We start from the raw sequence: 72089 nt of genomic DNA on the forward strand, positions 1-72089 counted from the left end.
CTCGCCCGGCTAGCCGCGCGATCTCACGCGCTGCTTCCTGAGCCGGAAGCCGTGCCGGTCCCCGGCATAAATCCGCCCAGAGGATTAATGTTGGGATCTGGTGTGCCGGCCAGCGTGTGGATGATTCTAAAGACGGTTTTCCATCTTCCTTGGCAAATGCGGGCTGGTTTCCCTCATTCCACCTCAGTTACACTCTATGTCGACGACTACCCTAACACGCAAATATTTGGGGTTACACTCTTCTGATGTAAGGCGTTCCAGTCTTAGGGGAAGGAGGGGGGGGGGGGGGGGGAACTGCACAGTAACCCTGGGTTCGTTGTGGGACGGCGGTGGCGTGAGTGGACTGCTGTAGCTTGTTGTGGGGTTGTGAACCACTGAGGCCTTTACAAGAATAGCATATATACTAAAAACCAGATACCCAACATCCATGGGCTGTAGTGATGCAGTTTGGATATGTATGACTCTGAAACTGTCAGCTGACGATCTATGGCGGCAGTATCTCTTCATCAAGTGGTTTCCGCGTGATAAAAAATAGAGGTTATGTTAGACGACGATCAGTTTGGCTTTAGCAAAGGCACTAGGGAGCCAGTTCGGACGTTGCGGTTGATAACGGAAGGAAGACGGAAGAAAAATCAAAACACATTTATAGGATCTGTCGACCAGGGAAAAACGTTCGGCAGTGTAAAATTGTGCAACGCGTTTGAAATTCTGAGGAAAATAGCGGTAACCTATAGGGAAACATTGCTAACATACAACATGTACAAGAACCAAGAGGGAGTAAAAAGAGTGGAAGACCAAGAATGAAGCGCTCATTCGAAAAAGGATGTAAGACATGGATACAGTCTTTTGCCCCTACTGTTCAATCTATTCATTGAAAAAGCATTAAAATTCGTGGTAAATGGATATTAATGATAAGATTCGCTGACGACATTGCTATACTGAGTGAATGTGAAGAAGAATTACATGATCTGCTGAATTAAGTGAGCACAGAATATGGACTGAGAATAAATGGAAGAACGACGGAAGTAGCAGAAATGAGAACAGTGATAAACTTAATATCAAGATTGATGGTCACGAAGTAGATGAAGTTAAGGAATTCTACTAGCTAGGCAGCAAAATAACCAATGACGGACGGAGCAAGTAGGACGCCAAAGGCAGACTGTACTGGCAAATAGGACATCCCTGGCAAAGAGAAGTCTACTACCATCAAACATAGGCCTTAATTTGAGGAACAAATTTGTGAAAGTGTACGTTTGGAGCGTGGCATTGTATGGTAGTGGAACGTAGACTGTAGGAAAACCGGAACAGAAGAAAATCGAAGCATTCCAGATGTCGTGCTACAAACTAATGTTAAAAAGGGGTGTACTGATAAGGTAAGTAATGAGGAGGTCCTGCGCAGGGCCAGAGAGGAAAGGAATGTGTGGAAAACTCTGACAACAGGAAGGAACAGAATGATAGGACATCTGTTGAGACATTAGGGAATAACTTCCCTGCTGCTAGAGAGAGCTGTGTAGGAAGATATAGAGGAAGACAGAGGTTGGAACAATACATCCAGAAAAAAATTGAGGACGTAATTTGCAAGTGATAGTATAAGATAAAGAGGTTGGCGTAGGAGGGGAGTTCGTGGTGGACCTCATCAAACCAGTCAGAAGACTGATGACTCAAAAAGGCCATTCCTCGTTGGGAACGGGTAGACGTGAGAAGGTGTTTTGATAGGCTTGGCGTTTGGAGAAGAGATCATATAACCGCAACACTAATTCCTAAACCGTGTCTTCATGTGAGTGATCTACTTCTATAGAAAGCTTAGGATTTCTTTGAAACATTTGCATCAGTAATGAGCAGTGGAAATGCACAGCTATTTGGAACTGCGAAACCGCTTGATCCTATCTGAACGTCTTTGAAACGTCTTTGGTCCATGGTTGAACGAGTTCATGCGTGAATTAAATTAAGAAGAGAACATTTTAAACATGTTCTATCTGTAATGCCACTGAGAATTAATCCTATGAGTCGATTATTCAGACCATCCAACATAACTTTGTTTAACGTCAGTTTCACAGATTTTCAGCTAGGCATCGTATGCCTGTTGGTTGTTGAAAGAATGAAGTTCGAAGTGTGCGTTATGCCTACTGGGATTTAATCTTATTAGATTCAACCATATTATAATAGATATAGACAGGACACTTTGCAGTCTTCTTTGTCCTCAGTCTTTCTGTAAATTCGTTTACTCTGTCATTCAACATTTTAAGTCTTCCTCTGTCTCTCTTTACTGAAATATTTCCTTCATTGACTGTTTCAGACAATTTCTCCACAACATTGGCCCATATCCCAGCCAGAGTGATTACCTCATTCCTGTGATTATCACTAGTTTACTTCTCTGCCTTATTCCTACAAATACTTCGCCAAGCGTCATTGCGTTAGCCTATTTCGTTTTTACCATTTTCCACCAGAATTAAATTTTAAATCTTTCTAAGTGCTTGACGTCCCAGAAATGTTGCAACCAACCTCGAGCGATTCTAGAGGTTGTCTTGAGGAACAAATCGGGTATAGGCACCACTATCCGCTTATATCGTGAACGACGCTAGAGAGTGTCGAAGTTGAGGGCGGCAAAAGTGGCTTTCTCTTCTGATGGAGTGTAGGTGGGAATTGCAAAGTTTGCTATTCAATGATCGCGACTGACTGGCTACTGCATAGGAAGGCCATGTCTCTTATAAATGCTATTTTCTGTTGCCACGTAGGATGACCGTTTTTGAGACAGGTTTCTAGCTGCAGTTTATTTTTCTCCTCGAACCCTAAAAAATCCTCAATGTTTTTCAATTTGCAGGAGAAGAACAAACTGCAGATGGAAACCCGTGTCTGAAACCGTCATCCATTGAGGTTACAGATCATCGCATTCATAGAGGAGGAGGGCCTGTGTACTGTAAGGGGTCCGTAGGCCCTTACTATAAGTTTGCACTCGGCACAGGTCGAAAGGGCAAACAATCAATAGTGTCGGGTTGCGAGAGTGAGTGAGAGTTGAGTCAGTCAGTGTTCCCAGGTTGCGGGCCGAGCCGTGTGGAGGCCTGTTGCTATATTCCAAGGCTGTACCGGCAAAGGGAGTGGCCATCGCCGCGGTTTAACCCCTTTGTGTTAGAATAATCCGGGAAAGTGAAAAGGTATAATTAAGAGAGTGATCAGGGATTTTTCTGTGCCGATATTTATGGTTTCGCGTCTACCGCGCCGGCATCATTTGGATTGCAGTGTTGGATTGCAGTGTTGAATTACAGTGATTGAATTTGCGTGTGACGATAATGAAGAGCGAGGAAGCCTGTGCTGAGATTAGCCGTTACTAAATATGTATGACGAAGGCAGTGGCTGTCTCCTTTTTCTTGTGTTTTTGAGACGAATATAGGTCTTGATTAGTGAAGCTGTGTTGGCGTTCTTCTTGTCACGAGACATTTCATTATTACAGCATTTGAGAAGGACAAAATGGAATGTAACAACTCCGTAGCAGTCAAATCTGAATGCCAGCCCCATTAGGTACATGGTCACATTAATTAATTATTATTTGGGCTGCTATTCAGATCCCGATCGAGCGGGATACACAAATCGGAGGTGTTACACCCTTGGCTTACCGTGAAAGGACAAGTGCAATTTTCGGACGAATCGTAAAGAACAATAGGTAATTTTATCTTGCTTAACGCGAGAAAATATTTTTTCCAGTTTTGGATCGAGACAGAGCATAAAGTTTAAAATCGCGACAAGAATTAGTGCATTTTTGAACAATACGAAGTAATAACATCTTACAATTGTGGCTAAACTTTCTTTACTTGCCATATTAGATAAGAATAATAGTGTCGATAAACTGTGGTATAATGTGCAAATGCGTAAATCTGCGCGAAAAACTGTGAAAAGTGAACACTAAAGAAAGACACGTGTGAACTTTAAAATAGCAAAACGAGCCAAGAATTCGTCACTAACGCTTTTACAGAAGTGTTTAATAGTAATATTTGACTGGAATTGATTTTTGAATAGTGAAAATCGGACAGCTTCATGTGGACCCATAAACTGTTATGCGGACGACAATGTATTGTGGCAACGCAATTATTGAGTGACGTCACGCAGACCCGTGTAGCAGCTGCGCCAAAGAGCTTCGATCTGCGAGGTGATTTCACACGTCATCCCAACTACCTGTGCAAGGAGTAGTTCAAGCACAGACACACTACACCGAGCGCCGACCCGGCATTTAGCGGCCGAACTACAAACTACGCCCGCCTGCAGCGCCACGGAGCGGCCGATGGAGAACTACGATGACTCGCCACAGATCTTCAGCGCAACTTCACACGGCTCCGGCAGCAGTACAGCGCCACGCCCACTTCAAACGTCAAAACATCGCGACTCGTGGTAACGTCAGTTGGTGAGTGAAGACGACTGGTTGGCCAAACATTCAATTGTAGTGCGCAGTCTTTGCGGTAAATAAACAATTGTAAACGGAAGTTCACATCAGGAAAAGTGCCCAATTACAGTAATTTCCGAAAAGTTTGCGAAACATACTCTGAAATATAGCATGCTTATTTATGCATACTGCGTTGTCTAAATGGTAATTATACAGATATGCTCATTGTTTTTGGGGATTTTACATTTATAGATTTTATGAGTGGTGTGATTTATCTTATTTAGAACATTTTACATAAGCTGTGTATGTGAGAATTGATATTTGAAATTATTAGTTTTTGAGAGTTGTTATGTTCAGTACTCATGTATATTATATCAATTTGGGATTAACTGAAAATACTGCAGGTACTATTTGATTAGTTTCATGGTAATTAGGAGTGTTTTGGGTTACTAGAGGTTATTCTATATTACTTACCTGTGCATTAAAAATAAACAAACATGTCTACTGAAGATAAGCAGGTTTGTGGGGCAGTAGTTGAAAGGAAAGGGATAGGACAGGAAGACAGAGATGATTCAGGAATCAGTGATTATGGATTGTCATTAGATATCCCATTAGCACACTCAACTAGTTATCCCGAGACACCGGGACAAACGACGAGAGATAAGCCAGTTTCAGAGGGTGCAGATTTGCAGTCGATGTTGGCAGCCTTGCTAAAAGAAAATAACGCATCATTAGAGAAAAGTTTACAAGAAAATAACGCGTTACTAAAGGAAGATTTACGAGAATCATTAGAGAAAGGTTTACAAGAAACAAGAAAATCACTAAAGGGTTTACAAGAAAGTCACACATCATTACATAAAGGTTCACAAGAAGCTAGAGAAAGGCAAGAAATATTCCACAAATCAATAAAGGAAGATTTACAAAAATCATTAAAGAAATGTTTACAAGAATTTAGAGAAAGCTTAGAAAAGTCATTTAAGGAAACTATAGCACAAGAGATCAAAACATCGCAGATGAAGATGGAATGTATTATGAAGAAGGAAATGCAGGAGTTACGAGAACGACTGAAGATGAACATCGACGAGAGAGAGAGTAAGCTACAGAAGAATATAGACCAAGTCCAGGGAGAGGTGGAGAAGACGGAAGGAAAGTTAACGAAAAAGATAGAAGACGATGTTGAAGAAATTAAAGCCGAATTGGGAGAAAGGATCACTGAGGTGACGCAGATGCAGAAACAATGCAACAATGCGGTTAAGGGGATAGGAGATAGGCAGAACCAATTGCCTGTCAGTCTGAGAAATGCTATAGCCATGCAACGAGAAGAGGATGACCAGAGGGTTGCAATGGAAGGTGAGGCCTTCACTTGGGGAGTCAAGAAGAAGGAAGGGACTACTAGTTATGATCAGTTTGAAGGAGAATTCTCTAAGAAATACTGGTCCAAAAGTCATCAGTGTGCAGCACTTGAGGACCTACTACACTGCAAGTCACTTAATACATGGAGAGGAATGTCGAAAGAGTTTGCCGAACATTTGTGGGAATTGAACGAGACCTTGGAACAACCCCTGAGTGATGGCGTAATGACATCAGCGATAAAAAGAAGAATGAGCCAGAGAATGCAAGAAACTGTATCCGGGAGCCTAATTAAAGATAGGGAGGCCTTGCTGGAGATACTGGAACAGTTGGAATCTGTTCGATCACTAGAACACAATCAAGCTAATGATCAAAACCGAGAGGGAAGTAATGACCCAAGGAATCATTTTAATCATTCGTCTGATTATAGAGGAAGAGGTGGAGGGACCAGAGAACTGAATGACACTCCAGGTGAGGTCCGGTCAAGAGTGAGAGCTACAAGGACCCGAACAAACCTACTAAGATACATTTAGGACATTTAGTTGTTGAACGGACATTTGAAAAAGGGAAATGTTTATTTACATTGTGTTTTCTGATGTATTATAATTAGAGTTGCATATTTCATATCGATGATTACCTGAGAATGGGTATAAAACCTGTAACAGCTAATTTGTAGTATAATAATTCATATGTCATGTGTTCAAGTAATAATTTTTGATTGTATGTTGTGTGTTTCATTCAATATTGGACTATAGAGGCTTATTGCTGCTTGATAAAAAAAATTGTAATTTGGACAATGCCATGTTTATGAGATGTAATAACCTTTTTGTAGAAATTATTGTGGAGGCAGCCCACTACCGGAGTCGAGGGATTATTTAGTGAATTGTAATTTCATTAATTATTTACACTGTGTGTTTTGTTCAGATGCAGTAATGTCTAATTCCCTTGCCGAGTCTTTTACACCGGAGGCTCCAAAGAAGTTTTCGAGGGCGGGGATGTAAGGGGTCCATAGGCCCTTACTATAAGTTTGCACTCGGCACAGGTCGAAAGGGCAAATAATCGATAGTGTCGGGTTGCGAGAGCGAGTGAGAGTTGAGTCAGTCAGTGTTCCCAGGTTGCGGGCCGAGCCGTGTGGAGGCCTGCTGCTATATTCCAAGGCTGTACCGGCAAAGGGAGTGGCCATCGCCGCGGTTTAACCCCTTTGTGTTAGAATAATCCGGGAAAGTGAAAAGGCATAATTACGAGAGTGATCAGTGATATTTCTGTGCCAATATTTATGGTTTCGCGTCTACCGCGCCGGCATCATTTGGATTGCAGTGTTGGATTGCAGTGTTGGATTACAGTGATTGAATTTGCGTGTGACGATAATGAAAAGCGAGGAAGCCTGTGCTGAGATTAGCCGTTATTAAATATGTATGACGAAGGCAGTGGCTGTCTCCTTTTTCTTGTGTTTTTGAGACGAATATAGGTCTTGATTAGCGAAGCTGTGTTGGCGTTCTTCTTGTCACGAGACATTTCATTATTACAGCATTTGAGAAGGACAAAATGGAATGTAACAACTCCGTAGCAGTCAAATCCGATTGCCAGCCCCATTAGGTACACGGTCACATTAATTAATTATTATTTGGACTGCTATTCAGATCCCGATCGAGCGGGATACATAAATCGGAGGTGTTACAATACGGGGCAGCTAGATCCTGCTTTTCCACTGGTAACCGTTACCATCAGCCGCTATCATTGAAAAACAAATTTCGTTAGCGCACAGGATCATCCTGGTTGGACGATACGCCCTTAGAATACACACCACGACTATAGAGCATAGATATCATCATAGACCCCAGATGGAAACCTATCACCTACTCTTAAGAATCACGATTTATCTTACACAAAGTCGACCGTGAGCCAGGCAAATAGCTGCTTGAGAAATGCAACTCGCCTTCGAAGCAGGCCTTTCTGGCCGGTGTTATGTTACGGGGGTCATCCACTTGACTTACGTGGCACTTATGGTGGTAATCGAAGGCTATATGGCAACTGCTGATTACGTTAACATTATTGCGAACCACTTAATGTCTTTCCGATGGCGATAGTGTGTTCCAAGAGGATAACTGCCCTCATCACATGGCCAGAATCGTGCGACAGTGGTTTGAGGAGAGTGAACTGGCGATGATATCTCGGTCACCAAGTTCACCTGACCTGAATTCTACAAAATTCAACTCGGTATTGGATGCCAGATCAGCATTCACAAACCACCAGCCCGTATTTACGGAAACTGTGTGTCCTTTCTGTAAAAATCTGGTGCCTCAGACGTGCCAAGGACTTGTCGATTCCGTGCCACGCTGAATCATTGACGTCTTGCGTTGTAAATGTGGTGTCACCGCCAGACACCACACTTGCTAGGTGGTAGCCTTTAAATCGGCCGCGGTCCATTAGTATACGCCGGACCCGCGTGTCGCCATTGTCAGTAATTGCAGACCGAGCGCCACCACACGGCAGGTCTAGAGAGACGTCCTGGCACTCGCCCCAGTTGTACAGCCGACGTTCATAGCAATGGTTCACTGACAAATACGCTCTCATTTGCCGAGACGATAGCATAGCCTTCAGCTACATTTGCTACGACCTAGCAAGGCGCCGTATTCAATTGAAAATTAATATTATGAAGCATGTAGCGTAACGAGAGATGTTCTACAATTGTGGATCAAAGTTAAGTATTACATCATCTACGCACTTTATTTGCAATTCTCAAGATATTGTCCTGTTCCAGACCTCACGCCAGTCAGCGTGTAATTAAACGCGTGCATTTTGGCCTCCGCTAGAAAAACAGTGTTGGCTTTTCGGCCAACACTACAAAAGTAAATGTAGAACAAGATAACATCATGCATGTGATTCATGTTTTGGATTATGAGTGTGGTCTTCTGGACATTCCATAGTGTGTATAACACTATACTGTGGACAAAATATTTCGCAAATATCTTCCTTGGTTCAACCGGAATACATTTTACTGTCAATCGACTGTGTTCTTTTTGAAAAGTCCTATACTGTGGATAGCACAGGTAAAGAATGAATTGTCGGCGGCCACGTTGTCAGTCCAGCGGGTCAGCAAAAGAGGCAGTTGAACCCTGCGGTCCGTGTCCCGCGCAGCCGCGGGGCGGTGGGCGGCTATTTTGTGACGAGGGCTCGCGGGTGGCGAAGCGGTGGTGGGGGAGGGGGAGGGAGGAGGTGCTCGACTCGCGCACTGCGACGCTGGAGGGTCCCAGTAACAGGCGGCGGTCCAGACACACAGCCAGCCCAGACACGCCGCAGGCCGCGCCGCTTACAAAGGCAGCTGACACGGCTAGAGAGGGCGGAGGGCCCTTCGCCAGGCTCTACACTCGCTTTTTGCTATTGCTTCGCCTGGCGCCGAATTACAAAGCTTTCCCTTTACGCGCGACTCACAAAAGTAATGGGAAGCTGTCCCCCAGAAACTTCTAAAAATAAATTTCATTACGAATCCATTCACACTTCCGTTTCGAGGAAGAGGAAGCGACGTTTTCTAGACGCAGAAGAAAACTATTTGGGGATTAGTTGCTTCAGAGTAAATGCGTCCAGTAAAAAAGCGTCCTTCAGTTGGAGTTACAAATATGGAAGCACATAAGTCAAACTTTGACCATTTGCATTTGTGAATCCTATGTTGTAGAGTGGTCCTCATGACACCAGAAATACATCATGACATGAATTTCACGAGACACCGAATTATTTCCGTGACCTCTCGAATATATACTGCTACTCGCTGAGACCGATCGGATATGGGTCCAAGAGGGTTCTTTGTTGATGCCATCTTAAGTTTCGCACTGTCGGTTAGCGGGCAAAATACGAACTTAGTGACTATGGGACCAGATCTGTGGATGGATTCAATGCTTCGCAAGAGATATAACTCAATATATTTTTCTTAACGTGATTATATTGCCAGATAGACGTAAAGCCAATGTGAGGAGCCCTCCAAGGGAGTTTTGCTGGGCCATTACTGTTTACTACACTACTGGCCATTAAAATTGCTACACCAAGAAGAAATGCTGATGATAAACAGGTATTCATTGAACAAATATATTATACTACAACTGACATATGAATACATTTTCACGTAATTTGGGTGCATAGATCGTGAGAAATCAGCACCCAGAACAACCACCTCTGGCCGTAAAACGGCCTTGATACGCCTGGGCATTGAGTCAAACAGAGCTTGGATGGCGTGTACAGGTACAGCTGTCCATGCAGCTTCAACACGATACCACAGTTCATCAATAGTAGTGAATGGCGTATTGTGACGAGCCAGTTGCTCGGCCGCCATTGACCAGATGTTTTCAGTTGGTGAGAGATCTGGAGAATGTACTGGCCAGGGCAGCAGTCGAACATTTTCTGTATCCAGAAAGGCCCGTACAGGACCTGCAACATGCGGTCGTGCGTTATCCTGCTGAAATGTAGGGATAGAATGAAGGGTAGATGGTTTAAATGGCTCTGAGCATTATAGGACTCAACTTCTGAGATCATTAGTCCCCTAGAACTTAGAACTAGTTAAACCTAACTAACCTAAGGACATCACACACATCCATGCCCGAGGCAGGATTCGAACCTGCGACCGTAGCGGTCTCGCGGTTCCAGACTGCAGCGCCTAGAACCGCACGGCCACTTCGGCCGGCAATGAAGGGTAGAGCCACAGGTCGTAACACATCTGAAATGGTAACGTCCACTGTTCAAAGTGACGTCAATGCGAACAAGAGGTGACCGAGACGTGTAACCAATGGCACCCCATACCATCACGCAGGGTGATACGCGAGTATGGCGATGACGAGTACACGCTTCCAATGTGCGTTCACCGCGATGTCACCAAACACGGATGCAACCATCATGATGCTGTAAACAGAACCTGGATTCATTCGAAAAAATGACGTTTTGCCATTCGTGCACCCAGGTTCGTCGTTGAGTACACCATCACAGGCGCTCCTGTATGTGATGCAGCGTCAAGTGTAACCACTGCCATGGTCTCCGAGCTGATAGTCCATGCTGCTGCAAACGTCGTCAAACTGGTGGTGCAGGTAGTTATTGTCTTGCAAACGTCCCCATCTGTTGATTGGGGATCGAGACGTGGCTGTACGATCCATTACAACCATGCGGATAAGACGCCTGTCATCTCGGCTGCTAGTGATACGAGGCAGTTGGGATCCAGCACGGCGTTCCGTATTACCCTCCTGAACCCACCGATTCCATATTCTGCTAACAACCATTGCATGTCGACCAACACGAGCAGCAATGTCGCGATACGATAAACCGCAATCGCGATAGGCTACAATCCGACTTTTATCAAAGTCGGAAACGTGATGGTATGCATTTCTCCTCCTTACACGAGCCATCACAACAACGTTTCACCACGAAACGCCGCTCAACTGCTGTTTGTGTATGAGAAATCGGTTGGAAACTTTCCTCATGTCACCAGGTTGTAGATGTCGCCACCGGCGCGAACCTTGTGTAAATGCTGTGGAAAGCTAATCATTTGCGTATCACACCATCTTCTTCCTGTAGGTTAAATTTCGCGTCTATAGCACGTCATCTTCGTGGTGTAGCAATTTTAATGGCCAGTAGTGTATATATACATGATGTTCGGACATTCCCATTACAAATATCTGGGACTTTTATAGGGCAGTGTGTACATAACAATTTGAATAGGAGAATAGGAATCCATGTCCGGAAACGAACCATTTCTGTTCTACGATGATATCAGTTGCATGTATCCTTCGACTCAAGCTAACTGATCCTGTATACTTTATCTTCGTACAAAACGTATTCGGCACGTTCTTGGAAGCTGTACCCTGAAAGTCCGTCAGGAAATGTGGTTTCAGCATGATTTCGCATTTGTAGATATCTCGACAGACAATATGGTGGATGATAGATAGCTCGAAGTGGTCCAATCGCGTGGCCAGCGCTACCACCGGATTAGAAACCTATGAACTACTTCTTGTTAGGTCGTACACAAAGTTTAATTTACAAAACGTAGAGACAGAGCAAGATCTCGAATCACTCTGCTGGCCGGCGTGGCCGAACGGTTCTAGGTGCTACAGTCTGGAACCGCGCGACTGCTACGGTCGCAGGTTCGAATCCTGCCTCGGGCATGGACCTGTGTGATGTCCTTAGGTTAGTTAGGTTTAAGTAGTTCTAAGTTCTAGGGGACTGATGACCTCAGATGTTAAGTCCCATAGTGCTCAGAGTCATTTGAACCATTTCGAATCACTCTACTGTGATCATTGTGATCTTAATATGTACCCATTCGGTGTGTTAGTTGTTTCTTCTCTCCATCTTCCTACGTACACATTACATAATTTCCTAGCTGATGTTTTCTGCACGCTAGCAACTGCACCGGTAAGTGGACCACACCTGTCAATATAGACTTACCGTTTTGCATCCGTGTGTCCACACTTCAACACCTGACCTGCTACCCTGATAGAAATAAGCGTTAACGACTTTCCCTTGATATGTCGCATTGATTTGGAGGTACTAACTAACCCAAGAACATATTACTCCTAATAGCTGTAATGAATAGTCAGCAAAATCAGTAAATACTGTCGTCAGTCGCCACAAGGGAGTCGTTTTGCGTTACAGAAAGGTTTACTATTGAAACTCCCGGAGTGTACACTCGAAGGAGAGCAGTGTAACACATTACATCCTCTCACATGCGTCTCGACAAATGGTCGCCACCAGAAAATCAGCGAAACTAGAGCTCATATGTTAAGTTTATATTAGTCATTGTTCTAGCGCCCATTTCATGAGTGTAGCACAGGAGGGACAAACCGATAGTGTTTCCGGAGGTATATTTCACCACGCACCGTGACTGTTTCCAAGCCAGCATATAAAAACACTCGTGGCTGCCAGTCTTCTATTCCTGGACCTAGGAGATATCAGTCCTCTACCCTTACCTCAGGTGTTTCTATTAACTGGATGTATAGCTTAATTAATGAAACGGACAGAGGGAAAGCTATAGACGAGTACCCGACGGCGAATTGATGTTAAATCAGGTATCTTAACACAATAATCTTATCACGTTACCTGGAACTTAATCAGCCCTCAATTCTGATGACAAGCTTCCGTCTTGCCATAGGGCAAGAAACACGTGGAAAGACGTTGAGAAACAAAAGGGAAACAACGATAATTCATTCAGTCCATAGAGAGAATAATAACTGGAAAACTGACAAGGGGGCCTTCAGAACTGTTAATCAAGAACTGTCCTCAGTGTTTGTATAGTGGCTTTTCATGCGACTCCCCCTAGTTTTCGACAGAGTTTTATGAATGTCTTTTTTGCGAGTAGCACTAGCCGCGTTTCGACCACGCGGAAGTACGCACCACAGCGGATAAAGTTCGAGACGGTTGTGCTGGAGGTACAGTTTCAAAACTTGCCCGTGTACCTTCTTTTTTCAGTGTCATCGTACTCGGATATTATTAAATAGTACGGGTCATGCAAAATTACTGCAAAGTATCCACCTCAATCGTACTAATTTCATTAATAAATCAATTATTACAGAGCATTCCCTTCAGAGGTGTATTCTGTTTGTTACATAACACAGTACAGGATCGTCTTACGCGCGTGCAGTACACATTACACGGTCGGCTTACTCGTAATCGCGCGGCATCGCTTGCTGTGTTGCAACGGAACTCTGGGTTGTAATTGCCGCAGAAGGAACCGAAACACAAATTCGCACATTTAATGAAAGCTATTGCCTTGCAGGCACACGGATTTTTCAGGAGCGATAGCGGAAGAAATAGTTCGCTTGGATTCATAAAGATAGATCTTTCTTCAAATGCGATGAAAACCGTGGATATTTGATAATTGCTGTGAAAGTAGGAACACCAAATTCGGAGCAGAATTAAAGAACTTATTCTTACAGGATTTTCCCTTTTAGCGATTTCCTTGCTAGTCTTTTTTTGCAAGTTAGGAAAATTTTGATTTTTTTCATAACAGTAACCTGCCTGTAAAAGTAAACGTCCTGGTTTGTCGAAGTGGAGTGCATTTCGGTGAAAATTTTTGTGGCTCTGCTGCCTGATTTCGTTCCATCTACAAAGTTGTGACTGTAAATGTCTGACTAGTCTGCACTCTCTCAAGGATCAAGTGAACGTTGTTGAAATGTTCAGGATTTCAGCTACGAATCAGAAATGGAATACACATTTGAAGCATGTTTGCTGTAATGATTGATTTATGATGGAAATTACAACAACGAAAATAACTATTTTCGAGTAATTTTGCATCGACTACACTATTTAACGATTTTCGGTGAGATGAAACTGAAGAGAATACCTGAGCAGGAGTTGAACATATATCGACACCAGGGTGGCCAATAACCTTAAGACACTGCGCCTGTTCTTTCTTTTTATTATCAGAGTGACTTGGTACTATCATGAAACTTCAGTTGACAATAGTCAGATCATCATGTAAGATAGCTGCAAACGAGAGAAAAATTAATTATTGTAACAGAATAATGTTAAAAATAGAAAGGAAGAAACCGGGAACATATCCAATAATCCTCTACCAAGTTCTCATGCTGTGTATCAACACCGTTTTTTATTTAGTTTTTATATTTTATTTAATTTCTTTACAATATTTATTTCATATTTTTATATTTATTTTTCTAGTTTTTGCGTAGAATCTAAAAGTAGAAGGTCAACTGAATCACATTATATTCTAATCGCGAAACAAGCCCTGCGGCTAGAGAAAAATTCCAAGTTGATAGTAAGGATTATATACCCTCATGTGAATACATACTTCATCTATACTCATTATACAATGGAACTGGAGTGATACTGACGAAAGGGAGAAAACAAAACGAACAGGGAAAGCTAGAACATAAATAACGAAAGCAAAACACATGGGAACATAGGTAACAATGAAAACACCTGTAATCAGGAAAATGCAATGAACCAACACGTTGCCGATGAAAAAAAAGATGCAACATGTCAGTGAAGAGCTCTCGATGTCGAGGCAGTCGCAGGAATGTCCAATAAGCCGTGATCTTATACTGCCTAAAGGCCCTGTGTTCTTTCCCCCGCACCTTCTACGACACAATAAACGACGTGTCCCAGCAACCACATTACGGTATGGGTTTTCGACCGTGAAAAGAAGTAAGAATATGGGCGTAGTATGATGTCCGTGATGAGTACGTCTCAGAAGACCCGTTTTGTCCTAATCCAAGACCAGCTCGCCATATACCTCCATAAGTAAACCGATGTCGTATCGTACCTGTAAACTTACCACTACGTAGATCCGTGTCGCCAAGCCCTTTGCTGAAAAGTCGCTCGTTCGTTGGGATCAAGTTATTTGCTAGCTTATACCACGAGACCGCTATGCGGATAGGAGAATTCGGAAGACTGAAATTGTTCCACTGTCGACCAGGTTGTTTGCGGCGATTCTCTTTCAACGAGATTCTGACAAGGGACTCCTTCCCAATGAGTCTTTTAGAATCTGCATGGTGAGGACAGGTCTCCATAAAATGTCAGCCCCTAAATAGCACACAGCAAGATAAAAGTCATTAACGTTTTTTACTTATAATTTATGCGACCAACATCAATAGGGGATTCAAGACTAGCAGAACGCACAAAGAGAAATAAACGAAACGTGAATGCGTGAGTTTCTTGAGTCATCGTCAAAACAGTACGACACACATATAGCATCTGCGTCTTCCTTCGTATACCAGCCAGGCCCAACACCCCAAAGGAACGAGGCGTCATCACTACCTCACTCCGTAAGCGAAACATAGCAAGTTTCCACAAGAAATGACTAGACAACTGTTGTAATTTCTTCGTCAACATCGAGGGAAGCGGTAAAACTTTGGCCACGTAATACGCATTTCATAAGACGTATGTCACTGCATTCGGATTTTCTGGAGCAGAGTAAGAGAACGCATTCCATGTTCTAGTATCGCTCCCTGAATTTTCTCCGTAGCAGATTTCCAGTTGAACGTCGCCATTTTGAGTAAACAACGATCAATGAAGATACCGAGGGACGTACGCCGATCCACGGCAGTAGTCGATGGAACAACCGCGCCATCAAAACCTCGCAAATCAAGAAGCTTGCATTCACCTTCAATCCCGACAATAATCATCGATTTCAGCCTTCAGTCGAGGTATCTCCGTAGGATTGCGGAGTAGAACCGTCACGTCATCCGGCTTTGCACGAACACCTATAGTCTCTCCGGAAAGCGTTCAATCTTTCAGCTGGGATGCCAACGGTCCGAAGCAGGGGCTCCAGAGAGAACACAGTCAAACCCATTGACTGCGGGTTCTCTTGAGGCAATCGCCGACGGACATTTATCGGGGGCGTCAGTTGGCCTTTAACAACCACCGGAGCTGAAATACGCATAAACTGATTTGAGAGCACTCGCCGTGTGCCAACAATAAAGTCAAATGCCTCCAGAATACGAAGCAAAAAATCGTGATTAACTCGGCCAAATGCTTTATCAAATTCTAGAAAAGCAATGGCACAAGGGAAAGACGTTACAACAGCGAATGACATCGCATTACGACGCTCGACTATAGGGGTAATAATGGTACTAACCGGTATACAGCTCCGATGTTCTGCAACAACCATCAGAGATGACATCCTGATATTAACTGCCACAGTCATATAATCAAAGTTTAACAAAGTAATTGGGCGAAAGCTGTCAGGAGCAGCCGGTAAGTGCGTTTCGGGATTAAAAATTTTTCCCACTTTGAACGAGGTTGGCGATACTAACCTCAGTACCTCTTCCTTCAGAAGGGACGTGAAGGTAGCACTTAAAATCGGCCTAGAGCGCACGCACGTAAAATACCTTGGAAAGTCCATCCAGACCCGAGGACTTTTGAAAAGGCGATCCCACAATAAGACTGTAAACTTCCTCAGGCCTGAAGGCAGATAAGAGCTTTTCATTATGTTCAGGCGATTTGTAGTATCTAAGGTACTGACTAGTAAATGTAAAGGGCAGCTCGGGATTCAGCGATTTCGTAGATGTTTACATGGAGTTGGTGTAAGACACACACTATATCAGCTTTCACCATTACGGTATATCCATCATTAGTCATGAGAGAATGAATGCAAGCACTTCGGCGACTGGTCTGACGCCGAAGCAAATGATACAAGGAGGTCAGTTCTTCCATCACCAATGAGCGTGGCTTGGATCTCATTTACGAATCTTCCATTTGCATCCTCTTCATGGTCAACAGATTAACCTTTACACTCCTAACATCTGTAATTCGCCGAGGGAAGTGATGCGTAGCATCATAAAGTTCACGCAGTATGGATCAGTAATATTCGTAAGTTCTCCGGTAGTCTTGCGCTTTGGCAGCACAAAAGAGAATCAAAGCATTACGAGGCCTCAGTTTTGCCAGTTTCTTTCCACCAATCAAGGATGGAATAGTACTTCCCAGTGAACCGCAGAGTATGTTTCCACACGGCTCGCATCACGTTATCCAGAGAGGGGTGAGCTAGGTGAGTGACGTTTAACATCCAAGGAGTGCGAAAAAATTTGACAGATTGCTGTTCAAGATTGAAAGTTGTAGTCACAGCACACTGATCCGTAAAGGTAGCAGGGATAACTTAAAGACTGAGAATGCTATTATGCAGGCTGTCTGATAAGTAAAACGTATCTAATGTGCTTAGAAGTCGCAGTGAAGTGGATAAGTTTAACTGTCGTCGGGTACTTACGTATCCATACGTCCTCCAGGCGTAAGGAGCAGACCAATCCATGTAATTCTCGAGAGAAATTAAAATTAAAATGACCACCCAACAGAATACCCGGAAGACTCTAATGCAGCAGATGAACAATTTCCTGTTTATAAAGTAGCGAACGATCCACTGTGCCACAAATTCCGAACCGGCAATATGAAAGAACCAAGGTAAGATTAAAACGTTGACAGCCTGTGCCCCTGCCAGAATCCAATTTCCATCTCTGCGATAGGAATGCCTTATTGGAAGAATAAGGCGGTTCCCGTAGAATATGCGCGTGCTATAATAAAGACAACACGAAAACAAGGTAAGAAGAAATGCCTATGTGTGGTGTGCGTACTGTAAGACCTTCGGTACACACACCATCAGATTATTTGACTTGTCGCTCTAAGGAAGTAGGCGAGTGTCAGCAATATGTCTCATTGTCTTATCGTGGCGTGTTTATCTTCTGCCGTTAGGTCAGACGATAGAAATGCCACTTGCATGCCTAGAGTAGCAGATTGACGGTGACCAACTTTAAACAGAACTTGATTAATTTTCACACACATTTATTAAAATAGTAAAAAGCATAAACCTTGTATGACTTGATTCTGGATGCTATTTACAATTCGGTCTTGGTACGTTAATCTTATTCTCACATATATTTGATACTTGACAAAGTGTCTATACATTTCTCTTCATGGCTATGTTCTGGAATATGATAATCTTATTAGGCGCAGACTGAAACTTGACTACAGACTGGTGCAGACTGGTGCAGACAAATGCAGACTGACTAATGGAGGTCTGTACACTCGTTATAATACCTCGCGCGTTCAGGTACCACTGCGCGAGTGTGATCCGCGAGGAGAAAAGGTTCTACGTTAGCAGCAATCTCATTGGCTGCGTTACATATTAATACGCGGATCGGCGGAAGCAGAATTTGGTCCGTCTCTAAGACAGCGCCATCTCGTAGTGCGGAGACGGACAAGCGCTGCGCCTACGCTGTTGCGCTTAGCGGGGCGCGCTCTAGTGGGAAAGTTGTGTACGCGCTGACTACGCGGAATTATGTACACAACACTATGTAACACCTCTTGTAAGAATACTATGTCCGCACACGAAACATATATAAACTGATGCAGCAAAGCCAATCGCAATTCTGATTTCACTCGGTTAACATTTAAGGAAAGGAACGTGCAAGCTTGCGTCATCGACCACAGCTATTCAAAGAAATACGGAACACCGAGCAGAATTACGTAGACAGCTGTGTGTCAAGGTTAATAGCGGAGTCCGCAGATGAATCACACACGGAGGGACCAGATTCCCCGCCATCGGAAGCTTTTTTCTCAGATTTATTACGTACCGTCGCACTGTCAAACGCTATTTCTGTCGGCAGCGGGACATGGTGGCCTCTGCAGACGGAGGTATGGGAGGGGTCACAGGCGCAACGTCCTGCCCCAGAGAACAAAGTACATGTAACTCAGGTTCAGTAACTATGGCGGAAGCATTCTGTAGAACCACCAACGCAACAGGGGCTACTTCGTCTCAAATTTTATTCTCCTCTGTAGTTGATAAAGGTGGCAGATTCAGGAAATCATCGGCGTCTGAAGACGAAGGAACAGGAGGACATTGCCACGTCTCAGACTGTAACGTGTGACACACGAATTGGGGAAGGGGGTGGGGCGGAGAGGGTGGAGGTCGCTCCCTCTCCACACGGTGACAGCTCTAAAGAAGCCACTATGCGAGCGGGAGGGATGCTGCAGATAACTCCTTCGCCACTCAACATACCACGGATGGGAGGTATTGTATCATCCAGAGCAGCAGTGGACAAAATCGATCAGGAGGTGGTAGGGACAGAAGAAAGCACAGCCAAATCCTACCCTTCACCATAATGAGTGCGACTTCCCTTGTTTATCACTGTTGCAGGTTCTATTCTGGGGGCAATTGAATTTCGATCCTGTCTCGAAAGTAAAAGCGGAAATTCATTTACACGATTATCAGAACTGTCATTTGGTTCATTATGATCCTAAGAAGAGGTGGGTCCGACGTTGGGAGTGGAAGTCACAAGATGTGACGCTGCACTAATGACGACTTAAGTACAAAAACCCTCCGCTGGCAGTTAGACCGAACGTGTCACTTCCATTACGTAGGATGCATGTACCCTCCTCACAGTAGTTTTTCACGTTACCATACGGATTCAACGTGTCTTTTAGAAAGTTGTCATATACGAGGGTTGGAACATTAATAATGGAAACTATTTATTTACAGCTCGTACAAAATAGATACGTGTTTCAAAATTTTACTGACCTTCAAAGTAGTCACCTGCATTGTGTATAACACGTTGCCGGCGATGTGGAAGTCGTCCCGGTTGTTGACAGTTCGAGCGGCGCGGTCTATTGTCCAACGAATTTGTAGCAGTTCTGAAGCGAATGGCTTGAAGTGTTTATTCAGTTTATAAATCGAGTTGAACTACGAGTGCTTAAGTCAGGGGAGTGCAGTAGGTGGTACAGCACTTAGCAGCCCTATCAGTCAAACAAATCGGTAACAGCTTGCACAGTACGTGCTTGAGCATTGTCCTGCAAAATGATGGTCAGGTCCTGCAGAAAGCGTCATCACTTCTGTCTCCAAGCTGGTCGTCCGTTGGCCGGCCGGAGTGGCCGTGCGGTTCAAGGCGCTACAGTCTGGACCCGGGTGACAGCTACGGTCGCAGGTTCGAATCCTGCCTCGGGCATGGATGTGTGTGATGTCCTTAGGTTAGTTAGGTTTAATTAGTTCTAAGTTCTAGGCGACTGATGACCTCAGAAGTTAAGTCACATAGTGCTTAGAGCCATTTGAACCATTTTTGGTCGTACGTTATGTTCGAAAAATGAACAGCCTAGAGACAGAAGTAATGACACTTTCTGTAGGACCTGACCATCATTTTGCAGGACAATGCTCAAGCACGTACAGTGCAAGCTGTTGCCGATTTGACTGATAGGGCTGCTAAGTGCTATACCACCTACTGCACCCCTCTGACTTTAGCCCTCGTAGTTCAACTCGATTTCTAAAGTGAAGGCAACACTTCACGGGGCACTCGCTTCAGAACTGCTACAAATTCGTCGGACAATAGACCTTACCGCTCGAACTGTCAACAACCGGCACTGCTTACAGTATCCTACGACTTCCACTCACTCACTCACTCACTCACTATATTGACGGGCCTGCCTTGGCCCGAGGTGACGGAGTTTAAGCTGTTTGAGCAGTTCCTCCTGAAGTCCTCTATGTTGGGAATGTGTTTCTTCGCGTGTTGGATTGGCCTCTGGTTTCTGTGGATGCAGGAATTTATCTGCCGGCTGATTCCGGCGACTTCTTGTTCTTCTTCTTCTTACTGCTTCCTGGCTGCCCGAATTCTATTTTCTTCAGGCGGGAGAAGTCCACTGGCGGCGTCTGTGTCTGGATGTACATGACTGCCTGGTCAGTCATGTACAGCCAGTCCTCGTCCGTGAAGATCAGGTGCTTGCTTGTTTATGAGCTCCAGATCTGCACGCCTGACGAGTTCCCTCCTGTGCAGCTTCTGGTTCAAGGGTTCGCACCCCCAGTGGAATGGATAAGGTTTATGAGGAAAGGGAGGGATTTTATCTACTGTGAAAGGGTAAGGATGATCATGATGGGGGTAGCTACCGTCGCGCAGGGAATCTGCGATCTTCCACATCGCTAGCAACGGGTTACACACAATTCTGGTGACTACTCTGAAGGTCAGTAAAAATTAGAAACACATATCTATTTTGTACAAGCTGAAAATAAACAGAGGCCAGCCACTATTTAAGTTCCAATCCTCGTACCTCCTGCGGGAGGTTGAAGACTCGGTTATTGCTATAGTCAATTCACCAGCTGCAAGTAATACGATACTAACGGAATTATCAGGATGTTTGAACAGGACTTGAGAATCATGTCGCGACAGTAATCTTTCAACGTGAAGGGGATCCATAAGTTTCACGTAAAACCCCTACTCGTCTGCATCAAAATTAGCGGTGTAGACCTGATCAGAGATCATATGCACTCTACCGACAAGCCAATCGTGGATTCCTAGAGACGTGGGTTGGAATTTTCGCGTCGTTTTATTGAAAGTAAAGCTCATAGTACCTTTTCATGAAATACACGTACAAACAATGGTAGCCATAGCGGCGCGGCCGTCACCATTGCAACTAAACGAATGCAAAGAGACAGGAAGGCGGAGCAGTGTTGCTACGACTCACTCGGCAGACAGAACAACACTAACGAGGGAAACTACACGCAAGCGACACTTTGGCAAATGAGATAAACAGCAACCTGCCCCCCTTTTTTTATCTCATTTTGTTCTATATTGTTCGTTGAATTTGTTCGGGGCGGACGTCCGATGATATCCTTTCACTTAGTTTCTTTTATAGCAGAGGGTAGCTAATCCTCTGACGGAACACGTTGAGCTACCGTGCCGGCGCCCCCTCAGCGCTCCAAGCAGAACTGCCCGATTCCCTCTTGCTTGGTATATGACTAACGTTACATGGCACAGGCGGTGTTCGTAAAACTTCCGACATCGATTTTTTCGGAAACTAGGGGCCTTGCTAGAAACGCTGATAGCCACGTACTGAGCAGAGGTCCCTCTGCAACATACCCAAAACTCATCAAAATCGGTGATTCACAAGTCAGATAGTCCCCTTCTGATATGAAATCTTGGAAATGAAAAATGTGAAAGTAAGTTGTTAAGCATGAAGAGTCACATAATACGAACACAAAGACAGCAGCAACAAGAAAAGCTTATCATATCAGCATCGTTAGACATAATACTGGCTACTCACGTTACAAACAGCAGGGTTGTTCTTGTTGTGGTCTTCAGTCCTGAGACTGGTTTGATGCAGCTCTCCATGCTACTCTATCCTGTGCAAGCTTCTTCATCTCCCAGTACCTACTGCAACTTACATCCTTCTGAATCTGCTTAGTGTATTCATCTCTTGGTCTCACTCTACGAATTTTACCCTCCACGCTGCCCTCCAATACTAAATTGGTGATCCCTCGATGTCTCAGAACATGTCCTACCAGCCGATCCCTTCTTCTGGTCAAGTTGTGCCACAAGCTCCTCTTCTCCCCAATTCTATTCAATACCCTCTCATTAGTTATGTGATCTACCCATCTAATCTTCAGCTTTCTTCTGTAGTACCACATTTCGAAAGCTTCTATTCTCTTGTTGTCTAAACTATTTATCGTCCACGTTTCACTTCCATACATGCCTACACTCCATACAACTACTTTCAGAAACGACTTCCTGGCACTTAAATCTATACTCGATGTTAACAAATTTTTCTTCTTCAGAAACGCTTTCCTTGCCATTGCCAGTCTACATTTTATATCTTCTCTACTTCGACCATCATCAGTTATTTTGCTCCCCAAATAGCAAAACTCCTTTACTACTTTAAGTGTCTCATTTCCTAATCTAATTCCCTCAGCATCACCCGACTTAATTCGACTGCATTCCATTATCCTCGTTTTGCTTTTGTTGATGTTCATCTTATACCCTCCTTTCAAGACACTGTCCATTCCGTTCAACTGCTCTTCCAAGTCCTTTGCTGTCTCTGACAGAATTACATTGTCATCGGCGAACCTCAAAGTTTTTATTTCTTCTCCATGGATTTTTATACCTACGCCGAACTTTTCTTTGTTTCCTTTATTACTTGCTCAATATACAGATTGAATAACAGCGGGGATAGGCTACAACCTTGTTTCACCCCCTTCCCAACCACTGCTTCCTTTTCATACCCCTCGGCTCTTATAACTGCCATCTGCTTTCTGTACAAATTGTAAATAGGGTAACTGTATAATAATCACGACCAAAATTGCCACGAGCGTGAGATTCCGGAACATCTTAACTATATAGGTATCTGACTGAGATTACCCAAGGCTGCGTCAAAAGAAATGGAAACCAAAACTTGCACCATACGAGGGCTGTTCGGGAAGTAAGATCCGATAGGTCGCGAAATGGAAACCAGAATGAAAATCCCAAGAAGCTTGGAGAGTGTCACTATCATGCCCATCAATAGCGTCAAGTCGCTCTTTTTAGTTCTGAGTAACAGTGATCAGTAAAGATGGCTGGAAAATGGCATCTCCTGGCAAGTATAACTGTTGTGAGAGATTTCGCCTGGTTTCATGGAGCACACCCGACGTAACTGTCATGCATTTCATTCTGCATTACAGTTCTCGGCCACACTGCCGGAACAATGAGGCCACTCCGTAGCGTTTTCGATGTGAGTGCTTCATCGCCCGCCATACAGTCCTAACTTGGCTTCCTCTGATTTTATACCTGCTCACATGAAGGTAACATCTTGACACAGACAGCAAACCGCAGATAAATGTATAGAAATGGCAGAAAGCACAGGCGGCTGCATTCTGTGACGAGGCTGTTGGAAAGTTGGTACAGTTGTCTCACTAGGAGCGGCGACTGTTTAGAGGATTACCTAGAAGTTGTAGCCAACTGTTGCAAATAAAACATTTTTGATTTTCACTGTGGTTTCCATTTCGCGATCTGTCGGACCTTACTCTCCAAACAGCCCTCATAAAATGGCGGCAATCCATCACTGCTACGAGCAAGAACTGCAACAGAATGAGCCCATCTTCTCTCCTTGTTTTTGTAAACTCAAGCTCAGCCTATTCTCTGAATGTGGGTGGAACTGGTGTCCCTGGTTGTCGACGTGCAACATGATTTTGAAAGTAACATAACTTCCACAGAGTTTCGCCATATTGTGGATTTTCTGAATTAATTGATGGTGAAAATGAAAATTACTTCGGTCCAATCTCATTGCCATATTTCCCGAAGCATAAATACTTGAGACATAATTAAGATTTGGTAGTACCGCAACGTGTCGGGACTTGTATGTCGACATGAGCTTCGAACTTCTAACCTGTGCCCTTTCTGCTCTCTATGCTCTGTTGTGTCCGGTATCCAGACGTACCCAGTATGTTATGGAAATAAGTGCAGACACTTTTATTGGTAACTGAGGACAATGTACTGTACAACATTAGATCAATATTTACTTTGCAGGCTAATAATTCTGGATGTTAGAAATAGTCTGTTTTTAGGTTTGTTGGAACCTCGAAGAGCAAGCCATTAATGTTTGTTTTCCCACTGGGCAGCAGATCAGATATTTCACTGTGAACACATGGACGCAGAACTATTAATCTATACTGGCAGGCACAGTCCACTTACAAGGGGAATACGGTAAGTGCCATTACACGATTTCCTAGAACTTCGCTCAGTGGAAGGCGGGTCAAATTGGCTGGACACGTGGCTAGGCTTATTCACAGACACCCGACAACTCCTGAGGAAACGTCTCGTATTCGAAACTAAATTAGTATTTAATTTTCGTTTCTTATTTACATACCTATGTCCGTAGAAGATTACTACACAAATGTTTTCCAATGTATCTTGTCCATATTCGTCTAAGAACTGTAAGTCAGGGAATGAATTTAAAAAACCACATGAATGAGGAACTTATTTGAGATTTTCGGTGAAATTCCTGTACTGTATCTTGATTCATTAACAACTACAAGTACCAGCTTTCGAAAAGGTGATGCATTACGCCGGAAAACTTGTCAACGCGTGAAATCTTCAGGAGTGTTAATGGCGTATATTTTCTGAAAGAGTTCCATACGAAGAAATGCCACTACGGCAACTTTGCCCTCGCGAGATCATCGCGGTGTTCCGAATTTCTACGATCGGTATCATCCAAATGAATTCACCAAACCTTCTTGATGAATAAACACAAGGATAAAACAGAAGAATTAATATAAGAATTGATATAAAAATGGAATATAAGAATATTTGAATTTAAAAATAAAATATCATACACACGTCCACTATATAATAATGCGTGACACCTATTGTAAAATCCAATTCTAACTTTACACTCAATATAACGCCCTTGTATCCAATAACGCCATAAGAAACATTCGTGTAGCAACCTGCTACGGACATAAATGAAAAAAAAGTTAAAATAAAGTAAAATAAATAAATACTATAATCGGGTTTCAAACACAGGGTGCAGATTAAAACTGAAGAAATTACAATAAGATAGAAAATTAAGAAGATGGGACCTGGATAAGTTGAAAGGACCAGAGGTTGTTGAGAGTTGCAGAGGGAGCATTAGGCAATGGTTGACTAGAACAGGGGAAAGGAGTACAGCAGAAGACGAATGGGTAGCTTTAAGAGATGAAGCCGCTACGTTAGCCACTCTGCCACCGTCTAGGTTGAACTAGTTACTTGCTAAAAGGCACGTCAACTACATCGAAAATTTTCATTGCCGTTTTCTCAGGAACGGTCGAGTATCTGTGTATGAGCCGAGATACGTGTCCAGTTTGGCTCCTCTTCCACAGGAAATCGGGTCATAGAATTTGACGTGTCCTTCTCATAATTGGCACAGAAAGCTGCGTGCGGTAGCCTCGTGGTCTAATGCGCCTTGCCACGGTTCGCGCAGCCTTCCCCGTCGGTGAGTCCTCCGTCGGGTGTGGGTGTGTGTGTTGCCCTTAGCATAAGTTAGTTTAAGTAGTCTGTAAGCCTAGGGACCGATGACCTCAACAGTTTAGTCCCGTAGGAGCTTACTACCAAAATTACCACCCAACACGAGAAGGTGATTGAAAATGAGATATCTGCTAACTGGTTGCTGCTTTTCTTTCTTCTAGCAATGACTTGAGAAATTTGCTGCGTTGAAATCCTTCAATACGCCGTTACTAGCCCACATCAATAACGGCAGTGCAATTTGTGACAGTCCACATCAGACGGCGCCTTCGTCCCCATAGCCACAGCAGTTCACTCCGGAGAAAGTAATCAGTATTATTACTACTTACTTTGTGTTCTGCCGTACGGCAGGTCTTGTCATGGGGGAAGCCTCGTCAGAGAAGTCCACCTCATGAGCGTCTAGGAAAGTGATTCCAGTGGTGGTTTCCCGTTGCCTTCCGCTGATGATATTGAAATGATAATGAGGACAACACAACACCAGTCCCTGAGCGGAGAAAATCTCCGACCCAGCCAGGAATCGAACCCGGGCCCCTTGGCGTGTCAGACCACCCCCTGACCACTCATCTATCGGGGCGGACTCTGTATTATTAAATGGTTAAAATAGTAACCAAGATTCAGTTGCTTGGATACTCTGGCAGTCACACTTAAATGCAATTAAAAACGCCTTACTTTTAATGATGTCCACCTCAAGTTCTTTTCATGTCAGTGACACTCACTCCGCTATTTCGCGATAATGTAAGACGTTCTGCCCTTCTCTGTACTTTCTCAATGGACTCCGTTAATCCTATCTGAAAAGGATCTCACACCGTACAGCAGTACTCCAAAAGAGGACGGAAAGCGTAGTGTAGGCTGTCTCTTCAGTAGATCTGTTACACTTTCTAAGTTTCCTGCCAATAAAACGCAGTGTTTGGTTTGCCTTCCCCACAATATTTTCTACGTGTTCATTCCAATTTAAGGTGTAAGTAATTGTAGTTCCTAGATATTTAGTTGAATTAACGGCCTTTACATTTGACTGATTTATCGTGTAACCGAAGCTTTATAGATTCCTTTTAGCACTCATGTGAGGGACCTCATACTTTTCGTTATTTAGGTCAGTTGCCAATTTTTGCACCACACAGACATATTTTCTAAATCGTTTTGCAATTTGTTTTGATCTTCTGAAGACTTTACTAGACGATAAACAACAGCATCATCTGCGAACAATCTAATACGGCTGCTCAGATTGTCCCCTAAATGATTTATATAGATAAGGAACAGCAGATGACCTATAACAATACCTTGCGAAATACCAGAAATCATTTCAGTTTTACTCGATGACTTTCAGTCAGTTACTACGAACCGTGACATCTCTTACAGGAAATCACGAATCCAGTCGCATAACTGAGACGATATTCGATATTTTACTAGAAGTCGCTTGTGTGGGACAGTGTCGAAAGCCTTCTGAAAATATCGAATCAATCTGAAATCCCTCGTCAGTAGCACTCAGCAGATAGTGTGTGTTAAGGGTTAGTTGTGTTTCCCAAGCACAATGTTTTCTAAACCTTTTTTAACTATTTGTAAATAGACCGTTCTCTTTGAAATACTTCTTGACGTTCGGACAGGATATATGTCCCAAAATCCTGCTGAATATCGACGTTAATTACATGGACCTGTAATTTAGTGAATTACTCCTACCATCTTCCCTGAATATTGTTGTGACCTGTACAACTTTCCAGTTTTTGGGTACGGATCTTCTGTCTAGCGAGCGGTGTATATGATAAGTATTGAACTATTGCATCAGTATACACCGAAGTGACCCTAGTTCGTATACAGTCTGGACCAGAAGACTTGCTCTTATGAAGGGATTTAAACTGCGAAAATACGCCGAGGATATCTACTTATAAGTTGCTGAAATTGGTACCTGTTCTTGATTCGATTCTGGAATATTTACTTCGTCTTCTTTGATGAACGAATTTCGGAAGGTTTTGTTTAGTAAGTGGGCTTGCTAGCACTGTCGTCGATAGTATTTCCATTGCTATCGCGCAGAGAATGCATTGATTGTGACTTGCCGCTGGATTGTTCACATACGACTAGAATCTCTTTGGATTTTCTGACAGGTTTCGAGCCAAAATTTCGTTGTCGAAACTGTTATAAGGAAGTCGCTTGGTTGTGCGTGCTAAATTTCGAGTTTCTGTGAAAGATCGCCAGCCTTGGAAATTTTGCGTTCGTTTAAATTTGGCATGCTTTTTTCGTTGTTTCTGCAACAGTGTTCTGACACGTTTCGCGTACCAAGGAGGATCAGCTCCGTCGTTTGTTAATTTATTTTGTATAAATCTCTGAATTGCTGTCGACACTATTTCTTGGAATTCAAGCCACATCTGGTCTACACTTATATTGTTAATTTGGAAGGAGTGGAGATAGTCTCTCAGGAAGGCATCAAGTTAACTTTTATCTGCTTTTATGAATAGATATGTTTTCAGAGAATACGTTTGGTACAATTTCGGACGATGTTTTATGCGTTTCTCCAGATTTAAATATGTATTTTTGCCAAAATATCGAGTGTAAACTAAAGTCACCACCAACTATAACTGGATAAGTCAAGTACGTGTTTGAAATTGGACTCAGTTACCTTTGAACCTTTCAGCAATAATGTAACATCTGAGTTGGGATGTCGGTAAAAGGATCTAATTGTTATTTTATTCCGGTTGCCAAGAATGACCTCTGCCCATACTAAATCACAGGAACTATCTACTTCAGTTTCGCCACAAGATAAACTACTTCTCACAGCTTCAAAGACGCAACGGCCAACCGTGTTTCACCTATCCTTTCCCAACACTGTAAAGTTCTTCGCAAAAACTTTGGCTGAACTTATCTCCGGCGTTATCCAGCTATCAGTGCCTACAACGATTTGAGCATCAGTGCTTTCTACTAGCGCTTGGAACACTGGTACTTTCCCAACACAGCTACGACAATTCACAACTGTAATACCGATAGTTTCGGTACTTCACATAATTACTGACTGAATTTGAAAATGCTGTCATAATCTACTCATTAAGAGGTATAAGCGTTTAACAGAATCAATAAATTATGAAAGATAAGAAACAGTCTATATCTCTTGAAGTACATTATCTCAAGGTGCGCAAATTACGCAAACTATATTAATTCAGTAGTTGAGAATGAGAGTAAGCGACTCGAAACTAAATTTTACACATAATTTTCAACCTCTCATGAAACATCTTCTCGCTAATAACCCCCAAAAAAGAATTAAAAGGAAGAAGTTCATTGCTTCTTCATTTTATCCGTTCGTGTAGTAAGGCTTCAGCATCAGGCATAACATTTTTATTTATTAATTTTTAGTGCTAAATCTATTCAAATGCATTTTGCAGACAGTATCGACGTATAACACCGAATGTAGCTCCAAAATTATAGTAAGGTACAACCCACAGCACAGCAAGTGTGACGTGAAAGACTTCAGGAATCGCGAAGAACTAGGTTAACACCTTAACTCATATGTAAAGTAATCAGAGGTTTGAAGCTATTTTATACATATGATCTCGTTTCCTTAAAGCATCGACATGGGGTGGGTGGGTGGAAGTGAGGGGGAGGGGGTGATGATTAATGTGCAATTTTTTTTTTCACATGTCACGATATTTTCAGAACACCTCCGTCACACAAATAATTCCTTGCCTCATACGTAAGAGAATGCGTATGAGAACGATACAAAGAAACATTTTGCTTATATAAAATGATAATTAATACACCTGCACTTTTCAGGAAGCACTGCAGTCAGCATTACAGTTCTTTAGAATAGGCCAGTCCGCAGCTCACGGTCTAGTGGCTAGCGCCGCTACCTCTGGATCACGGGGATGGGGATTTTCTCTGCCCAGAGACTGGGTGTCTGTGTTGTCTTCATCATGATCATCATTTGTGACTGTGTAAAAAACTGGACTGTGTAGAAATTGGGACTTTATACGGGCGCTGATGACCGCAAATTTGAGCGCCCCCACCAAACCAAACATCATTATCACATTTAGAATAGGCTCTGCATCAGCGAAAGTGAAATTTTATCGATAGCTTCGTGGTGCCCACTGTTTATGTTAATGCTGTGAAGTTCAGAACCTTCTTTGCAATCTAAAGTTTCCAGTAGGGGGTCCGACAAAAAGTCGCAGGTTTTTGTTATTAGACGAAATCAAAATGTTATGGATTCACATTTTCCTGGAGACATATTTAGTCTCAACTTTACCTTCGATAAGGATAGAAGCTGAGGTAAGGAGTTAAATTTTTTGCCAAGACCGGGGCTTGAACCCGGGTCTACTGCTTACTTCACACAAATTTTAATTCCTTACTTCTGCTTATAACATTACCGAAAATCAAGACCATTTCTTTGTATCTGTCTGTAAATTAAAAAGCACTTAAGACATTCCTTAAATTCGTACATTTTCCTACGTCATCTTAGAGTTTTGACGAAGTTCCTTTGGCACCCAGCTGGTATCCATATTGTTTGTGCACAAATATGAACGCGATGTGTTTGAGGTGCCGTAGTCAAGTTAGTTTATGGTATAGTGCAGGTCTATTGTGATGAATAGCTTCATCCAGGGGAAAGTGTAAAAGTGTGAACTAACTGAGGTTCTTCCATTGTATTGTACGGTCCGTGCAGCAGCCAGGTTAATAGTTGAACGAGACGAGAAGAAAAAGAAATAAAAGCAAGTCACTTGAAGCATAGCTGGATAGTGCTAGGAAGAGCTGGGAAAAGACGCGAGGGGAGAACGGTAGTAGCATGAGTAAATGCTAGCTGGAAATAGGTGTCACAGAAGGAAGGTACCTTTGTCCTGTTGGCCCAGGAAGATAAGAATGAACGCACAGCAAATAAGGGTGTTGCCGTGGTACTTGAAGCTTTCAATAGAAAACCAACAGTTAAAGAAAAATTGGGAAAGACGAAGGAAGTCCTGTTGTTAGGTAGTGGTCATGCGATGGGCCTGGAAGTGTTGTTGGGGAAATAATTGGAATCAAGTACTACCAGGTCACAAACTTATTCACGTTAAGTGTATGTCAAAGTGGAATGGATAAGGGCTCTTTGTGCATAGAGTTTTGGAGGATCATCATTTGTAAGTTGGTGGAAGATGAAACAGTACTGACAGGGATCAGAGGTAAGACGTACATTATTGAGAGCGACAAAGCACATAAATGTTGATTTTTCTTCCTCATTTTATCGTTATAATTGGCCGCAAATGGCTATTTGATGATAGTCGTGAAAAATCTTTGTAGAAAGACTGCATATTAGAATGATATCTTTTCATGCTACTGATAGTATGGATGTTATGTATGAGTCGTTAACTCCAACTCAAAAGGGCAGGGAAAATTAAATAGATTAGCTTGCAGAACGAAAAATTTGAAACATTCATGATGACCGCCTCGAGCAGCCGATAAAATTCTTTGTCTAACAGCGGATTTCGGTTAACAGTCCATCAAAAGATTCTGAAAACCACTTACAGCATCATATTATGCGAATATAAAATTAGTGTCAGACAGTAAAAACCGTGAATTTGTTACTGAAACATGATCAACTGTGCTGTCGACTGTATGTGGTATGCATCCATTCATAGCTTTAGCACCGGTTCCTAATGTAATACGAAAAACTCCACTGCCTAGCACAGTTTGTGCATTGACGATGTAATTTATATTGCGGTGTGACAACAATGACAAATTCATGGTTTTATTGTCTAACGTCAGTGATTTTATAATCTCCGTAGCTGGCTGTTAAATGAAAAAAAAAGGAAAAGGAAAATGAGCAGCTCGAGACGATAGTCATGGCATTTTTCAAATATATACGAGCTGTGGGCAATATCTCACGAAAATATGATAGCAGAATGTAATGGGAAATACTGACACTAGTGTATGTTTCCCTGCCGTCACTTATAAGGGGGCGTGGCGTTTTCAGCATTAACTCAGATCTCAGGCTGTCACTATTAAAACAGGTCAACATACCAGCAAATGTTGAGAGTGAAATATGTAACCCTAGAAAGGAGGTTAAAGTAAACTTGCTGTCCCAAAGTATCGGCGAATGAAAATAATAAATCTATAAAGCACTTACTAGTCTAGTGAATATCACTTATGGAATGATGATAAGGTATCACTTACATGAAAAATGTACAGTTATAATAACACTGTTACTATCAGGTTTTGCAGTGATCATCAGTTTGAATTTCGTGCTGCAGAAGTAAAATTTGATGGATAGTTGTGATCTATTCTTGAGCCCTACTCGACTGTTTGGCTGGCCGCGGTGGTCTAGCGGTTCTAGGCGCTCAGTCCGGAGCCACGCGACCGCTACGGTCGCAGGTTCGAATCCTGCCTCGGGCATGGATGTGTGTGATGTCCTTAGGTTAGTTAGGTTTAAGTAGTTCTAAGTTCTAGGGGACTAATGACCACAGATGTTAAGTCCCATAGTGCTCAGAGCCATTTGAATGGTTCAAATGGCTCTGAGCACTATGGGACTTAACAGCTATCAGTCCCCTAGAACTTAGAACTACCTAAACCTAACTAACCTAAGGACAGCACACAACACCCAGTCATCACGAGGCAGAGAAAATCCCTGACCCCGCCGGGAATCGAACCCGGGCGTGGGAAGCCATTTGAACCATTCGACTGTTTGGGTACGTACCAGGTCGGACTAAAGGAAGACATTAAGGCAATTCAGTGGCAGGCTGCTACGTTTGTTACCGTAGATTTGAAAAATACGTAAGTTTCACGGACATGCTTCGGGAAATGGGAATCCCTGTAGGAAAAGTGACGTTCTTTTCGAGAAACACAATTGCGAAAATTTAGAGAACCGGCATCTGAAACAGACTGCCACGCGATTCTATGACCGCAAATATACGTTGCAGGTGAGGACTGAGAAGATAGGATACGAGAAATTAGGGCTTGCACGGAGGCACATAGAGAGTCGTTTTTGCCTCGCTCTATATGCGAGTGGAACAGGAAAGAAATCGCCTACTAGTGGTACAGGGTACCCTCCGCCTGACACCGTATCGTAGCCTGCGGAGTATCTAAGTAGATGTAGATGTAGGTAATAACAATAACAATTAGTACAGGAAAAAACAGTTCCAGTTCGCTTAAAGGAAAGTCTGTTCATGATATTTATTGGAAACATCTACAGGCAGCTAAAGATAACAGTTTACCATTAAATTTTAACAATACAAAGTTCATACCGTTCAGCATTTCTCATATAAGAACACAACTATAAAAATAATCTACTTATTCAATGTAACATAAGAACTACATTACTGGCTATTAAAATTGCTACACCAACAAGAAATGCAGATGATAAACAGGTATTCCTTGGACAAATATATTATACTAGAACTTACATATGATTACATTTTCACGCAATTTGAGTGGATAGATCCCGAAGAATCAGTACCCAGAACAACCACCTCTGGCCGTAATAACGGTCTTGATATGCCTGGGCATTGAGTCAAACAGAGTTTGGATGGCGTGTACAGGTACAGCTGCCCATGCAGCTTCAACACGATACCACAGTTCATCAAGAGTAGTGACTGGCGTATTGTGACGAGCCAGTTGCTCGGCCACCATTGACCAGACGTTTTCAATTGGTGAGAGATCTGGAGAATGTGCTGGTCAGGGCAGCAAGCGAATATTTTCTGTATCCAGAAAGGCCCGTACAGGACCTGCAAGATGCGGTCGTGCATTATCCTGCTGAAATGTAGCGTTTCGCAGGGATCGAATGACGAGTAGAGCCACGGGTCGTAGCGCATCTGAAATGTAACGTCCCCTGTTCAAAGTACCGTCAATGCGAACAAGAGACGTGTAACCAGTGGCACCCCACACCTTCACGCCGGGTGATAAGCCAGTATGGCGATGACGAAAACACGCTTCCAATGTGCGTTCACCGCGATGTCGCCAAACTGGGATGCGACCATCATGGTGCTGTGAACAGAATCTGAATTCAACCGAAAAAATGACGTTTTGCCATTCGTGTAGCCAGGTTCGTCGTTGAGTACACCATCGCAGGCGCTCCTGTCTGTGATGCAGCATCAAGGGTAACCGCAGCTGTGGTCTCCGAGCTGATAGTCCATGCTGCTGCAAACGTCGTCGAACTGTTCGTGCAGATGGTCGTTGTCTTGCAGATATCCCCATCTGTTGACTCAGGGATCGAGACGTGGCTGCACGATCCGTTACAGCCATCCGGATAAGATGCCTGTCATCTCGACTGCTAGTGATATAAGGCCGTTGGGATCGAGCATGGCGTTCCGCATTACCCTCCTGAAGCTACCCATTCCATATTCTGCTAATAGTCATTGGATATCGACGTGATGGTGCGCATTTCTCCTCCTTACACGAGGTATCACAACAACGTCTCACCAGGCAACGCCGGTCAACTGATGTTTGTGTATGAGAAATCAGTTGGAAACTTGCCTCATGTCACCAGGTTGTAGGTGTCGCCACCGGCGCGAACCTTGTGTGAATGCTGTGGAAAGCTAATCATTTGCGTATCACACCATCTTCTTCCTGTCGGTTACATTTCGCGTCTATAGCACGTCATCTTCGTGGTGTAGCAATTTTAATGGCCAGTAGTGTACTACTATTACTACTACGTCATCAGGCCCAGTGGACCGCACGCATCTACAAGTTTCCTCCTCCACTGTATTCTGTCCATTGCTGCTATCCGCCATCCGTTCACATCTATTGACACTTGTTTTAAATCTTCATGGAGTCCATCCCTCCAACGCTTCTTATGTCCCCCTGGCGGTCTCTTTCCTGTAGGTGTGGAATCTAGGAGCTTCCGAGGCCATCTGTGATCCTCCATCCGGGCCACATGGCCGGCCCACTGTACTCGTTTGGCTTTGGCAGTGCCTGCTATGTTGGGCTGCTGGTATAGTTCCTCAAGCTCTTGGTTGTATCTGATTCTCCATTCCTCTGTATCAGCATCCAGAACCGGACCGAAGATCTGCCGAAGCACTTTTCTCTCAAAAACAAGGAGCTTATGGAAGTTCTGTTTCCGGATACTCCATGTCTCACAGCCATATAGAACAACAGGCTGGATCAGGGTTTTGTACAGTCGAATCTTGAACTGTCTGGAGAGTTATCTGGACCGAAGCAGCTGTGATAGGCTGTGGTAAGATCGGTTTCCTGCTTGTATTCTATTATTGATCTCTGCTTCACATGACGAGTTCTCATTGAAAAGTGACCCTAGGTATTTGAATTCTTGCACTCTCTTGTAGGACTATGTTGTTAACAGCACAACATTAATCGGAAAAATCACACCCTACAATTCGTTAAGTGTCTTGGTACCTTATTTGTAGTACGAATGCTTACAGCTATGGTTTATTTAAACAAAAAGAAATCACTTAATTAAATATATTTGCGTCAGAGGTTCAAATGGTTCAAATGGCTCTGAGCACTATGGGACTTAACATCTGTGGTCAACAGTCCCTTAGAGCTTAGAACTACTTAAACCTAACTAACCTAAGGACATCACACACATCCATGCCCGAGGCAGGATTCGAACCTGCGACCTTAGCAGTCCCACGGTTCCGGACTGAGCGCCTAGAACCGCGAGACCACCGCGGCCGGCGTCAGAGTTTCATTTGTGGTAGTTTTCACCTAAGAAAATATTTTTAGAATAGCAAAGTTTGTTTACCTTTTATTACTCCTAAAACATTCGGTACAGGACTGTTAAAAAGTGTATAGTTTCGAAGACTGCTGCACGATATATTCCAATATTCTCATTACTGTGTTTGTTGTTGAGGGGGGTAGGACATCAAACGGGCCGACTTGGAGCAGGAGGGGCATCACAGGACATTTTAATTTCCAGTGGCTATAATTTTACAAATAAATTCATAAAACTTTGTCAGCAACACAAGTAAGTATTCAGGATTCACACTCATTGCAGTGGAAGTTCTAAAACATAACAACATAAATTTTTTTTTACGTGCGAAATTTCATCATTTTTTCATTTACTAATGGCTGCATTTGTTGCTTTAGATACACTTTTATTCATAATTTAGAGAGATTCTTCGATGAATTTTGCACAGCATACATACCATACTCACAGGTGTATAGAACTCTAGAATTTATTTACTTTATGAAAAAACGCATGAACTGTTATATTTTAAACATATATATAAAAAACACAAATTTTAAATGACTTCAATTTTTACCACAGTTTGGAATAGATTTGGAAAATTCTAGAGTTTCATACACCTTTAAGTATGGTTTGTATGCTGTGAATTCATCGAAGAATCTCTCTTACTTATGAAGAAAAGTGTACCTATAGCAACAAATACTGCCATTAGTAAGTGAAAAAAATGATGAAATTTCACATGTAAAAAAATCATTTCGTTATGGTTTCCAACTTCCACTCCTATGAGTGTGAATTCTGAATCCTTCCTGGTGATGCTGACAAAGTTTTATGAATTTATTTGTAAAAGTACAGACAGTGGAAATTAAAATGTTATGTGGTGCCTCTCCTGCTCCAAGTCGGCCCGTTTGACGTCCTGACCCCCTTAACGACACTTACTTTTCCCAAAACTAAGAAGAAAAAGGAAAAAAACTAGGAACAATTTTCAAGGAGTTGGCATTAACACGGAAAGGAGATAGATATATGGGTATTCAGCAACCTGCCAGAAAATATTAAACAGCTGAGAGATTTTCTGATGGAGTTTAAGACTGAATTAAAGAACATTATTTTCGCCAATCCTTCTACGACTCTGAAGACTAACCTCATACATCCTAGCAAAATTAATTTTTAAGTTATTTTATTATCTTCATACAAGAAAGTGAAGACGTTAAACAAAGTCTACAAATAAAGATAACGAACGGTTAGGTGCAGTAACGGTTGTGGAATGTTCGAAAATTTCATTTCCATACTTGGGAATCGTTATACTACTCTGATTCAGACAGCGACACACTGGAGTCTGCATAGCATTTTACCTCTTCATCAATTCATTGTTTTCAGATGGCTGTGGTTTCAAACTAACTGAAAGTATTTGGGATTCTGTCCTATAACAACTTCGTTCAATGTATACCTTCACTCGTAAAATAACACACACGCATATTCAATAAAATAACAAAATGGGTATTTTAAAAGTAATGTTTCTCTGTGTTCCTCGAAAATAAATGTGTTTTACACTGCATTTCAGCGTTTATACCGACAAACGTGAAGAGTATGGAAACACTGGCGCTCAAACCGTTGACCGCCGGGGCTCCACAGAGGCTCCAGACAGTGGAACTGTTCTATGTTGCCTTCAGGGCGGAATTCGAGAACGTGACACGTCCGTTTTATTTTTTCCGGTCGTCCGACGGCCGTTCCTCCAGCCATATACGTGCTTTTCACCGCTGTTGAGAGTCTGATACACGAGTGTGCAGGTGACTGTTTTTCAGAGTCCTGCGTACTAAATTCGTCTCACGTATTCTCTGTAAAATGTTTCCCCAGGCCGCTGTAGTGCACGCGGTTTTTGTTATCAACGGTTGGTAGCACACGCGAGCCATGACCACAGGAGATTCTGCAGGGCAGCATTCTGTTTGCTGCGATGTTTTGTCCATTACTGTCTGAAGTTTCTGACGCCAGTAACCATTCGTTTAATGTAGTGTATAAGCCGAAACACATGCTTACACTTTCATGAATAAAAACGCAAACAATAGATAGTTTCGTTTTAATTTTTTTCTACTTACAGGGGTTATTAGAAACTTTCTGTTGCACCAAGAAGCAACTGTACAATCTAGTAATGTAATGTTTTCATATACGTATATATAACGCACCTCTTTTTCTGCCATTAGTGCGAAAAGATTTTTTAATTTCTTCTGTGGTGAGCTAACGTTGCTCTTCCTTTCCCTAGGAATAAAAATAAAGTATTCTTCCGTACTAGAAACCAACTTCGGTATAAAATACTGCTTAAGGATAGAGTAGTTCGTAATACGTGGTCAAAGTTAAGGTGGATGAGAGGTAAAATGAGGCACCTGTTGGAAATTTTAGATCGACCAAACGGAGCGAAAATTAGGTGTTGGTTTTTAGAGAACATTGTGACGTAGGTAGTGATAAAATAGTTTTCTTATTCTCATTTTTGAAATTGTGGCCATAGAATTGGAAGCGTAGGGAAACTTCCTTGAGTCTGTAACTATGTTCATAGAAGGTGAACAACGTTCTACGAGAAGACTCAGATACGTTTTTAAGTGAACAAAGCGATTTCTACAAAAAATCCTCTTTCGAATTGCTTTCGGAATTAATGCAGCGTCTGAGCTCATTTTTCCTTTTTTTCCTGCGGTAGGGTTCTTTTTCCTGTCGGCTCACACGTGTTTCATAGTAGCTTGACCTAAAATGTGACTCATACCTATGGCTTAGTGCACACATGTGGCCGGCTGTTGCCATTTCGCCACCACGTCACTACACGGGTATCAATCCACCCGCATTTTGTGCGTGACCAACTTACCTAGGACAACAGTTGTGCCACTGTTACTAGTTTTGGGAAGTGTATATTTTACAATCAGTTTAATATTGCGAGTATTCTTAATCTTACATAACCCATTTAGAAAGTATCAGTTCTGTATTTTACGTAGTTAAATTCGGCCTTCGCTACCAACAGTCCGATCGCTTATACACCTGTGAGCCAAAGATTTATCATCTATACCAATCTGACGTAAGCCAATGAATTCTACACCCGTCAATGCGATGTTGGTGGAGACAACAGTTATGCCCCTACATTTGAGGAGGAATTTCTTGGCTCAGAAATTCATTTTTAGTAGAGCAACACATACAGTTGATCCTCTCCTTCTTAAATTTAACTTCCTCATTCAGGACAACGCGTACTTCGACAGGATCAAGGAAGGGTGGCGTCTCTACTAGACAAAAGTAACAAACAGCAAAGATATATGGCACCCCTCCTACAGAAAAGCTCTCAGTCCCATGAATTTAACAGGGAATAGGAAGTGCTGAACTTCCATTGCGGATTCTTCTATCAGCCCGGATAGTCGGACCCATCATTCACTTCTACTGGCATCTCACATTCGACTGCATGAACGTGGCAATAATTGGACAAAATATTCACAGACATCTTCAAAGCAAGAGAAGATACTTACATTGCTTACTTCTGTGAGGATCACCTATCTTGGGCTATGTTAAAGTTTCTGGCATTTGTACTGCCAAAGTTCTTATTATGCAGGATACATTTAGATATGCTGCAAATCAGTTCGAAGGCATACTTACTGTCACGAATTCGAGGAACGCTCTGGGAAACCAAAGAAAACAGCAGTGGGATTCCTACGTTAACCGCCATGTGATCGATCTCATTATTCCACCAATGTGAAAGCCAACATAAAGATATCCAGTCATAGTAGATCAAGGGCCACTCTGATGTCTCATACAACGAGTGGTTGACAACCTGACGAAATAAACTGAAATTAAGGGCCAACCTTACAACACCCGTCTTCCACATACAGATATTGTTGCTGGTGTAAAGAAACAAATCTATCAAGAATGGTCACAGATGTGGAAGATCTCACAACAGTCCAGAGGAAAACATTATGCCGCAGTACATCTGCATATTCCAGAAAATATCTGGTTTTCGCAAACAAAGCTATCTAGACGTCACATAATTATTATAACGTACATCTGGCAAGCTCACGTCTGCTATGCGTCACATATTTATGACGTGAAAGTTGCGGCATCTCTTTACTGCAAAATACACTGTAACTGAGATTGAAAACCTCAACCATGTCATTCTTAGGAATTTGCATTACAACAGACAAAGGCACAAGTTTGTCTGCTCGTTTACGAGAGCACGATTTCCGCAACGTACGTCTGAGACAAATTGGTTTTGATGGCTGTCCGCTGTGGACTAAGTCAGCACAACCCTGTTTATGCAAGAAGTGAATACATAGTTATAAATCTGACACAAAAGAAGATGTGATACGTGTTGTATCCGCATGTTAGCCATTCCTCTGCACACCAGTCAGGCTGTGAGGGCAGCCGCCCCGTAGGAAGACATGAGCAGAAGGCTCTCGTCAAAACATAGTTTCTCTTGTGAGGCCTGGGCTGCTTACCACCGAGTTCCCCGTTCCTTCCACAGCTTCTCGGGGCGTCAACTACGCCGACAAGGACCAAGCATGTCGTAGCAGGAAGCACTGTCGGCACAGCACTATTTTCTGGATCAGGTCACGTGACCTCGGTGCGACACGTTGATATCCATCCGCTACCGACTATTTTGGCCACCGCCGAACCGTGCGAAGTCAGTTACGCACTACTCCTCAAGTCGTTAGTATCGCTGTTCTGTCCGGTTGCATCAGTTCACTTCCAGCTTACCACTTGACAGTATCAGCAGTTTTGCCTCAGCGCTCCACGCCACTAGTCCCGGGCTAGTGGTGGTAACTTCCTAAGGGACCTAACCGCTGAGGTCATCGGTCCCTAGGCTTACACACTACTTAATCTAGCTTAAAATAACTTAACGCTAAGGACAACACACACACCCATGCCTGATGGAGGACTGGAACCAGCGACGGTGACAGCCGCGCGAACCGTGGCGAGGCACCGAAGACCACGTGGCTGCACCGCGCAGTTACTCGGCCTATTTGCCCTGACCTGCACCAGCAGTGCATCAGCTGCCAACGCCGACAGCACCAGCTAGTAACGTCCCAGGTCTTCACATCGCCGCCTATCACGACTCTAGGATTCCTGATGTAGGCACATCACAGACAACGTCACAGGAGAGATACTCATGTTGTACATTGAAGCGCCAAACAAACTAGTATAGGCATCCGTATTCAAATACAGATATATGTAAACAGGCAAAATACGAAGCTGCGGTCGGCAACGCGTATGTAAGACAAAAGATGTCTGGTGCAGTTATTAGATCGGTTACAATGGCAGATTATGAAGATTTAAGAGAGTCTGAACGTGGTGTTATAATCGGCACGCGAGCGATGGGACGCAGTATCTCTGAGGTAGCGATGAAGCGGGGATTCCTGTACGACAACTTCAGGAGTGTACCGTGAATATCAGGAATACGGTAAAATGTCAAAACGGGAAAAATATCCTGCAAGAACAGGACCAATGACGACTGAAGAGAATTGTTCAACGTGACAGAAGTGCAAGCCTTACGCAAATTACTGCAGATTTCAGTGCTGGGCCATCAACAGGCGCCAGCGTGTAAATCATTGAATGAAAAATCAGTGTTGTACACCTGATAACTGCACGACGCAAAGTCTTACGCCTAGGCTGGGCCTGTCAACACCGATAATGGACTGCTGCTGACTGGAAACGTTTTGCCTGGTCGGACGAGTCTCGTTATAAATTGTACAGAGCGGAAGTACGTGTACAGGTATGTAGACAACCTAATGAATGCATGGACGCTGCATGTCAGCAGGGGACTGTTAAAGCTGGTGGAGGCGCTATAATAGTGTGGAGCGCTTGCAGTTGGAGTGATGTGGGATACGACTCTGGCAGGTGACACGTACGTAAGCATCCTGTCCGATCACATGCATCCATTTATGTCCATTTTACATTTCGATAGACTTAGGCAATTCCAGCAGGACAATTCGACACCCCAGACGTCCGGAATTGCTACAGAGTGACTCTAGGAACACTCTTCGCAGTTTAAGCACTTTCGGTGGCAACCAAACTCCCGAGACATGAACATTATTGAGCATGGACGCCTTGCAACGTGCTGTTCAGATGAGATCTGCACCCCGTAGTACTCTTAGAGATTTATGGTCAACCCTCCGGGATCCATGGCGTCCATTCCCTCCAGCACTACTTGAGACATTAGTCGAGTCCATGCCACATCGTGTTGCGGCACTTCTGCGAGCTGACTGGGGTCCTACACGATATTAGCCAGGTGTACTTGACTCTTCAGTGTACGTATGTATCTGTGTGGAAAATGATCGAAGGATATTATAATTGAGTTTTAAAGTGTCTACACACTCTCTTCAGTACGAGGATACGTAAGTAATAGAGTGTGCTGCCTGTACAAAGAGTACCATGAAGTTTAACTGGCAACAGTTTAATTTAGTATGCTTATGTTGTATATAAAATTTTGTATACCAAGTCCGCCAGTGTTCACTTTTCTAGTTAAACAAATAAACAAACAAATTAATAAGTGCCCTTTGTGAGACTTAATGCCATCTGGAAGCACTGCAGGCACATTAGGTGCTAAGGGAATTGAATAAAAGGAGCAGAGAGTAATGGTAAATCATTCTTGCAACGGTACAGGCCTCAAATGGGAAAACCGACTGACGTTAGCGGCTTTGTTAAAGGGCAGATTGATATGGCTTGGTGGCTGAGAACGAACGTTTTGGAAATGGCGGAACTAACCGTCCGTTTGCAAGCTGCTGTCGTGAGACATATTGAAAGCCACTGATGGATGGTGAAACAACGAATAGGTTCCGAAGTGTTGCACCCCTCAACTCAGAACGCTCTGTAAAGTAGGACAGGTAGCGATTCGTGTCAGATAGACGACGGAGTACAATGAGGATGGAAGCACAAGTGTTTCAGAGCACACAGTTCAGCTCACATTTGAACATAGGGCTTCGCCGCAGACGACCCCAATATATTACGCGAAACCACTTTGACTCAACAAGACCGTCTTTTACGAATGCACTAAACGCGGGATCATATAGAATGGACCATGCATCAGCGAAAATGTGTCCCCAGGCGGGTTGGATCGTTTTTTTAATACAGCAAGTCGATGATCGCCTCAGGATGCTCTGTCCCTAGGCGAACGGCAATGCGTCACCGACGTGTGGCCGGTAGGTGCAATTTCATGTTATGGGGGAGCATTCACTTGGCCTTCCATTGAACCTGTTGTAGTAATCGAAGCCACCATTACAGTTGCGGGTTAGGTGAACTTTATTGCGGATCCCTTGAATCCCTTACCGAGCGGGGTGGCGCAGTGGTTAGACACCGGACTCGCATTCGGGAGGACGACGGTTCAATCCCGCGTCCGTCATCCTGATTTAGGTTTTCCGTGATTTCCCTAAATCACTCCAGGCAAATGCCGGGATGGTTCCTTTGAAAGGGCAAGGCAGACTTCCATACCCATCCTTCCCTAATCCGACGAGACCGATGACCTCGCTGTCTGGTCTCCTTCCCCAGGCAACCCAACCCCCAACCCTTGAATCCCTTCATGCTACATGTCTTCCCCGACGATGATAAGTTCGACGCTTTCACTGTCTTGCTCGCAGAGCAATTTTGGTTCGAGTCTCGCCTTGTCATCAGGAGAGTTAACTTGCTGGACACCAAATTCACCCTAGATCAGTCATGGCTGTCTGAAAAATATGCGAAAGTTTTTCAGAGACAGCCACCAGTCGCAAATTTTAGTTGATTTAAGGAAATTATTTGATGAAGCAACCTGTTTCAAGGTACGGATTTCACCTTCAGATTAGTCTAGTAATTTAAAAACATATAACGAAGGTACACGTAGACATTAAAGTTGTTATTTTTTCTCATGGCATATGCTGGAGTCATCCTCTCGCGCTGGGCTTCTGTACAAACTTAATTATGTATTATATAATTATAATTACGTATTCTATAATTATATAATATTATAATAGTAATTTCGTGTCGCTCAGTGATCTGGTAGTGATCTGTTGGACGCTACATAGGCCCACTTATCCAACCGGAAAAAGTGGACCTACAGTTTTACTTCGGATTGAAACCACTTGTTGTTTCTGACTACTCCTGATTTCGCTCAGAGGTGGAAACTATGTTAAGGGGACCTGGATTTGAAGTGACTTAAATTTTTGAAAATATTTTTTTGTCACCATCTGAAAGACAATTTTATCCCGATTCGAAAAATATATTTTTAATCTACTTTTCAATTGATGAATTGGTCTTAAATGCTGTTTGAGCAAATTTCTGCAAACCAGCCACACTCATGCGACAGGCAAGGAATATCACCATAAACATTGCTTGCCCGCCACAGTCATGGAAACAATAAAGCCAATATGCAGGGAGCTTGCAGATACAAAATTACTTAGCAAATGTCTACAAGACCGTACACAAAACCCTAATGAGAGTTTCAACAGCTGTGTGTGGCAACGAGTACCAAATACAGTGTTTGTTGGATCAGCAAGACAACAGTAATGGACAAATTAGGCATCCAGCCATCAAATAATATGATAGCTGCTCTGACTGTCATAGATCGTCAGCGACTAGTTGAAGCTGAAAAGGCTGTGGAAGCCACCACTAAAGAGTTCAGAGTAAGGAAACGGCTCCTGAAGAAGTCTACAGAGGTTAAAGAAGCAGATGGCCAGCAAGATTATGCTGCTGGAATGTTCTGAAAGAGGCATACGGTGAGTCAAAAACACTGTGAACATTCTTTTCTCATTTTCTCGAAACTACATTTTCAAAACATTACGTACATATAACTTCACAATGGTTTTATTTATGTTCACCAAATTTCTCTCAAGTGATGAATGGGATAGTATGTATTATGCCTAATACATCGCATAAATAATCTATGTTTGTCACTCTGTATATAATTTTAACGGTATATTTTAGACAAAATAGTAATGTGGTACAATAAGTGTTTTTCTATTTCCACAGATATACTCCAAACTAGAAAATGAGAGGCATCATGTGTTCCTACGAATGTTGACAGCAGCTTGCCTCAGTTTGAATGCTATTAGGCTGATGATGGACCAGAAAATGGTACCAGAATGGGAACGTGTATAATAAAAACATCTATTAGGCAAAATACTGTAAATCTTAAACTATAACAAATATTTCAATAAATTTCCTTTCACAGGTTGAGTTAATGTCATTCACTGTTGGCAAAAAACCACAACTTCTTCCGCATTGTAGATCAAGAGTCATGTGCACTGAGAGAGAGGTATAAAAATGCATCCCGTTCACGACCAGGTCCCCTTAAAATGAACACTGTATGGTCCGACCGAGATTGGATCTCACCACAAGCTCTCGGTTTCTAGGCACCTATAGGTTTTGATGAGTGAGTCTTCGAATATCTTAATACATGTGACAAATAACTGTATCTTTTGATTACACTGATTTAGAAGCTCACATTTTTCGCTTCCCTAAGAGACCACTGACCTTAGTATTTTACACAAATTTCAATTTGATAGCTGAATATGTTTCTGAGAAAAATTGGCTTGAACAGTCGGACAAACAAGCAGGCAGGGTGATGGACAACAAAGTGAATGGCTCTGAGCACTGTGGGACTTAACATCTCAGGTCATCAGTCCCCTAGAACTTAGAACTACTTAAACCTAACTAACCTAAGGACACCACACACATCCACGCCCGAGGCAGGATTCGAACCTGCGACCATAGCGGTCGCGCGGTTCCAGACGGAAGCGCCTAGAACCGCTCGGCCATCAGCGGCCGGCCAACAAAGTGATTCTACAAGGGTTCTTTTTTATACCGGTTGAGGTACGAAACCCTAAAAATTATGTGAACAGAGGGCTAACAAACGAGGTACATACTGCCTCTAATTAAGTTATCCTCCTCTTTCCCCATGCCAAGACGGTACAGAACAGTTTTAATATCTATGTATACTTTCGTTGTTTTTGTGCTGCCATACTAGGCTGAATATGAGGTCTGTGCTAGCGAAAGATGTATTTTTATTAAATAATTTAAGTAAATCAAATAAAATTTTTGTGAGTCTGTAAAACGTTTTCACATAACAATTTGAATTTTTTTCTCCGGCACTGTCCCAGACAAAAATCAAAATGTTGCTTTGTATGTTGTGTACCTGCATGTGTGACAGTTCAGGTGTTCGGGCGACGTGGCAGTGCGAGGTGTAGGGAGGGATGGGGATTTCTTGGCGTAAATTCGATGCGGTCTCTGCGAGAGAGGGGAGCTGGCCTGTAGATACGAGCGATAAATTAAAACCTCTGCGCTGTCGCGTGCAGGACACGGCTAGGGCGCCCTAATTAACAGCCACCATTGGAGGGAGGGCTGAAGGGTGAAGGGAGTAGTAGGGGGTGGCAGTTTAGGGCTGCTTTATCTCCGGCAACAACCGCGGCTGGCGGGTGCTGGCTCTTTTGAGTTCCGCATCTGAGACCTCGGGGCGTGAAAGGGGAACCCAAAAAGAGGACGGTGAATGGAGTAGTTGGAAGGGGGGAGGGGGAGCGGGAGGGAGCGTCTAACGCCAGGCCGGGCAGACTAGTGGCATTCTGCGCGCAGGGCGGCCTTCTTTATTACGACGCCTCTTCGGGCTGCGCCGGGCGCGGCGAGGCGGTGCGTTTTCATCGTGGAGCGTTTCGGCGGCTGCCTCTAATCCGTTTGCAGCTATCCGAACCGTCCCTCTCCGCCGGCGCCTTTTCTCTCAGTTAGGCCAACTTGGAGGGCTTTCCTCTGGAGTTTTCTACGAGCGGAAAAGAAAGACTATGAAGATGTTGTCGTGTGCGACCGAACTGCACGATGGGGAGGGGAGGGAGCTGCAATATGATCCTGCTTGTCCGCGTCCAAAAACATTTATTTTTAAGTTGTTTGGCTATTTTACACAGTAGTGTGGCACGAAGATGAAGCTCCACAGAACTGTAAGCCTGCATTAGCTCATCCTTTATGTTTGGTTGGTGCATACGTTTGTAGCGCATTTGTTTTGCATGTTGGTATTCCGGTTGCTATGGGTTTATTGATCGATTGTAAATTTTCATTTGTAGTTCACAGCTATTATTTGAGTTTACATATTACCGTGTTGTCATTTGGAGATAGTGAGTGGAGCTGCCGAGGCTAGAAAATGGAGCGCCAAGTAGAGGAATCGGAACGTTTCCAACGTATTCAATCAAGTGGTAAACAGCAGCAGCCAGGACCATTTGCGCCGTTTATGGGGATAATGTCGTTGGACAGAGCATGGCAGGAAAACGGTTTTCTAGATTTGAGAAGGAATATTCCTACGTAAGTGACTCTCCACTTTCAGGAAGATCTTGGGAGTTTGACGATCATCTTTCAAACACATTATTACACAATGATCGACGTCATCGTATTCGAGAACTGGCAAATTTAGTGATGATGAACTGTGATCACTTTACCATCGTCCGAATTTTACCTGCAATGAGGAAGGTTGAAAAATTGGTTGTATGGGTACAGCAAGCTGTAACCAGAATAATAAAAAAAAAAACCAAAACAGGTGGCTATACTTACCTGCACGTCATCCAGTGGCTTGTAAACAGCACCAACCATTCCTTTCCTTTATCGTTACGGGTGACGACAAATTGCGTCTTTATGCTAACATAAGGAAAAGGAGGAGGAGGAGATTAGTGTTTAACGTCCCGTCGACAACGAGGTCATTAGAGACGGAGCACAAGCTTGGATTACGGAAGGATGGGTAAGGAAACCGGCCGTGCCCTTTCAAAGGAACCAGCCTGGCATTTACCTGAAACGATTTAGGGAAATCACGGAAAACCTAAATCAGGATGGCCGGAGACCGGTTTGAACCGTCGTCCTCCCGAATGCGAGTCCAGTGTGCTAACCGTTGCGCCACCTCGCTCGGCATAATGAAAAAAAACGAATGGCTGACCCCAAAAAAAAGCAGCAACTGCTCATACAAAGACCTGCGCGCGTCCACCATCCACAAGAGACTTTTTTTCGCATCTGCGGGAGAGCAACGGTGTGATGTACAAGAATTGCTTCCTCGAGGTGTAACCATCACTGCTGACATTTATTGTCAACAACTGGGACATCTTGCAGACGCAGTCCAATAACAACGAGCGGGAAGACTGCGTCATATGATTCCACTTCACGATAACGCCCACGCGAATTCTGATAGACTGGCAAAAAACACTGTACAGGAGCTGGTTTTGCAAGTCAGTCCGCACCCACCCTACTTACCCTCAAGTTTCCACCTTTTCCGTTCTCTATCGAACAACCTTCAAGGAATTCCGAAAGTGGCTCGACGTGGTCATCCCCTCAAAACCATGTGATTTCGACAGTCTCGGAGTGGAAAAGCTACTCCAGCAGCGTCAGACTGTTGCAAACCGTGAAGGAAAATATATTATTGATAAATAAGTTCTCTGTTATGTGTTTTTGTTGTGTTTATTGAACTTACGGGGATATGTTGTTATATTAGCACTAACCTAATGTAAGAATGGGGATACAACTCGAAAGCTTACACTGACTGGGTAACACATAAAAATAATCACAACTGCCAATGAGGCTGTAAGTGTAACAACAAATGACCAGGAGAAAGTAGGAAAGATATTCTGGCAGGATCGCCAGGAGTGTCATGGTGCTAATGGGATCGGCAGGACTGGCTTCAGCTGTGAGTGAACTGATACATTTTAGAAATAATCATCTGGATAGCCAAAACAACAACAAGAATTTTTTGGGAAGATCATGTTTCCTTAATAAAAGCCGAATACCAGAAACAATGAGTAATGCACGCCTATCATGTCTGTACAGCCCCAAAGAATAAAAGCGGTAGTGATCACATATATTAAAATTAGATGCCGGCTGGAGTGGCCGTGCGGTTCTAGGCGCTGCAGTCTGGAACCGCGAGACCGCTACGGTCGCAGGTTCGAATCCTGCCTCGGGCATGGATGTGTGTGATGTCCTTAGGTTAGTTAGGTTTAAGTAGGTCTAAGTTCTAGAGGACTGATGACCTCAGGAGTTGAGTCCCATAGTGCTCAGAGCCATTTTAACCAGTTTTAAAATTAGATAACAAATTTACACTATTACGAAGAAAAGCTAACAGACTGCCACTGCACAAAATATACAGTACTCATTAATAATTAAAATATGAAAAGCGGTGAATAAATTTACCATATTAAACTGAATGCAAATGGAAGTCGAGAATCAAATGAAATTATCCAATGGAACACACAGGAAATTGAATATTAGCGAACAGAGCCAGCAGCGCATAAGGGTTAAACACTGTGGACTAATCAGAATTACCACTATGCTTGACATATGTCGATCAGTATATTGCTCAATAGGTAAACTATGGTTAGATGAAACCAATTTAATTCATTGATCATCGTCACGTAAATCTGTAAACCAATTTAATGCATCTGCTCAAAAGCAGTCACACAAAGATATACAGCAGTGTAAGTTACTATAGTTAAACACAGAGCGATTCTGCTGTTTTGCCTTCTACTTGCCGTAAACACTATGGCGTCTGTGCCTCTAAAGTGATTCATTTTAGCAACCCCCTCAACCTGCCGTGCTGCCACAGCAACGGCTCTATTCGCACGGACCTTCCAGTTGCAATGGACATGTGACGCCTAGTGACGGAACAAGCTTTTAGCCTACAATTTACCTACAGATGATCATTACAAGGCAAGAAACATTTCCTGGTAGGATCGTTTTGGATTGAAAGCAGAAGTAGAGAGTACATTGAATACGAAGACCAAACAGATCAAATGAATCTAACCCTAAATTATTTTCACACTCTCACAAACATAAAATGGTAAATGTCATTGTTCTCGTGTGAGACTGGAATGTGACAGGCAGACTAGAAGTACAGACACTGGAATGTCCTGACCGTTACATGCAGTAAGGTGCGTGCAACTTTTTGTCAACTATGGCGATTCCAACGGTTCGTAAGTCGCACGATTAAGTAATGTATAAGAAGATCCAGTGTGTAACTGAGGTAGCACACATCATCTGGCACTGATTACGATCACAAACAGTTTGTCTGACTGTCTATGCACAGCACTAGGGGGTGATGTGAAGGCACACCCAGAATTTGGTCAGTACTAGTGATGGTACCTGGTTTAGGAAAAAAAATTACATTCCCTCAGTGAGAAGGTGCTCCACACTTACAAGAGCAAACATGGGTAGAATTATTATTCTGTTGGAATCACGCTGTCAGTACATGACCTGGCTTTCCACAAGCAACGCAAGTCGCATTCCATAAAGGGTAATTTTGTCTTTTATGCATGCAACGAGGACATAATTTCACAGCACACACACAAGTTGACACTTGTTTACTCTGTCCACGGCGCGGTGGTTTGTTTGTACGCAGTGATCTGCCGACCAGCGATGTGCGGCTGGTTCAATCAGTCGATAGGGGGCGCTGAACTCTGTCTTCCTTGTGGGGTGGCGCTGCCCGCTCTTTCCATTGGCGCTTTTTTTATGCTGTTTGCGGCACTGCGCTGGTCTGTGTGCAGTCGATGCATTAGGACTGTACACTGGAGACAGAATGTAAAAGACTGTCCGGACCCACAGCAGTCCCCTCATGCCCGTCGCCGAAGGATCACCAGAAAGTCTTCATACACATTCAAAAGTAAATGTACAAAATTTTTGTCGCAGCTCGCATCGGTATCGAATGTTGGCTCTCCAGGAATGTTCAATAATCAACTGGTTCAACTGGCTCTGAGCACTATGGGACTTAACATCCATGGTCATCAGTCCCCTAGAACTTGGAACTACTTAAACCTAACTAACCTAAGGACATCACACACATCCATGCCCGAGGCAGGATTCGAACCTGCGACCGCAGCAGTCCCCCGGTTCCGGACTGAGCGCCTAGAACCGCTAGACCACCGCGGCCGGCAATGTTCAATAATCACCAACACCATGTTCTGCAGTGCTTAATACATGATTCATGGTGACAATATTTAGCCAGTGCACTGCATCTCTCATCATTGTCGGGTACAGGATATCTTCATGGTAGTGTAACGATGTCGTAGAAATCGCATGAGGCGCGGTGCGTTGGATGAACAGAGCAATTGCCACACTTCCTTTGCCGCTGCGCAAGCCAATCGGTAAATGTCTGCAACATCTATGTGGAAAATCTGGTGCAACGAGAGGTGGGTGCTGTGCAGACGTGATTGCATCAGATGTTTTCCGTTTACGTGGTAGTAGCACGTAGTCTGCCCCCTTTATCCATAAGTGTGGGAGGGGGGGGGGGGAGGGAAGGGAGGGGGGTTGCATATCACACCACACTGTACTCCAATCAACAGTAAGGTATTTGCTTTCCAGGATGTTACGTCACTATCGCAAGGTGAGGGTGCAGTAAGTCCTGCGAACAGCGGACAGAGTGTCAACACGCATCCTCCTCCTTGGGTAAATGTATTCTAATAGTACTGCAGTGGGACAATGCTATGGAATGTGATGAATATGTAACGGTGGGTCCAGGTTGGGTGACACAATTTCCGTGGAGAGAAATGAGATCAGACGGTTGTGGTCGCGTTTCAATTGCCATAATGTCAGTACCACTAATAACGTCTAAGACTTGACGTACACATTGGTCAGTCCTAGGCCGCCACCCATCACCGGGAGAGTTAGCGTTGCGTAGCTTATTTTGAAGAGATTCACGTAATGTACGAAGGCTGTCCGGAGACTGTACGCTGCCGTTCCGGCATTGGAAAGATTCTTTCCCAATGTCGTATATAATCTTCTACGTCAAGTACACGTTAATTAAGTCGATCTTTTGCAGCACATCTAGGGATCGCAACGACTGTAGGCGGATACACGCGCGGATATTTGTTCAAGAAATGTTTGTAGTTGAGAGCGATCGTACTGAGTGTTGTCTTAGTTTACAGCATCCCCAAACATTTCTTCTCAGTGACTACTCTAATGCTACCAAGAGATTGCGGCGCTAATCCACGACCAATGTTCACGATGCCCGATTTTCGTCTGTTCATATGTGCACCAACCGATTCTCCATATCTCTCTATCAGTGCTAGTGCCATGGAAATCTGTGTGTGTCATTGTCCTGATAGGAAATCATCCGCGTACGCCCGGTACACAAATATATCTCCACATACATTGAAACGCCGTAACATTTTGTGCAGTTGCATCAATACCGGCTCAGGCACGTTTGCAGACAGGCCCATGGAGAGGGGACACCCCTGTCTGACAGAGCACTGTATCTGTATTGGTCCTGTCAAAAGTCCGTTAACTAACACCCAAACCTCCTGATTGGTACCAAATTTCGTGTGTCGACAAAGTGGCGATCAAAACACCGATTTAGTTCGAGCTGTGTGCTGTCGTCCAGCAGAACACGTGTAAACGGTAATTAAAAGTAACACCAGAACTACGGAGTACAGAAAAAGAGTATCTCTGAGCCGCTGGTTGGAGATCTCTGGCAGGTGAGTTGGTGGAGTTTCAAATTGCGAATCATCGTCTTCGTACATTGGAATTCATCGACGGACGGAATTTGTTAACGTCTATCAGGCATCACCAATACCGCGTGTAGCGCAAACACTATCGATGCTTAAACACACAGCTCAGAGCATCATGGCGGCATTCGGTTCCGTTGTTAGCACTGGAATAATATTTAAGGTTCGATATGAATCCCTCACTGTTCTTAAAGAACGAGGCAGACTTGGCCTTGTCAGTGTTCATGATCGAGCAGTATCTTTATACGTTAGTATGCACCTCAAGCTTTGGCGACGAAGCCCGACAAGCCTCACTGGCCTACTGTTGGAGTATCAGGCACCATATTCACTTGACCCTCCTGTGGCACTTACCGAGACACCGGCGCCCTTTACCTACTTTGGGAGGTTTTATTTGTAGTTTTGCTACGTCTCTCGCTTACCAACGACCAGCGACATTTATCGCACACTGCTTCGTCGCCGGTCGCCTACCGTGCGTTGGAACATGGTATGGCGCACTGTCAATACTGTAATGCTCGATTCAGGTGTACGTTCGACCTCGTATTTGACGGTGAACAGAAAACAAATTACTCGATAGAGACTCCACTTTACAGATTCGCCTTAATGTGTGAAATGCAACGACCTGGGTACAGACGAACACCGGGTGCATCGTAGGCGGGCGGAAAAGATCTGCTAGTTTGTGCGTCAAATTTGGCTCTCTTTTTACGAATTTCGTTTTCTTATGTCGATTCACGCGCTCTCCTCCATCCGGACGCTGTTTATTACCCGAGGACGAAACAAAACTCTGTTACGCAGATCAGAGGTCACGCGATTTATTATTTATTTGGAGGTGGTGTCATAGAACTCGCGGATTTTTGGAGCTATTTAAACGATTATCATTGTGCTACTGTGAAGAAAAAAAATCCCCTAAGTACAGTCAATACTTTCCGAACGTCTTGCGGAGCGTCTTCCTCGATCCGCCCCGTAGCTGGATTATTCATCACGGGAGATAAATTTGATACATACACACAAGGAGACGAACAGATAAGGTTACCTAAACGACATTACAAGAAGACATGCCATGAAAATGGGGCGGCGGCTCCCGTGGAGTATCGACATCGCATCTACATCTACATCTACATCCATACTCCGCAAGCCACCTGACGGTGTGTCTAATGTCTAATACAGTAGTTGCTTTTTGCAGCGTTCAAGACCTTTTTAAAATGTACAGTTGATTTCTCTGTTTAATCTCACGTAAATCATGGACGATGCACAAATGTGAAAGTTTTCCTAAGCGCTTTGTGATACGCGAGATATTAGCTTATGTTGTGTTCCCCAATATTCGTAGGTGAAGCTGCTTCTAAGTAGTAAGTTGGTCCAAGGGTAAAACAGTTTTATTCTCGTAGCGCAGGCCTATCTTACGGTACACAGCAACGCAGCCTGGTCCGAGACACCAGCTTGGCGGTGTTTGCACCGCAAATGCCGTTCCCGGCCATCATATTTACACATTCAAGGACAAATCTCGTTTAATTTACGAGAGGATTCACATCAAACAAACGCTATGTAACTGTGTTTTCTCAAGAGCTATCGAATGCAGGTTAAAAAGTATAGCTACAGTTTATGTATTAGTATATCCAACAGGGCCATGTCACTTACGATGGCAGGTATCGTTTTTCGACGTCTGATTGCATGGTGACAGTAAGCAGTTGAATTCACTTCCAAAAACAAGGTGAAAAGGGTCATCATCTCAGTCCCATAGAATTCGGACCGGTCCCGTTTGTTGCTCGAGACAGATGGGGCGTATCCACTGATGATCCGGACGGCGGCGAGAGTAAGTGCTGTTCCTGTCACCGAAGGTAGATAGCTCGATGTACGCAACTTCGATACCCCCTTTGGTCATAATTGCAATGAGCAACTCTTGTGCGGTACTTGGAGAGATATTAGCGGAGATATGCCTCCCTCACCTCTTGTAACTAGGCAATGCCGGCATCGGCAGCCCATAACATGTCGCTGTTATTTATGCCCACTTTAGATTTTATTGATGTTTACTGTCGCTATTCGGTATGATTGTTGGGGACTCATTCCGGACAACTCCATATGTTCTGCGGCTCAATCCACCGTTCTCTCTCCAAGATGGCAGCTGTTTGACTTGCACCTTCCTTTATCCCACTGTCCGCGATACCTTTGATTTCGTCCACGACCTGTGTTGCCGTCGGTCTTTCCTTCGTTCCTGCGTCCCGGTTGTGACGTTCAACATCATCCGCCCAATTCACAGCGGTATAGCCAGGAGTGGCTGGGTGCAAGGACGTATTCCGTTGATCTGGACCGCCCACTGGGTTGGGTGTCGCGCCGTACCCACTTCCATGGGTGTCGCACCACAGCCACACTGATCCCAGGTCATCTCTTGGTGTATGGGTCCCTGTTCTTGTGGATGATCCGTCGCCGAAGTGCTCTGCTGCATCTGTGCAATTTGTTTGGCCTTTGCTCCACATGGGCGAATTAGTTGGCATCAGGGGACGCGAACGTTGTTTCTTGCGCGTCTTTTGTTGGTGCGACGCGTGTGTGCTTCCTCCGTATTCGATGTTTGATACTGTCCCATGACTGCAGTTTGTCATTCTCCTCCTATCTCGTGCGTAACGTCAGTGTCCACACCAATCCCTTCCGTTCGTATTGGATCATCACGCGCAGAGGTAACGGGCTTGGAGCGTCTTCCACCGTTCTCACTTGTGGGATGACTGCTGGCCCATCCTGCCACGCTGCTGTTTCCCGTCGTTCATTGGTAGACACCTGTGCGGAGGATGTAGAGGCCACGCTCCGGATTTGTGCGCTTCAACGCTTTCTCCCACCAGCAGTTGCGCAGTTCGCCGTTGCAGGCATTCTGATCACACGTGATCTTTCTTGCCATAATCGGAGTATAAGCGATGTTACCCTTCATAGATAACGATCGCACAGCAGGCAAAAACGTGACCATAAGAGGGACGTCTTTCTGGAGACCAATTCCGACTTGACGTACACCGTTGAGAATAGGCTGTGTCTCAAAACTCATCCACTTTTCTTCCGTAGGGCGAGGATCTTCCCGTATATCTGTAACTCTGACGTTACTTGTTTTGCAGTCACCTGAAATGGTAGTTCTGACGCACGCACCGTTCTTATTCCAATGCCCGTCGGTTCCACCAGGACACTGCCTACATTGCCATCGGAGTGAAGAAACTCAGAATTCCCGCCTGACGACTGAATGAATCGGTCATGGCAATCTTCGTTGATAAGCTCCACGTATACGACACTGGCAACTAAAAGAAAGAAGGAAGGTGCTTGCAGTTATTAAAAGACGAAAACCATTCAATTTCTGAGGATCGAGTTTGACCACTTCTCTCCAAAAACGTTCAACTTCAAGCGCTTTTCAAAAGTATCTTACACAGTCCATTTTCGTACTAAATTACTACACTCGCCGCTTCCTCTAGGCTCTTTGTCGCGGTTTGTAAGTATACAAACTGTCCGCTGAGCTATCCAAGCACAAGCCCCTGTGCAGCCCTCAGAGGTTTACTTCCGCCCGTACCACTTTCTCTACCATGGCTTAGAAATTGGCCATGAAAGACAAAGAGTCACACTCCGGCACACAGTTTTAGACAGCCAGGAAGTTCCAGCTCAGCTCACACTAAGCTGCGTAGTGAAAATTTTTTGTTCAGTATAGCTACTTGACTGTCGCGAGCTATATGTGTTGGGGTGAGTTGCTAGATGTGAATATAACATAGCTGCTGTTTATCTGCCGGTAAATACATGCTGAAGACAGCGTGGAAATTGAGACAGTCGGCACAGTGAAAGAGATAAACTGACTGAAGATGGGCACCTTGTAATATGCGGGCACTGCCCGACCACAAACCTTGAGGCCGCGGTGGCACTCCTGCTTAGAAATTCGTCTTGCCCTTTGTTGTTATTTACTATCTACTTGCCTCTGTCTTCATGCTTTATCTATATCTATACCCACTGATGACAGAAGCAACAGGATACTGTGTTTCTAACCGTTATCCGTGTGGAAGATGCAAAATGCATCTTAACGGTACACTCTTCTTTGTTGCCTACTCCCAGACAGTGGCGGATACATAAAAACCTTAACGAAGGGGGCGCTTAAGATATCTTGAGCTGCCTTTACTTTTACCGTAATAAAAAATAATCAAGACACATGCAATATTTAAGAAAGTTTTATTTAAACTGATTAAACACATATAAAAGACAATGCTGTCTTACGATATAAAAAGTTACAACTGTGTTTCTCTTCCTTAAATGATGAATTCTATGCGCCTATTCTTCCTAGCAAATTGGTTAAATACATCGTCAATAGGACAATCAATCTCAGGGTGAGTGTTCAACAGAGCTAAGCCATTAAGTCAATGTATTTATAACGCTACGTGTCGAAGGTTCTCTGTACAAGAAAAATGCCAGACAGAATAACGTATCGAGATCACTTGAATGGCAACGCCTTTTCTCTTAGATATGTGTTAGCTATCTATGCGCCAAACAGAATCGTATAAAATACGCTGACGCGGACACGTGTGCTACATAGGAAAGTACATCTACTCGATAACTTGATTGACTCGAGTCGAATGACGAAAAAAGCGAACGAATAGCGTGCGGGCTGACTGGCGGGGGCGGCGAGGGTGGCAATCCAGGCTGCCTCCCATATGTATCCGCCACTGCTCTGAGGGTAGCTGTTTTGATTGAGTTATTCTCCCCAGAGTGGTGTTCCATTATAGTTCGGATTCGCATTCGGTAGTGCAAGTCCGCTTTCAGCCATCCGTTATTTCCTGAAATAACTCCAGGCAAATGCCAGGATGGTTCCTTCGAAAGGGCATCCTTGACGCAATCCGGGCTCGTGCTCCGCCTCTGAAGACCTCGATGTCGACGAGATGTTGAACCCAATATTTATTCTCACCATCCAAAATATTTTCTGCGCAGTGCTTTCATCTCTCCGGAAGTGTCCTTCTTCAATAGCTCTCTGGAAGCCGTCCTAGAGTTTTGGGGCGTTTTTCAAAACCACCAATCTTTGTGCCTTGTGCTACAAAATGTTGAAATACAAATGGCTCTGAGCACTATGGGACTTAACATCTTAGGTTATCAGTCCCCTAGAACTTAGAACTACTTAAACCTAACTAACCTAAGGACATTACACACATCCATTCCCGAGGCAGGATTCGAACCTGCGACCGTAGCAGTCCCGCGGTTCCGGACTGTAACGCCTAGAACCGCACGGTCACCGAGTTCGGCCCTGTTGAATTACATTTCGATAGTACTTGTAATGAATAAATTAATGAATGAAGTTAAAGTAGTCGTCATATATTTGACGACAAACGTGATTTATTCTCAAAATTAAATTGTGTCACACTAAAGCACAGGAAGCAGTTCCTATCTTCTCGGTGCCGGGTCAAAGTCTACTAGAGCGAAAACATAACAAGATAGTTTTGCCAGAAGGCAAGTCGTCCTTTTAGTTTGGTGAGAGATGGTGAGGGGGGGGGGGGGGGAGGGAAATGTCATCGGTCTTCTGAAATGTTTGATGCAGCCCAACACGAATTCGTCTGTTGTGCTAATCTTTTCATCTCATATCAGCACTCGATACTTTGATGGATGTATTCCAATCTATGTCCTCCCATACCGTTTTCACCCTCTGCAGTTCCCTGAACTGCCAAGGAAGCTATTCCTTATTGTCTTCACACATGCTCTAACATCCTGTGCCATATACTTGTCAAGGTTCCCACATGTTCCTATCCTCCTCAATTCTCCAGAGAACCTCATGATCTCGTAACAGTCTATCGATTTTCACCATCCATCTGTAGCACCAAATTTCCAAGAATTCTGTGCTGACTAAGCGGTTCTAGGCGCTTCAGTCCGAAACCACGCGACCGCTACCGTCGCAGGTTCAAATCCTGCCTCAGGCATGGATGTGTGTGATGTCCTTAGGTTAGTTAGCTTTAAGTAGTTCTAAGTCTAGGGGGCTGATGACCTCAGATGTTAGGTCCCAAAGAGCTTAGAGACGTCTGAACCATTTGAAAGACTTAGGTTCTCTACCTCTCCAGTTTCCTCACAGTCTTGCAGCTGCCGACTCGTGACTCGTTGCACCTGCAACAGCTCCGCTTACTAGCCCCACGGGTAACCAGTAAAATTACGTACTGGTTTGAAGATGGTCTTTCTATGACTGCAATCTGTTGTCAGAAAAGTAAACACATGTAGCAATATAGATTAACTTTTTTTATTAGGTTTTCTGTGCTCTTTCCGTTCAACAAGTCCTCGAATTGTTGATCCCTTTCACGAGGCGTAGCTTTGTCATCAGCGAATCTCATTGTCGATATCCTTTCTCCTTGAATTCTTATCCCTCTCCTAAACCTTCCTCTTATTTCTGTCACTGCTTTTTCGATTTATGGGTTGAACACTAGAGGCGAAAGCCTTCATCCATGGCTTATACACTTTCTATTCCAAGCACTTTGTTCTTTGTATTCCATTCTGATTGTTCGTTCTTGTCTCTTGTACATATTGTCTAATACTCGTGTATTTCCTAAGAAATTCGAACATCTTGATCCATTTTATATCGTCGAACGCTCTTTCTAGATCGACAATACGTATCAACATTACTTGTTCTTAATCTTGCTTCCATTATTAAGCGCAAAATCAAAAATGGGCCTCGGTCACCTTCAGTTTTCCAAAAGCCAAGCTGATTGTCAGCCAATATCATATTGACATTGTGTTCCGCTCTTCTGAACACTGAGGTGACAAAAAACATGGGACAGCGATGTGTACATGTACAGATACGAATCGTGTGCCAATGGTGTAAATTGGCAGTGCGCTGACGGAGCTGTCATTTGTACTCAGGTGGTTCATGTGAAAAGGTTTTCAATGCGATTATGGCCGCGTGATGAGAGTTAGCAGACTCTGAACGCGTAATGGTAGTTGGAGCTAGAAATATGGGACATTCCATTTCGGAAATCGTTAGGGAATGTTATATTCAGGGATCCGCAGTGCCAAGAGTGTGTTGGTAATGCCAAATTTCTGGCATTACCTCACTCCACGGACAACTCAGTGTGCGATAGCCTTCACTTAACGACCGAGAGGAGCGGCGTTTGCGTAGAGTTGCAGTGCAAACGGACAAGCAACAATGCGTGAAACAAACGCTTCAATCAATATGCGATGTACGGTGAACGTATCCGCTAGGACAGTGAGGAGAAATTTGGTGTTAATGGTCTATGACCAACGCGAGAGCCATTGCTGACAGCACGGTATCGCCTGCAGCAACTCTCCTGAGTTCGTGGCCATATCGATCCTAGGTGACTGGAAAACCGTCGCCTAGTCAGATAATTCCCGATTTCATTTGGTAAGAGTTGATGGTAGGGTTCGAGTATGACGCAGACCCCACGAAGCCATGGAACCAAGCTGTAAACAAGGTACTGTGCAAGCTGGTGGTTGCATCATAATTGTGTGGGCTGCGTTTACATGGAGTGGACTGGGTTCTCTGGCACAACTGAACCGATAATTGATTGAAAATGGATGTGATCGGCTACTTGAAAACCATCTGCAGCCCTTCATGGACTTCATGTTCCCAGACAACGATGGAATTTTTATGGTTGACAATGCGTCATATCACCAGGCCACAATTATTCACGACTGATTTGAAGAATGTCCTGGACAACTCGAGCGAATGATTTGGCCACCCTGATCGTCCGACGTGAACCCCATCGAACATGTAAGGGACATAATCGAGTGGTCAGTGCCTGCACAAAATCTTGGTTTGGCAACACTTTCGCAATTACGGACGACTATAGGTGCAGCGCGACTCACTATTCCTGCGCGGAGTTGTTGGATCGATACCACGTCGAGATGTCACCCTACGCCGGGCAAAAGGGGGTGCAAGTTCCGACACGATATTACGAGGGTGAGTCAAATGAAAACCTTAAATATTTTTTTAAATATTATTTATTGTGTAGAAGTGGTACAAAGCTGTATCAATTTTCAACATAATCTCCCCCAAGCTCAATGCAAGTCCTCCAGCGCTTACAAAGTGCATAAATTCCTTTAGAAAAAAATTCTTGGGTAGTCTGCGCAACCACTCATGCACCGTGTGGCGTACCGCTTCATCAGAACGGAACTTCTTTCCTCCCATTGCGTCTTTGAGTGGTCCAAACATGTGGAAATCACTTGGGGGAAGGTCTGGGTTGCTCGCTCTCTTCGTTTCCGGTTGGTGGATGTGTTCCCAGGTTTCGTCCCCAGTAACGATTCTTGTAAGGAAGCCATCATCTTCTCGTTCAAAGCGCCGAAGAAGTTCTTCACAAGCATCAATACGTCGTTCTCTCATTTCACGAGTTAGCTGCCGTGGTCTCCACCTTGCAGACACTTTCTGAAACTAGAGCACATCATGCACAATGAGGTGTGCTGACCCATGACTAATCCGTTAACATGCTGCAATGTCACTCAGTGACACTCGGCGGTTTTCCTTCACTATGGCTTCAACTGCTGCAATGTTCTGTGGAGTTACAACTCGTTGTGCCTGACCTGGACGTGGGAGCATCTTCGACTGTAGTCACACCATTTGCGAACTTCCTACTTCATTCGTAGATTTGCTGCTGTACCAAACATGCATCACCGTACTGAACCTTCATTCGTCGATGAATTTCAATAGGTTTCACATCTTCACTACCCAAAACTGAATAACAGAACGCTGTACTTCCCTGGTGCAAGTCGCAATTGGGGCGGCCGTCTTTATTCTGATACTGTGACGGTATGTGTGCATCTGCGCTATGCTGCCACCTACAGGCCATTCTGCACGCTGATTGTAGCACGCTTACCAACTTACGGCGTGAAATTTCGATTTGTTATTACAAATTTAAGGTTTTCATTTGACTCACCCTCGTAGATAGCATCTCAGGACCCGTGCAAGCTACTGTTCTTGTCAGTAACGTACATGTATGAGGTGTTAAGGTGTTTGTGTGATGTTTCTTGCACGTAGCTGCTCTTGCTATGTACGGGATTTTGTGGATGATATTTTTCTGAACGTCTGATGGTTCGTTTACAGAGTCATAGATTCTACAAACCAATTTGAATAGTCAAGTTTTGATTACCGCTTCCCCGACTGATTTTAGAAATTACGAAGGAATGTTGTCTTTGCAGTGTGTCTTATTTGAACACAAGTCTTCCAAAGCCCTGTTAAGCTCTTCTATGTCCTGTACAACAGCCTAGAAATCTAAAACAGCAGACCGGTAAGAATCCAAGTACACAGTGCACGGCAAGTTGTCACGACTGGTCAGGTGATGAGTCATGCTGCTAGACGACTGTGCACGGACGACACCAGGCCCCAATTACTGGTCAGGCTCCGTAATTGAGAGCAGTACGGGACGTGTTGCGAATACATGAGAGCGCGGGCCGCGTTGCTATGCAAGGGCCTCCTAGCGCCGGCCGCGGTAAGTGTCAGCGACTTTTCCGTCTCTATATGGATGTCTGAGTTGGAGACTGGCTCGCAGAAGAGAGCTGTATAATCAACTAGTCAGATAGCTGAATTTAATAGTGGTTAAGTTTATAAGCGGACTTTCGGCATGAGAAGTCATCTTCGTCCTGCCAATGGCCTTGCCAAACAGGGCGGAGGAGCGGACAGAGGTTCAAGGCACTCTTTTGCCCTTGGGGTGGGAAACTGCCCTTACAAGGTGGAAGAATCAGCAATGATAAGCGACGATAGGATGCAGAAGGCAATGGAAACCACTGTATTAAAGACACATGACCTGTATCCAAAGAACATGTGGGCTATATCTGAGGAATTCGTGGCGCTTCAGAAGAGTCGGAAGATTGATGACTCAAAGAGAAAAAAGAGTTTAGAAGCAACGTCTTAAAATCGTGTGACATTCAGTATTAAACTCGGTGAGTGCTCTCTACAACTTCGAACAGCTGGTGGCTGTGTTCGGACACACAACACAATGAAAACACCGTCAGCAACTTAGGCTAAATGGCTCTGAGCGCTATGGGACTTAACATCTGTGGTCATCAGTCCCCTAGAACTTAGAACTACTTAAACCTAACTAACCTAAGGACATCACACACATCCATGCCCGAGGCAGGATTCGAACCTGCGACCGTAGCAGTCGCACGGTTCCGGACTGAGCGCCTTAACCGCGAGACCACCGCGGCCGGCAGCAACTTAGGTACGCAACAGGTTATACGGGGTGGCGTAGTTAAACGTAGCCAGACACCCCTTTCAATGAGAATGCAACATTTCAACTTTTAAAAAAGAGCAAACTGCTAGAACAATGGACAGTTGCAATAATCGACAGTTAGCGTTCTTAAGTCAGAATCTAAATTTACTTCAATGAAGTTAGACGTGCCTCTAATGCGGTCTGCAAAATTACTTTGAGAAAGAACCGATATTGTGGAAGCATATATGAAAACAGGTTCGATTAAGCGATCTCGCTAAATTTTCGGTATCAAGTGGAGGACTGTCAGCAAAGAGAGCGATAAACATTCTGTATAAAAACTGGCATTGCTACGGATCCGAGCCAAATACGAATCGACGAAGAATTCCTTCAGTTCGCACACCAGAAGCTAGGCAGAATTATTCAGAGTCCAAAGAAATCTACACATAAACTGGTCCAAAAGGCGTATGTAAGTAGGAGGAGTTTCTAACGGGTACTGAAAAGCCTTAATTTGAGGCCGTATCGTGTGATGGTTACGCAGCAATTACGGAACGATGACAGTCAGAAAAGTGTAGATTACTCTACGTGGCTTTTCAACAATATCAACGATGGTTCGATAGTCCCTTTCCATTACATCGTGAGATGAATTATGGTTTCATCTTTCCGGTCGTGTGAATTCATAGAGGACGAGGTACTTGGCGACGGATAACCCTAACACCGTGCGTCAGCAACCAGTCCTCGATGAAAAAAGTCGACATTTGATGCGGCGTAACAGGAACACGCATCATTGGACCGATATTTTTTTGACATCACTCTCAACACGATGGCATATATGCAAATGTTTGATATGTTTTTTGCTCATCCCACTGAAAGTGAAAGACAGTGCTGCTTCTTACAACGTACATGGGGTAACATGTCACACGTCTAATGTATCCCTGGAACGAGCCCGTGGTGTCTTCACTGAGAAACAAATATTTTCATTTTTCTGATAGTCACTTGCGTAACGATTACATGTCTGCAACAGATTATTTATCGATATGAACTGAAAGTTATCACAAAATCTATCATTGGATACATATTTGGTGTGGCTTAAGTGGTTAAACTTCATGTGTTAACATTTTAAAAACACACTTTTAGTACATCTTAGCAACTAAATTTTTCACGCTGCATTTCTTTCGGTGTATTTTTCCTGCATGAAAAATTTCGGGGTATGTTTCGGCATATCATAAATTCATTCAAATGTCTCTAAGCCCTATGGGACTTAACATTTGAGATCATCAGTCCCCTAGCCTTAGAACTACTTAAACCTAACTAACCTAAGGACATCACACACATCCATGCCCGAGGCAGGATTCGATCCTACGACCGTAGCAGGAGCGCGGTTCCGGACTGAAGCGCGTAGAACCGCTCGGCCACAGCGGCCGACTTCGGTATATCGGACAGGACCATTCCCTTATAAGTTAAAACCCGATGGGATTATCATTTAAACAGAGCTCTTCAGGAAGGTCAATACTACTAGCATGCGTACGTCAGTGCGTTACAAGTCGACCGCTAAGTATCATTGTAGTAGTACCTATCAAGACCATTCCCTTAAATAATAGTTACATGTAACTATCAAAAATGAAAGGGTGATAGTCATATAACACAAATTTTGATATGCTAATTAGTTTAGATTCAAGGAAACTCTATGGTAGCGTTTTGAATTTTAGTTTCGTTGGATTGAGCAAGGAGAGCTATCAATAACATCCAAAACCCGACGTTTTGATTTCACAGAATGGGCACATGATTAGTGAAACTGAACAGTTCAAATTTCCAGGTGTCAGGTAGATAGTAATCTGTCGTGAAAAGCCCACGTTCAGGATCTTGTCCAAAGACTTAATGCTGCCATTTTTACTATTCCAACGGTATGTGAAGTAAGTGATTGTAGTACACGAAAATTAGCCCACTTTGCTTATTTTCATTCGCTTATGTCGTACACTATTATATTTTGGGGTAACTCTTCCTATGAACATCATTGGGCATATATGGGATTCCCTGCAACGTGCTGTTTTTGGCTCAGAAACGGGCAGTTCGGGCAGTAAGTGGTGTAAGTTCGCGAACCACCTGTCGACCCCTGCTGGGGTATTTTGACATTGCCCTCTTAATATATATATTCTCTGCTGTCGTTTCTTGTTAACAATATGAGCTTATTCCCAAGAATATGCAGCTTTTTATCAGTTAATGCTAGGCAGAAATCCAATCGGTATTTGAATTGCATTTCCTTAACTTTGTGCAGAAAGGTGTGCAGTATACTGCTGCATCCCTTTTAAATAAGCTACCACAATAATTAAAAAATCTTTGCAATGATCCACGCGCTTTCAAATCGAAATTGAAGTTTTTCCTCATGGGTCACTCCCTCTACTCCGTCGAGGTGTTCCTTGATTAAGATGATTCTTGTTGTATTGTTGATGGCATTTACTTAAACTTATGGCTTGACTTTTTGGATTCATTAAGATTTGATTTTATCTGTTATTATTGTCACGTTGTAATTTCGTGTACTGACACGTTCCATGACCTTGAAGATTTGTTTCTCAATTTGTTCCTACGGAACTAGACGTGTAAATAAAAAAAGAAATAAAAAGAGGTACAGGAGTCATCGCAACCCGAGCATTGCTTTAATGGAATTACTCGTTAAGTCATTAATGAAAAGTCACATGATGTTCGCTACTGGGAAGCAAACGTTGCTTGTCTGAATATGGCTACTTCATTCCCACGCATAGAGTGTGCCAACTGGATGCAATTGCAACGATCCCTCTTGGGCCGCGTGGGTGCTGGTGAAATCGGCGGTGAAGAGTTGGTAGCATCCCGACTTGGACAGCCTTCTGATTTTTGGAAACGGAGACAACAGAACTGCGCCCCCAATTTCCCTCACTCTCATTCTGTCCCTGCATTTCGCTCGAATTCGATCTTGGTTGAGACGAGTCTTCTTCTACGGGATTAAGGACCCGAACTATTCCAGATCGCTATGTGTCACGATGGGCGAGAGAAACGACGAGGGAGCGCCGGAACGTGCGATGAAACAGTGGCAATATTGACAGATGTCTATTCAAGCAGCCTTATACAGCACTCCGGCCATCACTAGGGCCGCCGCACTGTGTGCGAGCATTCGCGTATTTCAGAATGCGCTGACGACCCGATCACGCCCGGTGAAGCCTGTTGCCATGGCTGTTGCTGCTGCCGCGGTGCCCGTGGGTCGCCAGTCACAAAGACGAGCACGGGCCACCAGGGCACTCCGGAGTCGTGTCGGTTAAGAACTTCTGTCCATTCTCGTTATTCCCATATTGTGCGCTTGGGTGCGTCAGCCGATGCTAGAATGTCCCGACTGAGTAGCAATGACACAGTTACCCCTCGGGGTAGGCCAGGATGGAGTTCGAAGTGGTCTAAAAGGCAAAATAGGAGCGAGGGCACACATTTTCCTGCTGGATCGTAGACAGCTAGCAGTCCATCGGCAGAATTTGTTCAGGGGACGGGATCTGGATGGACACCAGCTCACTGCATCAGCGAAACTTCCCCCAAGTGCTGCGGCCATCATACCACAGGTATGACTTACCTCGTGCTGGCACCCCATGAGTTACGCAGTGGAAGGTTGCCAACCGATTTCCATCACCAAGAGCAGATCGTGATCGTGGTTTCTCTAAAAGTAAAAAGCCCTTCATTCTCTTCAGTTCAAGATATATAGACAATGGCTGCATGACTGGATGCTTTGAGCACCTAAGCTTCGATTATTTATACTCACAAAGCTACGCTTCTGACGTAGTCCTACTAAGTGAGTTTGTTTCATTATATTTGTCCTGTACGATTTCCCTAGTTCACTCTGCTCCGAACACGGGCTGCTAGGCCCAGTTAAATTTGCAACAAGAGAGTTCCCCCTAGCATGTGAGGGGTCGAGTCACAAAATACACTGAAGAGCCAAATAAACTTGTACACCTGCCTAATATCGTGTAGCCCCCCCCCCCCCCACCCCCTCCCCAGATGCATGCAGAAGTGCCGCTACACGACGCGGCATGGAATCGACTAATGTCTGAAATAGTGTTAGAGGGAACTGACACCATGAACCCTGCAGGGCTGCCCACAAATCTGTAAGAATACGAGGGGGTGGAGATCTCTTCTGAACAGCACGTTACAAGGCATCCCAAATATGGTGAATAATGTTCATGTCTGGGGAGTTTGGCGGCCAGCGGTAGTGTTTAAGCTCAGAAGAATGTTTCTGGAGCCACACTGTAGCAATTCTGGAGTTGTCCTGGTGGGTCTGCCCAAGTCAGTTGGAATGAACAATGACATAATGGATGCAGGTGATCAGACAGGATGTGTATGTACGTGTCACCTGTCACAGTCGTATCTAGATGTATCAGAGGTCCCATATCACTCCAACTGCACAAGCCCCACACCATTACAAGGCCTCCACCTACTTGAACAGTCCACTGATAACATGTAGGGTCTATGGATTCATGAGGTTGTCTCAATAGCCTTACACGTCCATCCGCTCGATACAATATGAAACGAGACTTGTCCGACCAGGCAACACCTTTCCAGTCATCAGCACTCCAATGTCGGTCTTGACGGGCCGAGGCGAGGCGTAAGGCTTCGTGTCGTGGAGCCATCAAGCGCACACGAGTGCGCCTTCGGCTCCGAAAGCCGATATCGATGATGTTTCGTTGATGGCACTTGTTGACATTTGTTGACACTTGATGACACTTGTTGATGGCCCAGCACTGAAGTTTGCAGCAATTTGCGAAAGGGTTGCACTTCCGTAACATTGAAAGATTCTCTTCAGTTTTCGTTGGTCCCGTTCTTTCAGGAGCTTTTCCCGGCAGCAGCGATGTCGAAGATTTGATGTTTTCCCGGAGTCTTAATGTTCACGGTACACCCGTGAAATGGCCGTAAGGCAAAATCGGTACTTCCTCGCTACCTAGGAGATGCTGAGTCCCGTCGCTCGTGCACCGACTTTGAACGATGTTCAAACTCACTTAATTCGTGATACCTGCCGTTGTAGGTGCGGTAACCGATGTAAGAACCTCGCCACACACTTGTTGTGTTATATAGGCGATGGCGACTGCTTCGCCTTATTGTGCCTGTTGGGATATCTCTGTATTTGAATATGCGTGCATATACCAGTTTCTTTGGCGCTTCAGTGTATTACTTCACTCTTAGTCCCAATGTATTGGCTGTACCATGCACTCGACCGTCGACTGGTGTCACAAACTCCCTTTTGCCCGAAGTGTTCTGTCGAAATGTCAACGACGTCGTTCGTTGGCTTACTCTATTATCCGCCCTGCTGGCCTCCATTATTTTGGCACGCGTAGCAATGAAACTTTCAAAAGTGCACAATTCGAGCGCCTAACTTTTTAGGGATGCAGCAAGGACAAAGAAGATAGACGGTCGGTAGAGGAGCCGTTAGCCAAGGGCGTCCGTCTTGGCCTTCTGATGCAGACTGATGTGTATGATTGGCCAGTGTTGTTGACTGGAGTAAGTGTGGTATTCCTCAGCACATTAAGCTATGGTTTATAGATCATTAATTTTACCAACCTCGTCGTGATATTATTACGTCACTGCAACTACAGCTGCCACAAATGCAGACGCTGGCGCCAACTTTCGGCAAGCGAGCCAGGTAAAGAAGCTACTGTGCGTCTTGAGTTCACCTCTGCAAATGAAGTCTCATCCTCGCTACGCCTGCCATTGCTCTTTCCAAACACCTACCAATACTTCGACCTCGGGAATTAGATATGCAATGTGTTTAAGAGTTCTTAGTGTCAGTGTTACATTATGGTGAGAAATGATATTTGTTTCGCTAACTACCTAGTTAATTATAGCGACAGATTCTACTTTTAATTATGGTTAAATTTCCTGTTAACGAATCCCACGAATCATTAAGATTCATCACCTGTTTTGTACAGTAAATTTTTTTAGTCTCATTGTTTATTGAATAATACAGCTGTGTTATTTCCCGCGTGCCTGGCTGCTTTATTTTGTTAGTTTCTTTGTGTATTTATCCCAGCCGCGATCATGTGCTGAGACAAAACCTGCACACCTGTACGTTTTGGTTCCTGTTACCAGTCAGTTTGTTTCCTGTTACCAAGTTCAAGTCAGCGGAGAGTAACAGAGAGAGAGAGAGAGGGGAAACATTTAGCTTGGCAGTGACGATCAAAGAGTCTACCCGTCGCCCATCTTTTCTCGAAAAGAAGCAAGTGCTTCCATTTAGTTGCATTTGCACATTTGCAATGTTTTTGGAGCAACAGAATTTTCAGCCTGGATTCTTAACAAATGTACTTATTGCCTATCGTGATTTCTCGATCGTTATAGCTGTATGAAGTGTGTAACTTAAAAGAGAGCACTGTCTTTCTGTCACAAATTTTTACATATTCCTTATGTACTACATATAAGAAACAGAAGACTTCGTCATTTATATGCTGCGTTCTTTCGTGTAAGAGACAGACTTCTGTCTCATAAGGCATATTGTTGTGCTGTGCGCTCATACACCGCGGTCGCTGGATAAGACGCGGCCACCGCCTCCTCGAGCACTGTGTGCCAACGGTCCAGTGCCAGCAGCGGGGCACACTTCAAAGTGCTCGTAGTGGGAGCGCCACAACAGATGCAGCAGTCATACCTCTGGAGTCGTCGCGGCCCGGAAGCGGTGCCACCTGGTGGGTCTCCTGGAGTATGGAGCACGTCTCCACTCAGTCTCGACGCTGTTACTGTGATCGTCTTTACTCGAGATGAACTGTGGCTACGGAACTGGACACGAGTTATTACACTGAGTTACGTTTCACCTTGTTTCTGATTAAATGTTCTAAGATGTAATTAATTCCGCCTCTTCATTTGGTAGTTTCTACCTGTGAAGCAACACATGTGGCATATGTAAACATGATTGACACTAGTGTCTAAGAACGAGGTTATTCCACCCAGCATCAAAATACTTCTCTCGCTCTCGCTCCACAGAAAAGGGGTCTGAACGAAACCGTGCCTCCATAACTGACCGCTGTACCTGTTGGAACAAGACGTTTCTAGAACACTACGTTTTGTTTCTGTTTACAGCCAGAAGATAAATTACTTTCTGGATAAATAAAACGTATATCAACTTCGTCTAGTGACTGTATTGTCTGACCAACATTTATCTATATTTAAGAAGCAAAAAAATAGTTCAAATGGCTCTGAGCACTATTGGACTTAACATCTATGGTCATTAGTCCCCTAGAACTTAGAACTACTTAAACCTAACTAACCTAAGGACATCACACAACACCCAGTCATCACGAGGCAGAGAAAATCCGTGACCCCGCCGGGAATCGAACTCGGGAACCCGGGCGCGGGAAGCGAGAACGCTACCGCACGACCACGAGCTGCGGACTTAAGAAGCAGAATCGCAGTTTCAGAGTACTGATACCCTTGGAGCTATGTGGGTAGGGCCCTGCTGTAGCTAAATGCAGCCTGAGCTGCTCTGTTTACTGGCGTTAAATCTGCAGGAGTTAGTACGTACTCCGCTTCACGGTGTTTATTAATGGCAACACGGGCAAGCAGGCGACCGAGGTGATTTGCTTTTACGGCAGTTGCCTCCTTCTCCGGTCGGACTGCCGTGTATGGCGCATTAGTCCCCTGACAGTGACTCATGGCGCTCCACCATAGCTCTGAACAATGCATTTGTGCCCGGGATTAGCTGTTACAGAGTAGTCTACTGCGTCAGAGGACGGTATGGATCGCCGCCACCTCCACAAGCATTGACATACAACTAGATGCCTCAGAAGAGTCTTAGCGGCCACAGTCGTGCGGTACTGATTTGAAAAATGAGATCTGCAGGATGCTTTTAGACCCTATCTAGATTACTCATGACTTCCTGCCTGGGAGACTATGGACCACACCCAGAACGTTTATATACGATAAAAAATGTCCGATACATACGAGTAGCCTACATATGGCGTGTTTCGTACCCAAGACCATATTGTACTAGGCTGTACTACGTATGAAGATCTGCGTCCTCACGTAACGGGACTGGTTTAGTAAATGACGTTTGTTAATGGACATTTGCAGAACAGCATGAGCTGTGCTTTAAATATGTATTAGTCAAACCGAGAGTCGTGTGTACGTACGTCAGTGGCATCTGTTACATAGGAACAAACAACTGAATGTACACTGATTTCTACATCATGACAAATGCATGTATAATAGCAGAAATATAAGTCTACTTACATTATGCGTCTCTATATCAATGACGTGTGTGTGTGTATGTGTGTTTGTGTGTGTGTGTGTGTGTGTGTGTGTGTGTGTGTGTGCGTGTGTGTCAGTTAATACGATACGATATTAAATCCATCGTGTCACATTACACACAGGTTATTATGTGTGTTATTGATGTCTGATCTTAAGATTTTCTTGATCACGCCAGGTATAACTGTAATGCAGCGTGAACATGGAACTGATAGGTGAAAGATATACGTTACCTGTTATGTCTAAGATCTTATACATCTGTGACGTGCATTCATTTATGTGAAATAATTTTTGAACAGTTGGTATAAGATATATGCAAAAGGTATAAAATTGCAAAATAACCCAACATACCACGTCAAATTAGACAATATTACAAGTAGATACTCCAAACCGAACTTAATTGGTTGAAACACTGTTGAAATTCTGTACATACATCATATTCCATAGCTATGATTATTCATTAACTGTGTTGCCCTGTTATTTCGTCATATGGGTTCAAATTTCAATTCATTCTAGAATTTTTTGGAACATTGTTGTAAGAATAATAGCGATCTTTGCAATAACTTACTTTAATACACGCAGTCAAAAAATGGTTCAAATGGTTCTGAGCACTGTGGGACTCAACTGCTGAGGTCATTAGTCCCCTAGAACTTAGAACTAGTTAAACCTAACTAACCTAAGGACACCACAGACATCCATGCCCGAGGCAGGATTCGAACCTGCGACCGTAGCGGTCTTGCGGTTCCAGACTGTAGCGCCTTTAACCGCACGGTCACTTCGGCCGGCTACACGCAGTCGTGATGGCATTTAAACTGTTTGTTTTAATTTTCAAATGACCGGTTTTGATCTTCTAAGAGACCATCTTCACATCGTACATTCTGTGAAGAGGAATAAAACAATGTTCCAATTCGAATCGAAAAGCAAACCAAAATCAGGTAATGTAGTATTAAAGCGCAGCTGGTTTAACCTTGATACAGTAGGACCCTTTGGCGTGTAGCACGTCCATCAGTGCAGGTGTGGAGATCACGTTACATACGGCTCGGCAGACGGTAGATAAATAACGTACGCCACGCTCATTGTCTCTAGCATAACGTCATTGGTAATCAATGGCCGTGAAACGCGTTTACATTGTACGAAGAAAGTGTATTAGAAGTGTAATTATTAGTAGCCTGGTCCTTGAGAAAATAACGGAAATTTTAATGATATAGAGAAGAAAGGCGAAAAAGAAAGCAGTTACTTCCCAATGACAGGGCTCATGTAATAGTGGGCTGCTCGCTGCATGGCCTTCTGGTAAACGTAGCAAAGGTGGTCGGTAGGAGCCTGCTTGGTAACCAGAGAGGAAGTGTATGTTCGACTATTAGTCGAAGATGTTACCAGTTCCCATTGGCAAGACAGACACCAGCTATAGTTGAAGTCACAAAAGATGGCGGTCGAGTTTAGGTCTGTTCTGCGCACCTGTGTCACGCATTCTCTGACAGCCAATGAGCGTTCAGGATGTGTTCTGAACTCTCTGCTGTGAATGTAGTAGCCGGTATCAGCGTTAAACTTGATCGTAACGAGTTCTTTATCGGATCTGTTGCCAGCTCTCATCGGTGATGGTGGAAATAAGTGACATATGCTACAGAAGCAAACGAGAGACGTAATTGGCAGGATACACGTTTCCTCCAAGAGCTAAGCACGTGTGTGCGTGTAACGCAGGTCTCGCTTGGAACCGGCAACAATTCCACCCCCGTCCACCCCTCGACACACGCGAACCTCCATCGTTTGTGACTCCGA

The sequence above is a fragment of the Schistocerca piceifrons genome, chromosome 8 (assembly GCF_021461385.2).
Source record: "Schistocerca piceifrons isolate TAMUIC-IGC-003096 chromosome 8, iqSchPice1.1, whole genome shotgun sequence".
NCBI classification, from domain to species: Eukaryota; Metazoa; Arthropoda; class Insecta; order Orthoptera; family Acrididae; genus Schistocerca; species Schistocerca piceifrons.